Source organism: Eulemur rufifrons, chromosome 3, assembly GCF_041146395.1.
Source record: "Eulemur rufifrons isolate Redbay chromosome 3, OSU_ERuf_1, whole genome shotgun sequence".
In the NCBI taxonomy this organism is placed as follows: Eukaryota; Metazoa; Chordata; class Mammalia; order Primates; family Lemuridae; genus Eulemur; species Eulemur rufifrons.
In genome coordinates, this window is record NC_090985.1 from 45,808,245 (window position 1) to 45,880,333 (window position 72,089).

Consider the following 72,089-nt stretch of genomic DNA (forward strand, 5'->3'; position numbering starts at 1 on the left):
ATGGCCTATAAACATATAAAAAAAAATGCTCAACAACACTAATCATGAGGCAAATGCAAATTAAAACTACAATGAGATACCACTTTACCCCTATAAGAATGGCCATTATTAAAAAAATCAAAAAACAATGCATGCTGGTGTGGATGCAGAGAAAACAAAATAGTTATACACTGTTGGTGGGACTGCAAATTAGTATAACCTCTATGGAAAACAGTATAGAAATTCCAAAAAGACATAAATATAGACCTACCATTCGATACAGCAATCCCACTGCTGGGTATCTACCAAAAGGAAAAGAAGTCACTTTATCAAGAAGACACCTGCACTCAAATGTTTATTGCAGCACAATTCACAATTGCAAAGATGCAGAACAAACCTAAGTGCTCATAATACGTGGGTGTATAAAGAAAATGTGGTATATACGATGGAGTACTGCTCAGCCATAAAAAAGAATGAAATAAAGTCGTTTGCAGCAACTTGGATGGAACTGGAGACCATTATGCTAAGTGAAGTATCTCAGGAATGGAAAACCAAACACCGTATGTTCTCACTAATAAATAGGAGCTAAACAATGAGTACACACAGGAACAAAGAGATGTAAAGGACATTGGAAACCAAGAAGTGGGGAGGGTGGGAGGTGTGGGATAAAAATTTACCTGTTGGGTACAATGAACACTATTCTGGTGACAGACACACCAAAAGCCCTGACTTAAGCATCATACGAGGTATCCATGTAACAAAAACATGTGTACCCCCTTGATATTTTGAAATAAATAAAATATGCAGAAATGTTTAACTATAAATGTGATTAGTAATACAAAGGAGACAATGGGGATGCTACGGTAGTGCTATATGGAGGACCTAAGCCAGGTATAATTGTGTCATTTAAATCAAGACTTGAAAGGGAGTTTCTCCCTTGTTCTGTAAGGAAGAAGGTGAGAATCTTCCAGGCACAGGAATAGAATATGCAAAGTTCCTGAAGGAGAAAGTTGGGACCTCTGATGAATGGGAATGTGGTTGGAGTATGAACAGAGGGAAGGAAGAGAGGTGGCAGAAGGGGCTGCAGAGATGAATTATGAGGGAAGACATTGTCAACAATATTTGATATTTCAGACTTTATTCAAAGGACACTGAGAGGTTGCATGATTTTAAGCTGGGGTATGATATAGTAATAATAAGCCAGGAATTCTTCTAAGCACTTTGCATTTTTGTTAAGTCTACAACCCTACCAGGGGGATAATCTGATCATCTCTATTGTACAGATGGGGAAATTCAGCCTTAGAAATTTCAGCAATTGATATTCAGACAACCAAGCCAAAAGCTGAACTGGGACTCACACCCAGGCAGTCTGGCTCCAGAACCCAGGTGAACTTTCACCTGACACTACCTCTAACAAGCAGCTTTTTCTATCAGAGGGCAGTGGATTGTTAAGCAAGTTCCAAACATATTAGTTCAGCTGGAGTCAGTGAACGAGAGTCGACTAGGATTTCAAAAAGAAATCACTGGGCATCTATTTGCCTTGGCTGCGTACAGCTGGCCTTTTGACAAATGTGAACATCACTACCAGAAGTACTTTCTGCACCTATTAGACATTTTGCACTTAAAAGCCTCTGCAAGAGTGGTAGACAGTCCATATTTCAGCAACTTCCATTTAGCTGTCATATACCTTCCCCACGTTTCCTGCCGTATGGCAAGCATCGGATTAATAAAATCTTCTTTACTTCATGAAAGTTTTCTCCCCTCACCTACTAAGCCACGCTGTATTCTGCTCCTGATATCACAGTCTAATAATGTGAAAGTGAGATGCGCAAGGTCAAACCCAGTTCTTGGATCCTTGGGTGGCTTTGAATTATTTAGCAACTGCAGCCAACCTTTAATGAAGGCTAGATACTGAGCTTTTGCTTCCCCTGAACCATCCACTATGTAAAACTCTGTCCCATCTAATCCCTGAGTATGAGAAACAAGGGGACTATGGTAGAAAAAAACTAATCGTTTAATTGTGTTTTGTATATGGAAAATTCGAGGACCATAGATGTAGAACTCTGAAGTAAATGCATTTTAACCAAACATTTTAAGCTAGTGAAAGTGATTGGTTTTCCAAAATTTAGTATTTAAATAAGTAACATATTCACAATGCAAATGCAAAAACAATTTTTCACTCATCTTGCTAAAAACTATATGCATATGCACACACATACATATGTGTATATGTACATATATGTTGAGACATATGTACATACATATGTGCATATATTTGTGTAAATGGAGTCAGAGAGTTTCAATTCTTCCCCCCTCTCTTAATCACTCCATTCACACCAGACCTCCCCAAAATAGGTAACCTCTGTTATTCGTTTCTTTTATATCCTTCCAGAAAGTCCCCAGGCATATGCAAACAAATACAAATATATATTCTTATTTTCCTCATTCTTAAACAAAAGTTGGTATACTATACACACTATTCTGTAGTTGTTGATTCTCACATAGCATGTAAGTATTTAGGGAGCTTCTTCAGTTTTTTAACCATTAGTCTTATGTGATTATTGAGCAAACTGAGGAACTTTTTGTTTGTAAATAGCTTTATTGAGATATAATTCACTCATTTAAATTGTACAATTCAGTGTTTTTAGTATATTCATAGAGTTGTATACCATCAGCACAATCTAATTTTAGAATATTTTCATCACCACCCAAAAAAACCTAATACCCATTGGTAGTCAGTCCCCATTCACTCACCTAAACTCCCCTCCCTTAGTGCTAAGAAATATTAATATACTTTGTATCTCTATAGATTTGCCTATTCTTGACATTTAATTTAAATGGAATCATACAATATGTAGTCTTTTGTGACTACTTTCTTTCACTTAGTATAATATTTCCAAGGTTCATCCATGTTGTAGCATATATCAGCACTTCATTCTTTTTATTCATGAATAATATTCCATGTATGGATATAGCACATTTTATGTATTCATTCATCAACTGACAGACATTTGGGTTGTTCCCAATTTTGTCTATTATGAATAGTGTAGTTATGAACATTAGTGTTCAAGTTTTTATGTGGAAGTATCTCTAATTTCTCTTGAGTGTATACATAGGAGTGGAATTGCTGGGTCATATAGGAAATTCTATGTTTAATATTTTGAGAAATTTCCACCTTGCTGTCCAAAGTGTATCATTATACACTCCCATATGCAATGTATGAGGTTTCCAATGTCTCCACATCCTCACCAACACTCGTTATCATCTGTCTTTTTTATTACAGACATCCTAGTGTATGTGGAGTGGTATCTCTTGGGTTTGATTTTCATTTTCCTAATGATTAATGATGTTGAGCATATTTTAATGTGCTTATTGGCTATTTGTATATCTTTGGAGCAATGTCTATTCAGATCCTTTGTCCATTTTTAAATTGTGCTATTTTTCTTTTTATTATTGAGTTGTCATAATTCTTTATATATTCTAGATTAAAGCCCTTTATAAAATACATAATTTGTAAATATTTTCTCCCATTTTGTGGGTTTGTCTTTTCTTTTGACGATATCATTTACAACACAAAGTTTTAAATTTTGCTGAAGTCAAATTTGTCTATTTTTGTGTTAGTTTATGTTTTTGGCATTGTATCTAAGAAATCATTCCCTAACCCAACTTCCTGAAGATTTACTCCTATGTTTTCTTCTAGTTTTTGTAAAACTATATACTAAAGTTTATAGTTTTAACTATATGTCTTTCATCCACTTTGAGTGAATTTAGATCTTTAATCTATTTTCAGTCAATTTGTGTGTATGGTATGAGAAAGTTGTCTAACTTCACTCTTTTGCATATGGATATCCAGTTATCCTTACAGCATTTTTTAAAAAGACTCATTTCTCCCCCTTAAATTGGTTGGCACCTTTGATGAAAATCAATTAACCATAAATGTAAAGTTTTATTTTTAGATTCTCAGTTCTATCCCATTGAGTTATATGTCTATCCTTAATTCTACTTCTACACTTTCTTAATTATCATTCTCTTGCAAGTTTTGAAATTATAAAGTGAGAGTCCTCCTACTTTATTCTTTTTCAAGATTGTTTTGGTTATTCTGGGCCACTTGCACTCCCATATGCATTTGGGATTGGCTTGTCAATTTCTGCAAAAAACCAGTTGGAATTTTGCTAGGGATTGCATTGAATCTGTAAATCAATTTGCAGAATATGCCATCTTGACAAAAGTAAGTCTTCTGATCCGTGTGTGGGTTGTTTTTCCATTTATTTAGGTCTTTAATTTCTATCAAGTGTTTTTAAAGTTTTTAGTGTGTAAGTCTTACCCTTGTTTTGTTTAGTCCTAAGTATTTTATTCTTTTTGATGCTATCACAAATGTAATTGTTTCTTAATTTCATTTTTGAATTGTTAATTGCTCGTGCATAGAATTACAATTGATTTTTGTATACTGATCTTACATACCATAAATTTTGTGAACTCATTTATTAGTTCTGATAGTTTTTAGTTGATTTATTAGGATTTATGTATATATATTAGATCATGCCGCTTAGAGATAGTTTTCATTCTCCCTTTCTAATCAAGATGCCTTTAATTTTTTTTTTTTTTTTTTTGTCTAATTGCCCTGGTTAATGCTCTCTTCAGCAGCACACGTACTAAAATTGGAACAATACAGAGATTAGCATGGCCCCTGTGCAAGAATGACATGCAAATTTGTGAAGTGTTCCATATAAAAAAATAATAAGAATAAGAACAAAAATAAGAATTGCCCTGGCTAGAATGCAATTGTAAATGTTATAAATGCAACAGTAAAATATTGAATAAAAGTGAGTGGTGAAAGCAAACATTCTTACCTTGTTCTTGATCCTAAGAAGAATGCATTCAGTCTTCCACCCCTAACTACAATGTCAGCTGTGGGTTTTTAATAGATGTCCTTTATCAGGTTAGGAATTTATCTTCTATTTCTAGTTTGTTAAACAATTTTATCATGAAAGGATATCTGACTTTGCCAAATACTTTATCTGCATTTATAGAGATGATCATGTGGGTTCTGTTCTTTATTCTATTAATATGGTACATCATGTAGATTAACTTTTAGATGTTAGACTAATCTTGCATTCTTGGAATAAATCCCACTTGATCATGGTTTACAATCCTTCTCATATGTTGCTTGAATTGGTTTGCTCCTCATCCCTTTTTTAAAACTGCATATTTTTCCAGTGTGTGGATAGTTTATCTAGTGCCATATTGACAGACGTTGGGAAATTTTTAATTGTTTGCTGTTTAGAAATAATGCTGATATGAGTAACCCCATATTTCTGTCATTTCAGAAGTAGAATTATCATTCACAGAGTAAGTAAGGAACTATTTTGATATATATTGTTAAAAATCCTTGGTAGATACGAACATTCATACACTGCTGTTGGGACTGAAAACTAGTATAAGCTCTATGGAAAGTAGTATGGGGATACCTCAAAGAACTAAAAGTAGTACCATTTGATCCAGAAATCCCAGTGCTGGCTATTTACCCAAAGGGAAAAATGGGAAAGATACTCTATAAAAAAGACACTTGCACTTTAATGTTTATAGCAACACAATTCATAATTGCAAAGATGTGGAAACAACCCATGTGCCCAACAATACATGAGTGAATTAATAAAATAATAAAATGTGTTATATGTATACCATGGAGTACTATTCAGCCATAAAAAATGGTGAACTAATACCTCTTGTACTAACCTGGATGGTTAGTACAGAACTGGAGACCATTCTTCTAAGTGAAGTATCACAAGAATGAAAAAACAAACACTGCATGTACTCACTTATTAAATTGGAACTAATTGATCAACACTTATGTGAACATATGGAAATAACATTCATTGGAAATCAAGCAGGTGAGGGAGTGGGGAAGTGAGGGAGTGGATGGATAAATTCACACCTGACAGGCACAATGTACACTATCTAGGGGATGGACACACTTGTAACCTTGACTCAAATGATATAAAAGCAATTTATGTAACCAAAACATTTGCACCCCTGTAATAGTCTGAAATTTAAAAAGAAAAATCCTCTGTAGAGCTTGAATCCATTTATATCCCTGCAAGCAATGCACAAAATTGATTATTTGACTACAAGCTTGACAACTGTCATCAAACTTTTGGAAATATGTCTATTTAATATGTAAAAAGTAGTTCCATTTTAGTGACCATGAGCATATTTTCATGTGTTGAGAGCTATTTTCAATTCCTGTTGTTTGCAGTGTCTATTCCCAGGCCTTGCTTATTTTTTGAGGATATTAATTTTTCAATACTATTATAGATATAGTTATAGAAGCACTTTTAGGGAAAAATGCAATATTAGGGAAAAATGCAATTTGGCCTCATGCATTATTTATTTTTTCCCATGCAGGATTTAAAAAATATTATTCACTAACATTTAGATACCTTTTATATGGTTTCTGGATTTTAGCCACAAATAAAAAGATGTGCCTTACTACAAGGTAATAAAGTATTTCCTATATCATATCTTTTTTTCTAGAACAGTTATGTTTTGTTTATCACATTTAAATAATTGATCCATTTGAAGTATATCCCAGTGTAAGATGTGAAGGTTTACAATGTTTTTTTTTTTTCCCAGATGTTTGGTTTTCATCCCATCAATATTTATTGTATCTTTATTTACTTGAGATGTCACGATTTTATATACTATACTCCTACATTAATATGGGGTCAATATTTACATAATGAAGTCCCACATTAATATTTTCAGAGTTTTCTATCCTGTTCCACTGGAATTGTCTTTCTATTAATGTCTCAGTACCATGCCACTTTATTCATTTAACTTCATAATACATTCTCTTTAATAATCTAATAGGTTAATTCCTCAAAATCACTTTTTAAAATTTTTTACTTATTCTTTGGTATACTTATTTACTTATATTTCTATATGAGCTTAGAAACAACCTATCTAGTTTTTTAAAAGTTGATACTTTTATCAAGTTAACGTTATATTTATAAGTTAACTTGGATAATCTTGATATTCTTCATGATGAAAAAAATTTCTGTACAAGTCATAGCATCTATCAAATCTTTCATTTCTTTTTTGATGTCCTTCTATAATATTTTACCTTTTTCTTCATACATATTTTGCACATTTCTTAAGTTTATTTCTAGGTATTTTATCTTCTTTGTTGCTATTATTTATAAGTTTACAAGATTTTTTCTATCATATTTATTAGCTTACACTTGTTTTTATATATGAAAAATATTGATTTTTATATAATAAATTTGTAGCAGTATGTTTTTCTGAAAACTTGTATTGTTTTCAATAGCTTTTAGTTGAATATGTTGGGTTTCCAAGGTTTATATATAATTACATCTGGAAATAGTGATAGTTTTATCTCTTTCTGATTTTTAAAACTCTTTCTCTTACATAATTATGTTAATTCATACTTCCACACCAAGTTTAAATAATTGTGTATTTGTGTGCTTATATATAAAGTAGATTTCTTGTAGGTAGCATTTAGTCGAGTCTCATCTCTTTTTTTTTTTAATCCAGTGTAACAATTTTTGCCTTCTCAATTGGGTTTTTAGGCCACTTATGTTTAATGTGATTTTGATATGCGTACATTTATATCCATTACCTTATTATTTTTATTTATCCTATATGTTCTTTGTGCCCTTTTCTTCCTTTTTTTGGCCTTCATTTGGGTTGATTGAATTTTTTTCTATGATTTCATTGTATCTCTTGTTGAATTAGTAACTGCAACTCTTTGTTGTATTATTTTATTGGTTGTTAAGGTTTATATTATACATCTTTAACTTATCACAGTCTCTTGTTAAATGATACTGTTCCACATCACATATAGTATAAACGTATTACAATAATTTACTCCCATTCCTCTTTTCTAGCTTTTCTGCTATTGTCATCCTTTGTTTTACTTCTACATATCATACAAGCCCCACCTATAAATACTATTTTTTAAAGAGCCAACTTTCTTTTAAAGGGATTTCAATTAGAAGAAATACCTTCTTTTTATTTTTGTAATTACCATCTCCAGTGTTCTTCAATTGCCTTGTGTAGTTGAAAATTTTCATCTCATAACATTTTTCTTCTGAATGAGGGACTTTAAAAATGTAAATCTTATAATGCAGATCTACTTGTTATGTATTATTTCAGCTTTATTATATTGGAAAAGTTTTATTTTGTCTTTTTTTGAAAGATTTTATCACCAGTAAAGAAGTATAGGCTGACAGAAACTTTTTCTCTCATTAAAGATATTTTTCTCACACCTTTTAGCTTGTGTTATTTCAAATGACAAATATAGCATTATCCTTGTCTTTGTTCCTTTGTGGGTAATGTGTCTTTTTTCTCTTGCTACTTTTAAGATTTTTCTCTTTATCACTGGTTTAAATAGTTTGATTATGATAAGCCCTGGTGTAGTTTTTTTTTTCTTTTTTTTTTTTTCTTTTCATATTTTGTGACTGGCATTTGTTGAGTGTCTTAAACCTATGGATTCATAGTTTGGAAAATTCTTTGGCTGATATTTTCTCAAATATTTTTTGTGACTTCTAACCTCAGTTCTCTCCCTCAAGGACCCCAACTATGCAAAACTTTGACCACTTGAACATAGTTTCCACCTCTAAAAGTTTGATTTGAGTCTTTTTTTATATATCTTTCTTGTTTCTACTTAGCATACTCAATCTAGCTCCCCAAACATATGCAATACACTCATAATAACTGTCTTGATGTCCTTTACTAATCGTATTACCTGTTTTATATTTCTTGTGTTAATTTGAATTGATTGCTTTTCTACTCATTGTAGTTTTTATCTTCATGCTTCTTTTCATTCTTTCATTGTTACCTTTTCTTGGTCCCAGACATTGTGAGTTTTACCTCTTGGGCACTGGATAGTTTTATATTTCGATAAATATTCTTGAGCTTTGTCCTAGGAAGTGGTTAGGTTACTTTACAAGAGTTTCAGCCTTTTGGGTCTTGTTTTTAGGCTTCATTTGAGAAAGCACAATTTATTCTAGGTTTAACTTTTCCTGCTATTGAGTGAAGCCCCTTTTCAGTACTCTTACCAAAGCTTCCTAAATTATGAGGTTTTCCATTATGGTTGTTGGGAACAGGCAGTAATCATAGTCTTGTTTGAATTAGGAACTATTCCTTTTTATTCTTTCAGGTGGTCCGTGATCAGTACTCAGCTGAGGACATGAGGGAGGCTTGCAGTGGATCTCTGGCTCGCTCTCTCTGTGCAGTCTGCATCTCTAGTACCATGTCCTGTACACTCTAGCTGCCTTGGCTTCCTCAGGCTCCCAGCTCTATCTCTTGCAGCTCTATCTGGCAGTCAGAGAGACTTCCAGAATCTGCCTGGGTCTCCCCTGCCTGTACAGCAGCCTGGAAACTTTTTCAATGCAATAAACTAGGGAAATTATTGGGCTCACCCTTTCGATCTCTGTCTCTCAGGGATAATTGTCCTTTGTTGCCTGATGTTCAATGTCTCAAGAGCCATCCCTTCACATATATCATCTATCTTTTATTTGTTTGACAGGGGGGGTAAGTCTTTTTTACTCAATTTTGGTTGGAAGTAAAAGCCTCAGATTTGTTTTTTGTGATCTGTATTCTACCAAGGCTTTCTCTATGTGTCTTTCTTTCTTTCCATGCATCTTCTGCTCAGTTCTAGCTAATGCTGAAAGTGTTACTCATATACTAAAATTGATGGATTATATCTGTCTCTGAGAGTGACTGAAAATGGAATATGAAGGTTTTAATTTCCCCTTTTACTTGTTTTACCCAATAATCTAAAAGAGGATGTGAAAGAAGTTGAAATTCTCCAATAAAGCCATTTCAGTTTCCATTTCAGCAACAGCTAACTAATAAAGTGCACAAAGTTCTAGTTTCCCATTCTTTAAGTGGAATAAATTGAAGCATATTTAAGGTCAACAAGTTTCTCAGGACATTTAACGTTTCCAGGACATAACATATGGGGGCTGCATTTATAATTCTATAGCTAATGGACCTTAATAATATCTTGAGCTTTATTCAACAGCTGAGAAAATTATCTGGCCATTATTATTAGTATAATTAGCTTTCTCAAATGAGGCAAAATTCACTATTCTCTGGGGTGGCAGATTTAGGAGATAGAATTAAAAAAACATAGTATAACTTTACCTTCTTTATTTTTAGTTTGCTCACTTTAGCCCCCAATTCATGGACTCACCTGTTTCTACTATTGAGAAATTTTGCTCCTTTTGTGCCAAATGAGGAAACTGAAAGTTCCTCTTGCCCTCCAAGTCATTTTTCGTATTATTCATGGAGCCGTAATGAGAAATGAGCTAGGGGAGGACTATAGAATAAAGTTTTAAAGAATATGTTTTGGAATGACACACGGCTGGGTTTGAATCTTAGTTCTATTACTTTTTGGCTTTGGGCAAGTGACTTAACCTCTCCGAGCTATTTCCCATCTGTGACATGGAGGTTATCATACATACATCATTAAGTTTTGCTCAGGGTTAAATAAGAAAATGTATTTAATTCTTCAGCCCAGTGCCTGACACCTTGCCAGGTACCATTATCATTATTATTGGTATTATATCTATACTATATTGCAATTATGATTATCATTTATAATGAGGAGAGATTAGAAAAGAATTCATCCCCTCCAGCAGCCAGATCAGCATCACTTCTTCCCTGTCCAAGACTTTGAAGGGATGTGCCAAGCTCAGGCCGTTACTGCCGGTTTGATTATTTAACATTCCTGAGCACTGAGACAGTGCAGCATTTGCGGGAACACAGAATGAGGTGGCGGCAACCTCTCCCACTCTGAGTTGAGCAGGAAGCCTGGAGCTGGCTGCATGTGTGGCTGAGAACAGCACAGCCAAAAAGGACCATCTGGACCAGTGCAGTCGGGGCTCCCAGGAAACCTGTGGAGCCTCTGACTAAACCAAGTTATTTGGCTTCTAATCAACTTAACATTAAAATTCTCCAAGCCCTCCCATCTAATTCCTCCTGAAGAGGCATGTGATGTATAGGAGCCCACATCAATCAGGCTGCTGTTTTCTTCTGCCTCATCTCGCTTCTGTCAGCTAGATTGATCCATTGGAAAACAAATTTTTCCCTTAAAATAAAGCAAAGCCCTAATTTGAATAAACATCTTTATCAAACCCTCACTTTAAGAGACTTGAACACACTTGAGGACTTAAGGCCTTGCCACCCAATAATACTTCTCCTAGAATAGATGCCAGATTCCCTTTCTTGTTACAAAAATGAGCAGGATTTTTCAGGGCAACCGTACCTTCTAGAATTGCTCAGCCTACCCTTCCAAAGAAATGTCTGATGGCCAAGGGTGTCCTAAATTCTGGACATAGCATTAGTACAGAAGCTGTCTTCTCCAACAGGGTTAATTAGTGACAGGATTCTGTTCTAAGTCATAAAATGCATCCTGTAATTGCCTTTCCTTCATTAGTTGCTTCAGCTCGGGTAGATGGCATTCAGAGAAGTCTGTGTCCACGTTCCCACAGTGCGTTAAACAAGACCTTCCTATTAAAACCCTATACAAATTTGACCTGTTTTACCAACAATGCTGGGGGAAACTTTAGATCAGACCCTTTACCTCATTTTCTATGTAATTACCTTGACTTCCCTAGATACATTGCCAGGCACATAAAAGCTGCTCTGTCAATGTTTACTGAACTGACTATAACAGTTACAACCAAAAGAATCATTTCTCAGCTTCCATGAATTTGTATTTGCAACCTCAGTTCCCTTGCTGTTTGTTTCCAAACCTCACGGCCAAGTAGTATTATAGGAAGATCTCAATAAGCAATTCTACACAATACAGACAAATAAATAGTGTGCGCTGGTGTGTGAGTTTTAGAAATGTTGGAGGTTGGAGAGGGTAAGAGGGGCATCTATACTCCCATGGAAAGAGATGAATCTATTGTAAAAATTTCTACAATCTATTGCCATCCAGCCATCATTGCAGTTAATGACAATAATGATGATGACTGCGATTATATAATGGCTTATGGTTCACAAAGTGCTTTTGCCTATGATATCCCGTGTGATCTCTGTAACAACTGTGGGAAGTAGGAAGGATCCGGATTCTTATTCCCACTTTACATATGGGGCAACAGAGCTCCTAGAGTCAGCTGCTGGTAAGTCACAGTGACAGGATTAGCCATGTTAACACCTGTCCTGATACACTTCCCCCACCTCTTTCCAGCTGCTCCTGGTACTCCACTTCCTTAAGCAGGAATCACTGAACCCACTCCTATATATTATAAGTGAATATATTGCACAATTATTCATTCAACAAACTATCCAGTGATTAATTAGATATGAGGCACCATGATGGGTTTTGAAGGGGGAGAACATGCTAAATAAGATAAAGATCACTGCTTTTGTGGAACTTAAAATCAAGCCAAGGAAGTCAAAATTGTAAATCAATATTTTTGTGGAATGTGGTAAGTACCTACAAAGTGTTAAATGGGCAAAGAAGAGGGAAGAATAAACTCTTCTGAGGGTGGAAGTCAGAAGAGCTTCAGAAAGTTGTTGATCTTTGGCAGGACCTTGAAGGATCAATAGGAGTTTTAAGGAAGAGAGGAGGAGGGAAGAGAAGAGAGGGTGTTTATTTTGGGTAGGGGAGATGAGCAAAGGCAGAGAGTCATGAACAAATGTGGCCTCCTTGTGACAAGATGAGAAACTCAGTGTGTTGCACATACAGGATATTTGCAAAAAGTGGTAGCAGATGAGACTAGAGAATACAATCAGGCCAGATGAGGCCATAGTGAGAAATCTATCCTTTAAACCTGTATGTTAAGTATATTTTCAGTATTTAATTTTTAAAAAGGTAGTAAGTTTTGTAAATAAGCATTTCACCTAAGCACTTGGTTAATAAACATTGAAATTATTTCTCTGGAAGGAGGCCAAGCTTGTTCCAAGGTTGGTGTACAGAGGATATGGGCCTTGGGGTCAATAGTGGAAGTCGTCTGGGCACCGTGGCTTTTCCCTGGTGGCCACACAAAGGAAAGCGACAGCTCCTGCAGACCCTGAGAAGAAAGCCATGCCTTAGAATAGAAACAAAAAACAAAAAAACCAGGTATGGGTCTATTTTATTATAATCTCATTTAAATGTTGGTGATGGCAGATAGCAGAAAGGCTCCACAAAAGGGATGCATCTCAGGAGCATGCAGACCGGACTGGCTGGTCACCCAGCATCCCACCTCTCTGCCGGTGGTTCTCCTAACCCTACTGTGGCTTCTGTTTAGCCTCCATAGTGCTTTTCTGTGGGGGAGGGGGGGGCAGGAGTGTGAATACTAAATATTAAATAATTAATAAATAAATAAACAAAGCCTTTCTTTACAAGAAGTTTTGGAGTACTTGGTAAATCTTTGATGTTTTGTCTGAAAATGTATTTTGCCAGAATAATGCAAGCCTAAAGAACGGCAGCCTGCCAAGCTTCTGCTGTTGTTCTCCTTCCACAAAGTGGAGAGCTTTGCATGTGCAATAACATCCCAGCTCCTTCCCACGGCCTAGAGGGCTTTCTCCCATTGCAGCCCAGCTTCCCCGTCCTCTGCTAGCCTCCCTCTCCATGCTCCGGCGTGCTGGTTTCCTTTCCTTCCCTCAAGGTTGCCAAGTTCTCCCCAGCTCGGGCCTTTGCACACACTGTCCTCCCTCTTCCTCCACCACTTTGCATGGCTGGTTCCTTCTTAACATTCCGGCCCAGCCCAAATGTCACCTCCTCATAAAGGACCCTTGCGACCACCCTGCATCTACAGCCACCTCCCTCCGTCCCATTCCCAATTACTACCACACCATTTCGTTTCATTTCCCTCTGACCACTTATCACTATCTGAAAATGTCCTATTTAGGTCTTTATTTATTTGTTTTTTGTCCGTGTCCCCCACTATTACATAAGGGTTACAATCACTCCTGGGTCCTCATGTTCACCACAGGGCCTGGTACAAAATAGGCAATCATTAAACGTTCATTAAATAAACAAGTGGTGGAAAGAGCAAAGGCAGTTTAGGGCGAGTGAAATTCTGCCCTACATTGGCATCAATATTTCAAATCCTCCAATTTTTATCTGACTTTGCCAGCTATGGAGGGAAATGGCCATGTATTATTCCACTTTCACCACATTATTTCAATACCCTCCATCCAGGACAGGTGTAACTTATAAATCCATTTCATTACTTTATCCACAACCCTCCACCCTTCTCTCCACCCAACCCCATTCTCCACCCCATGTCTCCACTTTTCAAGTCTATTCTATTACTGTGAGTGATATAGAAAGAATTTTCTTGTATCTCATTATCTAGAGTAATGCCCTAGCACACCAGGCACTACACTAAGCATTGTGTAATTTTATCTCTGAATGCAGTTAACTACAAACACTTTCCAGATAGTGCCAGGCCCTATAAATTTGTACCATAACTGCCTTGCCCTCTGCCCCCTTTTTTAAAACCTCCTTTTTCCCTTTTATCTTTTTCACCTTCTATTTATTTCTACCACTGCCTTAAAATAGCTGTATATTCATTACAATGAATTTAATTTTTAAAGGTCCTCTGATATGGGCCTGAAAAATTTTTATGGCATGTTTTGATCATTTGATTTTTCAAATAAATCCATCAATACTTCTTTTTAAGTAAAGACCCCATACCTTCTATGACATTGTCAGTGTGATTTTTAAGAGCAGGTATCTAGTTCAGAGAGAAAGTAACTTTAATGCTCTCGGTCCACACTATGTGCCAGCCACCGGGCTGAGAGCAGCACATTCATTATCTAATGTTGACAATAAACTTGTGCTATAAGTGTCGTCACTCCCATGTTATCATGAGGAAACTGAACTCTGCTTCATAACATGGCCAAAGCCATACAGCAAGAAAGATGTTCTCGCCTAGAACCGGGGGCTGTGTGAATCTAAGGCTAGAGTTTAGACACAGACATCTGATTCTTACAGTGAAACATACAAAAGAACTAAAATGCCTCCCTGTCTTTGTGGGATAACTATTGATGTCTGCTAGATGAGGGTATGTTACTGCAGATACGGTGATTCACTGAATACTGCTCTGTGCTAGGCCCTGTGCTGGGTGTTTTTATTCAAATATAAATAGAAATTTACACTCTCAGGAGAGAAACAGATAAAAACATGACAGGATACAAGGGACAAAAACAAAAGCATAAGAAGGTAAGTGGTTGGAAAGGTGACACTAAAAACAGAATGGCACTGGGTCAAGTGTCAGGGAATGCCTTCTGGAAAAGGGGCCACCTGAGCAGGTTCTCAAAAAATGATAACTAGAATTTATTGACAACTTACTATGAGCAGTGCATGACATGAAGTGCTTTATATATAGCTTCCCATTTAATCCTCACAATTGCCCCAAAATGGTATTATTAATTTTTTTTTACCATGAATAAAACTAATACTTATGCTGTTGACTAGCTTGCTAGTGCTCAACCACTGTATCAGATAGGGTTTAATGAGACCACATCAATTACTTTATATTACATATATATTTTTTTAGCCAGGTATTGAAGAAATGAAAGGCAAAAAGAGAATGCAAAAATAGCGGAGATAGAATTGCAGACTGCAGCTAACTCCCCTAGGGCTTGGGGGATTAATAGAACTCAAAATCTTGGAGCTAATCCCCAGTGGGGCTAAAACTCTGCCCTCTGAGGAGGCACTGATCAATTGATGCTGGTATCTTAGCCCGCAGAGGACCACCATGGAGCTGGGATCTAGACTGCTAAGGAAAGAATACAACAAGGTGGTGCTTTTCTCTGAAGTGTTGTGATGAGGATGGTCCTACAAGTATTGGGTAAACCATAAACTGGAAATACTGCAGGAATGAGAATGAACTACTGCTGCCAGGGTGAAGAAGCATTGCTGGGTTGACAGTGTTTGAAAGAGGACTGAGCAGGACACAAAACAAGAGGAATGTCCCCTCTTCCTTCCTCTAGGCTTCTGATCTCCCTCTAGAGCCTCCTAACAAGGAGCAGTCAGCAAAGGCTAAATATAGTTAACAAAATCCTTGGCCCAGAATCATGAAGCCAAAGACAAATGAGTGAGTTGGGAGCTGAGAGACAACAGCTTAACAAGTGGTGCAACCAGGCAATCATGCTTTCATTATTGTCTTTTCACTCTCCACTCTCCTGGTTGATGATTTCACTCTTACTCCTCTTGTTTTAAATCCCAACATCTTCTCCTTCATTGTCACTCTCAGTTGATAACCTTACTTCCCACTTCACTTGGAAAAATGAAGCAATCAGAAAAGGATGCCAGATTGCCTCCACCATATCTACCTGTCTACCGGCAGAATTCTGTTACTGTAGACACTCTGTGTTGAGTGTAAATGCCCCCACCTGGAGCCAGGCCCACTACTTATGCACTATATTCCACCCTTTCTTGCTTACTCATGTACACCTCTCCCACAATTTTCTCCTTTCTCTCTGAGTCAGTGGAAGTTAGTACCCACCAACAATCCATGTGCTTCTCTATATTTTCTACCTTCCCTTCACTTGGGTTGGGCCTGTGTGATTGGTTTTGGCCAAGGGACTCTGAGCAGAAGTGGGAAGTATCCCCTTAAAAGACACTGTAAGTGACAAGTGTAAGATGTGGCTAAAAGCCAGAATTTTTCTCCTCTCTCTCTTCCCCTGTTACCTCAGAGGATAAATGTTCCAGATGCAGCAATTACAAGATGGAAGAGTCTTCATCACCATGGATACTGCATGATTGTGAGAAACCAATAAGTCTACAACCCTTGTAACTGCAGCCCAGACTCATAGAAACAATTGCCTGTCGGACATCTTTACTTGTTTGTTTAACAGCTCAACTTGCCTAATACCAAATTCCAATCCCACCCCACCTCACAGGCATCCCCTCCTCTACCCTTTCCCCAGGATATTTCTGAGATCTATTCCAGAACTAACATTTCAAGATGAACACTAAAACTCACATCATTGCCCGATATTTGCTATTGTACAATGCAGACACTGACATCTCAGGAATGGGAGAGAGGAAGTGAAGTGAAATACCTCACCAAGGCCTGGAACAAACAGGAAAATTTCATCAGGAAATGTGCCTAATTCCATAATTCGATTACACTTGGGCAATACCTTTATGAAATGTAGTTTTTCAAGGGAGAAACAGTGCAAGTGTGTTTACTTCTCAGAGTCGATGCTTACCATATGAGTAGTAGCCTTTTATTCAAGACCCGTAGGATTTAGCAGTTCAGTAATTTTCAAATCCCTGATATGAATAATAGCCTTCTGGACTAATATAAACTTATCTAAAGCAATATTATACTCTCTGACATTGTGCTTGACAGGTAGTTGATCAATAAATATTAGTAAAATGAGTTAAGTAAATGAATTAAGTAAATGAATGAATGAAAAGTAGCAGGGTACAGGATTAGGAGTTTTCTTTAAAATCTACATATTAAAGTGTCTCTATTATTGTGAAAATGTATACTCAGGTAAAAAGACTTTCATAGTTGAGGGGTAAGTGGTAAATTCTAGAGTGTTTAAAAGCCACCAAGATGAAGAAAAAGGAGAGAGAAATAGAAAAAGAAGAAGAAAAATAATTGTATGTCCTCATCAGCTATGTTCGATCACACACAATGCCTCCCTTAGAAGTTTTTGTTTAGTCAACATCAAAGATTGTCTAGTATAAGATCCTGAAAAATCCTCTTCATGGCTTTATGTTTATAAAAGATTGGAAATTGAATGAAAAGGAAATCTGCTTCTTGTTTATGAACTCAGAGTTTACTGAGCTGGGGAAATCCGAACTGTCCTTCCCCCATTCAAATTGATACAAGGTGCTGAACTCCATGAGAAGGTGGAAACCAGAAAAAAGAGATTTCATCTTTCTGGGCCATTAATTATTCATAGAAAGTATTACTCTAAAGAAATGTCAACACAGGGTATTCAAACTTTTTTGATCATGGACTTTTGTCATGTCAGAGGCAATTTTGGAGTGGAGAATAGGAAAGTAACAGAAATTCTTGTTCATCATTCCCATGTATATGCCAAATAAAATCCCCTCTTTATTTCTGAAAAAATGGGAGAGGGGTTGGAGAAGAAACAGGGCATTGGTTTATTAAATTTCTGCTGATTTCTATTTGAAGAATTCATTTTAACTTCAAACGAGACCCCAAATTCACATCTGATCCTAATTCCATTGTATGGGTTAACTTGCCATGGTTTATAATGTCTTCAGTACAGCTAGTACTCTTTCTTCTTCTGCAATACCCCCAAACACTCCTAAACCCTATAGATGTAGGGAAATAGCATTTGATGGCACCATTGGCTGTGTACAACCACCACATGGTTTTAATGGCTGTAAATAGGATAATTATGTCTTCAGCAAATGGGTACCGCTTTGAAGAAAGGAAATATAGGGCAATTTTACTGACTTGACTAACACTCCTGAAAGGGGTGCAATTCAGCTTCACATCTCTCATCACTTCCTGGCCTTTATGGTGGAAGAAGCACAAGTTTGTTTTTTACAACTGTCATGCCTCTGACCACCATCTTCCTCCCCCACTGGGGTTTCATGCCTATGACCAGGATGATTTCAAAAGTGCCCCCAATCGTAACACATCATCTTCTATTTCTCTTAGATGAATCTGCTCCCTAAATGGGTTCTTTCGTCCAGTAAAAGATGGAGAGTGGAAGAGTGTATTGTCATTACAGTCCTCATTGCTGTCATGAAGAGCATTTTCTGCCATGATTTTGGTGATAAAAAGATAATGACTTAACCCAACTCTCTTTTTTTTTCCTGACTTTGTTTTAAACAACATGCATTACCATTTTAAAATAGAATTTAAACAGGTGCCCAGTAACAGAATGACAAACGTTAAGTGTGAAATCGGAAAGTTAAGAAACTAATTCGCAGATGGTCACCTTTTTATTTTTTTAACATCCGCCTGCACTGGACTGTTGAGTGGGCTCATCACTGTCAAGCCAAGAAGGACTCGTAAAACTCAGGATGTGGGCATTCAGAGACAACATTTGCTTGCTGCCTTTAATGATTTCTGTAATTAGTCATTTAAACAGATTGCCCTGTGATCCAAAACAGGGAATACAGAGAGATGGGCTAAGAAAATCACTTCCTGAAGGCGCTTTAGAGCTAATTGTGGAAAATGAGGCTTGTCTCTTTGCAGGGTTCTCTGGATCACATTTCACTGGGTGAGAGGGAACTGAAGAGCAGCATCTCCAGGAATCTATAAAATGGATATGCCTAGGAGCCTGGTTTTCTTTTTGACACCAGAGTGCTAAAGGCCTTTGTTGGTTCCACATCATTTAACAGATATTAAGAGTCCTAAATTTGCCATTGGCGATTTAGAAACCAGAGGAAGGAAATGCACCTGATTAGAGCAAATAGGGGCTACAAGAGAGAGAAAGAGCGAAGGAAAAGCCAAGAAGTGATATTTCACAGGAAGAGAATAAGACTTGGGAGACCTATGACTTTGCTTTCTTTGAACTGGACAGTTGTACTTAGTGTTAATAAATGCACTTTGAGTGACTAATTCAGCTTTTACTTTCAAGATAAAAGTAGAAGTTTCCAGAGACTGTCAGAAAGGGATTTGACTATTTTAATTAATCCATAACTCTCACTAGGTAACGCTCTCTCAGTAAATGCCTTTATCTCAGCAAGTATCCAGTGCTCCATGTTAGAGAAAGGCCTATTTAATTCTCACCACTAATTTTGCCACTTTCTTGTGGGAGTTGTGTTGATGGCTCAACATTTCTTAAAAGTTAGGATGATTTAATACTCTGTGATTGTGCCCACATACATATGCACTCACTTTTGTATATAATAATAAATAATGGTTACTATGTACCATGTGCTACCTATAAGCTATGCCCAACTCCAACCCCTTTAAGTGTCTTAATTTATTAAATTCCCGTACACTTAGGTAGGGAGGTTCTACTGTTCAGGAAATAGAGGATCAGAGCGTTGAAGTAACTAGCTCGAGGTCACAGAGCTAATAAAGGGAAGAGCTAAGATTCAGACTCAGGCAATCTGACTTCAGAACTGATGCTTAATGTGTAAACATTCTTTCCTTCATGTCCTTCAACATCCTCATTTCCCATCTGTAACCAAACATATGGAACACATAAATTTCTTTTATGGTCCCTAACATCACCACGGAGCCCTAGATAAATCTTCGCTGGATGCTGGGTGACAAAGAAGCATATTAAGGAAGGAGAGTGGTGGTAAAGTTGACCTGATTTCAGTACCTAGAAGAATAAAGTGTGTTGCTTTGAAAGACATGAAAGATCATTAACGTTTTGAGAGCTGGAGTGAATACAACGCCAAGAAGTAAAAAATTCTACTACCCTATTTCACTAACTTCAATGGCCTGGAGTTCTGACCACACCGGGGAAGGGGCAGGGGAGAGTCAGAACTTCAAAACTGATACACAATGCAGAAAGCCCCTTGGTGGCATCTGCTTTTTCATCTTGAAATCCTGAAAATCCCCATTGTAGACTGTCCTGCCACTTCACCACAAAAACATCTACCATTCAGAGCTTTCTATTTTTTTTTATTTCAGAATATTATAGGGGTACAAACGTTTTGGTTACATGAATCACTTTTGTACAGTTTGAGTCAAAGTTATAAGTGTGTCCATCACTCATACAGTGTGCGTTGTACCCGTTAGGTGTGAATTTACCCATTTCCTCCCCCCAACCTGCTTGATTTCCACTGAATTTTACTACCATGTGTGCACATGAGTATTGATCATTTAGTTCCAATAGTGAGTACATGTTGTGTTTGTTTTTCTACTCTTGCTATATTTTACTTAGGAGGATGGTCTCCAGTTCCATCCAGGTTGTTACAAAAGGTTACAAGAGGTTCACCATTTTTCATGGCTGAGTAATACTCCACATTCAGCGTTTTCAGTCTAGCAGACTAAAAAAGTAGAATTTCAGGGAAATAGCAGAAATAGCCCAGGGCCATGGGACAATTCCTTTGGTTGCCACACAAATCTCTCTCCCTTAAGATTACCTGACATTGAGTGCATTTCTGACATAAAATCAAATCTCAATATAATTTTAAAAAGGAAGCAGAATCAAACAATTACACTAGAACGTGTGATTTGCCAGGTCATCTGGTCTTCGGGGCCCTGTCCTGCACAAAATATGGAAAAGCAAAACCATTCATTCAGTGGCCCATGAGACAGGAGCAATGATTTGGCGTGAATCCTCGCTTCCATCTTGAGAGCCAGATGTAGCAGCAGACATTAGGAACCTGAGCAGCTCAGATCCCGGTTGTCTAAACGTGCTCACTGAGGGGGGGGGACAAGTATATTTGTCTTCACTGAGCAAGGAAAGCCGTCAGCAGAATGCTAAGTAGCTGTTTCAGCGGCACTGATTGATTTGCGGAGATGGCACAGATGTGACCTCCTCAGTCAAAGTCAATGTTTTCTTGGCCCTCAAATTTCAGAAAAATACAAATGTAAATGAAAAATAATGACAAGGCCCACAAATAGCCCCAGAGTCAGTGCCTCACCAATTATTAATGCCTGCTAGGTTTCCAGCACACTGCTAGAGGCTAACGATGACATAAAAATCATCTAAGACATAACTCCTGTTCTCTACAATATTAATAATCATGAAGTTGCAAAATTTATAGAGTTTTAAAAACTACAGAGTTGAGAGCATTCTTTGCCACATGCAGTTTTCTTTTTGGAATGAAAAACCAACAGACAAACATACAGCATGCCTTGCACATAGTCTTCCTTTTGTCTAGAATGCCCTTCCCTTCTTCAACTGCCTGGAGAATTTCCATACATAATTCAAAGTCCAGCCAAAGTGGCTGTCACCTCAATGACATGAAGCCTCGCTGGCCATGCCCACTCAGCAATACTCATTGCTTTCCCTTTATACCCCACCACATCATTGCAATTCCAGATACTGTTGTAGTTGTCTGGGTATATGTCTACTACCATGCTCGGTGACTGTGGTTGAGGTTCTTTAGAATCAATTATCCTTGGGTAACTTTAAAAAAATGGAGAAGTCCAGGTTCCAAACTAGACCCATAGACCAAGGATTTCCAACATGTCAGCTTGCACGTCTTATTTTAGTTACGCTCCACAGGTGGTGTTGAGTTACAACCAGGACTTAGAAGCACCCACTGCATCCTGTTCCTCTTTAGAGCTCCAATTTTGAGCATAACGCCTGTAGCACAAAGTGGGGCTCAGATCTTGCTTGTGGAGTGAATTAATTCATTGCATCTGCTTTCTTCCTCCTTGAAGGTAAATATCTAAATTATCTGTGGCACCAACTTGCTGGGGTGAACTTGGATGTTTCTGTAGGCTCTTCTTGGAGATCTCTGGGTTTCCACAACCACATTCTTTGGTTGGTCCCAGTATTTGAGCACTCTTCCAGGTGGAAATAGTTTCTTTTGAACAGTCATTATATGAAGTTTTGCAATAAACAATTCAGAATTTAAAAATAAGAGGGATTTATTGCCAAAATGTGACAGAGAAATAAAGGTTAGCCTCTCTGTATATTCACACATATAGATGGTCCAAATTCAGCGTAGAAAAAAATCCTATTATAGCTGGGTGGGAGAATCAAGTTCTTATGGGGTGTCAGCCTCTAGATTCTTTTTGATCCCTGTCTTGGCTCTTACTATTTTTGTTTCTCATGTTTGGGGGGAATTTTGTGACTATTTCTCCCTGCCACTGATTCCTGGCAAGACTTTCCTGAGTTCAGCTTTACCCACTCATTCTCAGGATGCATTATTGAAAGGGAGATGAACTCCTTATTGCCTATAATTATAAACAGCTATTATTTCAGCCCCTCTCAGGAATAATCTATAAACACATTCCTATAATTGAACACACTACTGATGAGTATATAATCCAATCGATTGATGGATCTCAATGTATCTTTGTTCATGGTGGGTGAAGCTGAATAAAGGATAAGATGTGCATTGCACTGTGACATGAATTTCTTAAATTTCTTCCTTTGCTTCTTCTTTTCTTATGATCTAGAAACTGCATAGCAGCAAGTTTGAGAGTGACATCACACTTGGGAAGCTGATATTGTGACTGAGCTAGTCACGGGGGTCTTCACAGAGAAGGCAGTCGGGGTCCTGGTCAGCTGGAGATTCCATCTGAATGGTGAGTGAGTGCACGGTAAAGCTTTTGCCGAGGGCTCTAGCAATCTCTCTTCGAACAACATTGCCGTCCTGGCTGGCTGCTGTTGATAAAGAACCACAGTGGCATTAGCACGGATTGCACACACATGGGCGACTGCTGCTACTCTGCTTTCAAATCCTTTGTCTTTGACCTGGTGGGGCACAGGCCTAGCACTCAGACGAAGCCATGTTGGCTCTGACAATCAGCTACTGTCACACGGGCAAGGCAGGGGAAATTCTGTTGTAGCAAAGTACCCCGTCACTATCCTGTGCATGGGCATCTCTGGAGTCTGGCACTCCTAGGAGCTAACTATGGAAGGGGAGAAGAGCCTTGGAAAAATGCAAGACAGAACTGCAATTTCTTATCCAGCCCTGCTTGCTAGCTCCCTGGGGTCTTTGGGTTGCAGGTCTTGTATGTAATCAGAATTTATATCAAGGCTAATGACAGGAACCAGGAAACATTTAGAGCTCCCCACAGATCTTTCTTAGAGCAGCGACCCTCCCTGCCATCTTTTTTTTCTGTCCCAAATAGTATCAGGAGGCTGTAAAGTCCCCTCCACAGTAACCTGATTGTTTACTAGACTCTTTTATTTGAAATGAAATATTGGTGTAGTGAATGCTGTAAATTCCCTGAAGCCAGACCTGAGCCCCTTAGAGATGATGAGGATGTCTGAGAAAGCACAGTCCTCAAATGACTGTCACCGCTGTTCCTGTCCCCTGCCCCGAGGTAACTTCTTGAGTCATTTTTTAGCAGCCAAACGTATTGTCCTTGGCTTGAGCTCTCTCCTGAGGCAGTGAAAGACCTCCCACTGCCTATTATCCCAGCTCTAGGACATATCGTGGACAAAATCACCTTCTGGTTGGAAAAAAGTAGTTTTTAGCAAAAACCCAATATCATAAGAATTATCTCATGTGGTTACAGAATGTCTAACCATACGGTGAAGGACCCACCATAATTCCTATTAGCACATCTCTTAGCTTGTTATAACTTTAAGGATGGGGCCTGTGTCTCTTTCATCTTTCTATCTTAGCATCAGGCAAAGCATCTTATACACAGGAGATACTCAGTTAGGATTAATTGTTGAATTGGTTCCTATTATTTGACTGACAGGGCACCAAGCCAAACAGATAAAGTTGAACTTTTAGAGTTCAAGGCCTTGAAGGTGAGGTTGAATCTTAGCCCTTTGTTCTGTCTATTCTCTACCCTTCACAGTCAGCCCCAAGGATGGCATCAGTATTATGGTTGCTATGACAACATCAATAAGCAGATTGGTTTCAAACGCCCTGGGTGGTGCAAAACACTTTATATTTGTTTTGACGGGCAGCGTCAAACAGCTGTACTGAAAGAAGGGAAATTACTGCCTTTACAGGGCAAGGACTGAATTTTGTCCAGGGTGTTTATAGAACTCACTGACCTGTAGCAACATGAGCCGAGAGAATTACTTGGTTCATTGTTAGAGACCAGACGTGCAGGCTGTGCACAGACACCACGCCGTCGACTGCAAGGATGAGCTCTTTCACACCATCATAGTTCAGGCCCTTTGGCACGCCTGACAAGAGGTAAGAGCGGAAGGCTACTGTTATTCCACAAACCACAGCTCATCAAGAAATGGCTTCAAAGTCCTCTCCAAAATATCAGTGTGCCCTTCCCTTTTCTGGGTTCTTACTGCAGATGTGTACAGATCGGATTCATTGGACCATTTTGAAGGGTTTACCATCCATCAAAAATTCACAGACAGAATATTTGCAGAATTTACTATGCAATAACCAACAATAATTATCCTTACTTTTTAGGGCATATTATTAAACTAATTTTTGTCACACTTATAATCCTAGCACTCTGGGAGGCCAAGGATCGCTTGAGGTCAGGAGTTGGAGACCACCCTGAGCAAGAATGAGACCCTTGTCCCCCTTCTCTACTAAAAATAGAAAAATTAGCAGGGTGTGGTGGTGCATGCCTGTAGTCCTAGCTACTCGGGTGGCTGAGGCAGGAGGATCACTTGAGCCCAGGAGTTTGAGGTTGCTATGAGCTAGGCTGACACCATAGCACTCTAGCCCAGGTGACAGAGTCTCACTCTGTCAAAAAAAAAAAAAAAAAAAAAAAAGGCGGGGGGGAAGAAAAAATTAAAACTAATTGTGCTTTTCCCAATTATCTTTATATACACTCTGGAAAGCAAAATGAAATAACATGGGATTTGGTATGAAATAATCATAGGTTAGCATTCTGACAACTATTGTGAATTTACCCAAATGGCAGAATTTCTCTGAGGCTCAGCACATATGTAGTAAAATAAGGGTGAAAAGAACAACATGTACATCACAGAGTTCTTTGAGGAGCAAATCAGAAAATATCTGATCATTGTAAACTGTAATGCTACACAAGTGCTAGTTATCCAACAGGTCATTTAGTGAGTTGTGTTAGTAGTGGATCCTAATGACACACCAACTTATAATATGGTTTGTAAGTTTTATTTTAGCTACACTAGTAGGTATTTAATGTCTGGGTCACAGAATATAATAGTTTGACTGTCATTCTTGTTTCTAAAGGAACATTTTAGGGCACAAAGGAAGGTGAGGAGTCGGGCTATTCTATTGGGCTGAAGGAGCTGGTTGTCTGTAGCCTGTGAAGAAAAGGCTAAGGGAATTATGAACACTGTTTTCAAATGTTGCAAGATTTGTCAGATGGAAGATGAGAGAATATGAACATGTAACAACACTTGCTCTGGCTAGCTTCAGAGAGAGAAATAGAGCCAAAGGTCGGTTGAAACAGTAAAACAGACATCAGCTCAATATTTTAAAAAAGTATTTTTAAATTGATTCAACCCACACAACAATGGTAAAGCCATTTGCTGAGATAGGAAAATACCTGTCAACTAATGACAATCCACAGAGGATGCTGTAGAAGAGATTTCTAAGTACAACCCATTTAAAGCCTCTACTTCAACTACATATATACAATGCAAACATTTGTGGTGTTTATTTAAAATAAATATGCCACAACTCCATTCCAGACCTCCTAAAGAAAATTTCTGTGGATGAGGCTTTGAAATCTACAGGTTTTCGGAGTGGTTCTCAACCTGGGACGCACATCAGTATCACCAGAAGAGATTTTAGGAATCCTGATGAACAAGTTAACACCCAAGACCAATTGATTCAGAATCTCTGTGCGTAAGACCCAGCATCAGTGCTCGTTTGGGGAGTGTAGCATGCAGCCAAAATTGAGAACCATCACACTAACATTTATAAGTCTCTGCAGCTCTGCCTTGAAGTGGTTCTCAAGCCTGGCTACACATTAAAAAGTATCAAAACCAGCCTCAACCCCAGACGATTAAATCAGAATCGCTAGGTGTAAGTATTTTTTAAAGCTTCCCAGATGATTGTAATGAGCAGCTAGAGCCACGAACCACCTATTTAAAGAAATAGGGAATACTTAACCCTCCTTTTTCAGGAGTTAAAAACCTTGCCCATGGGGGATTTCCTCCTTGGGGCTAGCTCAGAATTCTCTACAATTTGAGCTGAGTTTATTCCCACTTCATAATGTTTTAGGGAAGTAACAAAGAGCTGGTCAACATGTTTTTTCACTCTATGAGTGGCAAAACAGATTAAAGGAGTTCATGCCTCAGAAGCCATGGGTAACATTGTGATATTGTAATAATAAGAAGAAAACTTTATTGAAGACTTACCATGTATAAGGTTTGTGCTAATCACGTTATTTATAGCAATTATCTCATTTAATTATCCTAAGAAGTTTAGGAGCTAGTTATCAATGTTACAATTTTCTATTTAAGTAGGAGAGAAAAAAGTGGGATCAGAGAGGTTAAGAAACATTGCTAAGGCCACACAGATAAGTGGCAGAACCAGGGATGTCAGATTCTAATGTCCATGCTCTGAGTGTCAAGTGTCATGGAAATACTAGAGTCTAGGTATTTCAATCAAAAAGGCGACTATTATGCCTAATGTATGTCATTTTGCAGGAGGGACTTTCAGTTGACCCTTTGAAGACCTGCTGTCAATTCACATAGGACCTTTGAGATGAAGTCATAATCCCACTACCCTTTTTCTCTATTCCTTCCTTCATCTCTTTATTATGATGGAGAACACAAACCTGCCATGACTTATTTTACTCTAGGAAGTGATGTTGACAAGCAAGAGGCATGCCTACACTGGCCTCAGTGCTCCGCCACATCCTAGAAACCTCTTTAACTGGGGGTAGTCTGGGAAAATATTAATGCATCCAGGAAAATATCCAAATTGGTGTTTAAAAAAATAACTTTCCAGACTAATAAATGTGTTTTTAAAACCACTCAATACTACCCATAAAGAAACGCATTTAAAATCAATAAGATATAATGTTTCACCTATCAGATTAGAAAAGAATCAACAGCTTGATAAAACCCAGTGGTGGTAGGGATGTGAGGAAATGGTTGTTCTCATATGCTGTTGGTGGGAAAGAAATTGATGTGGTATCTTTGCTAGAAATGGCAATATCTATAAAATTTTAAAATGCACATAAGTTTAAGTTTTAAAACAACAATACTATTTCTTGGAATTATTCCACAGATATACAAGTACTAACAATATATGTACAAGAGTGGTTATTACACCATCATTTGTAATGGCATCGTAAGACAGTACTTCCATACAGTGGAGTAATTGTAGCTATGAAAAAGAATGGGGTGTATCTATGTAAAAGATCTCCAAGAGAAAAAAGCAAGGTTCAGAACAAAATATGAATCAACACGTAATCCCATTTTTAGTAAAAAATATACACCTCTATATCACATTCATACATATACATATATACATGTATGTATATATAAATGTATAAATATATTTGGAAAGATATATCAACTTATTAATAGGTGTTACCCCTGAAGAATGGGACTGAGAAATCAAAGTGGAAATATGGGGAGACTTTTTTCTTATTATTTTATACTTTTCTATATTATTTTAAAATTTCACTAAGTACAAGTATTATTTCATACTAATTTAATTTGTAAATGTAATTTATTTTTGACAGAGTCTTCCTCTGTCACCCAGGCTAGAGTACAGTGGTGCTATCATAGTTCACTACAGCCTCAAACTCCTGGGCTTAAGCGATCCTCCTGCCTAAGCCTCCTGAGATGCTGGGACTATAGAAGTGTACCATCATGCCCAGTTAATTTTTCTATTTTTTTTATAGAGATGGAGGTCTCACTCTTGCTCAGGCTGGTTGGTCTCGAACTCCTGACCTCAAGCAATCCTCCTGCCTTGGCCTCCCAGAGTACTAAGATTACAGGTGTGAGCTACTGTGCCTGAACTGAAAACCTAATTTAAAAATTAAGTGTCTTCCAGAAAGGAGTTATCTTCCAGTTTCAATAATTAGCTGAGGTAGCCCAATATCTTCACTTCTCCTTGAATAAAATAAGAAAGATAGTATCCAGGTAAGAGCTATACTGAGACAGAAAGAGTGGAATATAAGTCATCTCAAACTGTGTGCCAACTTGTCTTGTACCCTCTTTAAGTAGATAACTTCCATAATGGCCACAACAGCTGCAGGTCAGCCCTTGGCCCTTAGGAAGGAAAATGAGTGCATCTGTGACTTGAAAAACCAAAGATTCTCATGTTTGGAGCCAGAAAGTTCACGTGTTATTCCATGATATTCGACTCCATTATCCATTTCACTGTTGTCAACACTATCACCTTTCAACCATTTTATTGCCCACCAAGAACAAACCCTTAAATGAATACTCAACCGTGAATGCTAATGAAGTGTGAGCTGTCACTGAAGGCAACTGCACTCTGAGACTGTGTCTACCTTATGTCAAAATGTGCTGGACAGAAAAGAAAAGTTCAGCTAATGTCTGGATATTTTCAATCATCTGGACATTTGATAGGATGCAACCCTCTAGGTCTGACTGAATTTTCCAGGTGACATTCTCAGTGCCATCATATAGGAATCCCTTAAGTTGTATGAAAAGATTAGTCCAGTGGATCTCAAAGTGTGATTCAGATTCTGGGACCATCAGCATCTTGTTAGATATTCAAATTCTCACCTCTCTTGTCCCCCCAGCCAAGACCTACAGATCCAAGAACTGTGGGGGTGGGCCCAGCAATCTGCATTTTAACAAACCTCCAAGTGATTCTGGTACCACTAAAGTCTGAGGACTGCTGGCTTAGTCTAACAAGGGTTTTAGGTAAGTGTTTCATAATACCTGTTTTCCTGGAATGTAGAATAGAAATAATGTCACATTTCATTTGCAAATAGTCAGTGCAGCAATGATTAATCACCTTGCAAATATAATCACGTACCTGGTGTCTCTAATATACTTTAACATTCCAAGAGGACATCACTGGGAATCAGTAGTTCTCCCATTTCAACCACCATTGAGTAGTTTTCCTGCTACTGAGGAAGGATTTGTTCTGGACTCTCTTTTCTGGTCCTTCTGAGGCCATCAGCACTGATGGCTGACCAGGGCTATGGGCACAATCTGTGACCAAGCATTGGAAATTTCTTTGTGTGAGGCTACAGTACAGGGCTCACCTCCACAACTTAGCTTCATATTTCCTACATTCTAGTCAACCAAAAAAGCCAGCTGAGAATTTCCATTTCCTCAGTACCTACTGTGTTCTAGACCAGTGGTCTCCAGACTTTTTGGCACCAGGGACTGGTTTCATGGAAGACAATTTTTCCATGGACAAGGGGTGGGTCAGGGGGGAGGCAGAGCTCTGTGAGCAATGGGGAACAGCTGTAAATACAGATGAAGCTTTGCTCAGCTCGCTCACCTCCTACTGTGTAGCCTGGTTCCTAAGTTTCATGGAAGACAATTTTTCCATGAATGGGGATGGGGAGAGGTGGAGCTTAGGAGGTGATGCTAGTGATGGGGAGCAACTGTAAATATAGATGAAGCTTCACTGGCCTTCTGCTCACCTCCTGCTGTGAAGCCCAGTTCCTAACAGGCCATGGACTGTACTGGTCCATGCCCCAGGGGTTGGTGACCACAGTTTTAGACATTATACCATTTAGTTCATCTGATCCTCCCAACAACACTGTAGGGTGGATGTTGGATTCCCATTTCTGAGTTAAAAAAAACTGAAGTTCAGGGAAGTTAAGGGTCTTACCTGAGGTCCCACAGCTAGAAACTTGCATGACAAGAATTGGAACTGAGGTGTGTTTGATACAAAGACCTTGCTTTTTCAACTACATAAGGTGTCTCTGTGAGCTAACTCTACCAGCAAAGATGTGGCCCAGAAAGGGCAGAAACCAGCAGTTCTTCAAAATCTTTATGCCAAATGAAAAGAAAATCACCAAAATGCAGAATAGGGGTAGGAGAGGCAGTCAGTAAGAAAGAATTTCTTTAGCCATAAGAAAGAATTTCTTGGCAGTGAAGGTTATTTATGTCATCTGATCCTGTGTAATCAGAAATCCCAAGGAGCCAAGTAGGGATTCCACAAGTCCGGGAGAGTCAAGGCTGGATTCTGGCTATGGAAATGAAGTTAAGAAGCCTAACATCCTATCTGGAGTCAGAGTGGGCCTCAGCAAAGCCTCTGTGACCACTGGCTCCTACTCCCCAGCCATGTTAAACTCCCCAAGAAAAGGCCCACACCTCTTCTTTGCAGCACTTAAACCACTACTCCATTTTTGTGTAATTATTTGAATAATCTCCCTCTCCCCTTACTGGGATTTTAGCCCCACGAGGACAATGCTTTGCTCTGCTTTGCTCACCTCTGTAACTCTAGCTTTGAGCACACTGTCAAGCACAGTTGGGGCTCAGTAAACATTTGCTGAACAAATAAACAAAGACTCACCCTGGTGTTCTTGAACTATGAGATACAATTTCACTAAAATGTTTAGCCATAGTGCTGCCTGAGGGGTAGATTTATATAACCTTTCTTAGGTCTTTTCCAGGTATATTTAGTAAATAATTTATATTTTTGCAGTATCTCCCTCATAGTGTTTGTAATAATTATTGTTTTTACACTGTGGCATGTAACAGTTGCTGGAGCAAAAATAGAAGCCAGTTCTTTTTATTTGTTCCCATACGAATAAAAGCCAAACATTTGTTTTCACAAAAATTCCTTAGCCATTTAAATTTTCCCTATAACACAAGTCAACACTGAGCATGGCTTGCAGCCATTGCCTTTTGTGATCATAGGGAAGAGAAAACACTGACCCTGGGAATAATAACAAAATCACTCCTACCTTCCATGAGTAGGATGGAGAAGTCCTTTAAGATAGTGATGGTGCTGGCCAAAACCAGGATGGAAAAGATAAACGTGCAGATTGGGTCGGCTATTTTGTAGTCTGGCTAGAAAATACAGGGACTTTGGTTAACTGAATGCATACCTCCCATTCAGAAAGTCTGATTAATAAAATAAGTAAACCTCCCTGTTTCCTTACCTCCCTGGCACCCATTCACTATCCTGACAGGACATTCAGCCCAGAGGCAAGACTTTCTTTCTGTAGCCTCAATCCTTCCTTTTTGCTCAAAACTACTAAAGAGGGGAGACCATAGGACGTGATCTCCCCGTAATTTAAGGATTAAAAAGAAAAATCTTTTCAAGTGTACTCTCAGGAAGCCTGATTTAACTTCTCTCACGTTAATAAAAGTACAGAGTATGGGATGAAAATATGCGCAAATATGCCCACAATGTCCAATGACTTTTTGTCCTTAATTAAGACGAGGAGAAGAAAGGATATCATTTGCTCAGAGGTTGTATATGGCCAACGTATAGCTAGACTTTGGTCTTCACTGACTGGGGTGAGTTTATTTCTTTGCCTCTCAAGTGTGACACATACTCGACACAGGCATCCTCAATACAGTCTTAAAGGTAGGAGCCAAGAGAGCATCCTTGCTCTCTCTCCTACTGGAGCCCTTGGTCTTGGGGTGAAACACCTGCTTTTCCATCCTTGATGAAGTTCTATGCCACAGAAAAGTCTGTTCCCCACTAGCTCTAAGAAACTCAGCATCAACCTAAGCTTTGTAAGAGGTCTCTCAAACTCCACTAGTCCTTACAGTTTTGAATTATTTTGCCTTAGTCTTAAAGCTTTCAGTGATCATTTTGCTCCACTGAGTTCAGATATGTCCTTGTAATTTTTACTTATACGCTTTCACTTTTTAGGAAAAATAGTAAAGAATTCTTACAAATGAGACAATCATGATACAAACAGAGCTAAATTCTCTTCTCTTTCATTGCTCCTCCCCAACCCACCCTATCTAGTTCTTGGTATTACCAGGTAGAGACCCATAATGAATATTTATTTATTTAGGGTCAGAGGCCTACCCAATTCATTCCCACTTTTCATTAGCACCCTGGCTTTTAGGGGAGAAGTTAACTCTTCCGCCATTGTGGGTACTATTGGTGGAATAATAAATCAGGTTCTCTAAACTCCCCCTAGCCATGTAGCAGGTACAAGACACAAGCTGGATCAACTGGACTCCCCTTCCTAGAAATATTAATATTCAGCAGTGACCAGAAGAGGAAACAAATTGGCTGAGACACATTTATTTCAGCATAGTGCCTAGAATAGGAGTTGGCTAGTTTCTGAAATCTAGATTTAAATAGTTGCCCTTATTTCTACACTGATTTCTGCCCAGGAATACAACCAACAAATTTTGGCTAGTAAATATATTTTTTGCTTAAGTGAGCCAGAGATCTTTTGCATTGCTTACAACCCAAGAACCCTAAGGTGTTCATGGTTTCTTTGCTGTTCATCTTAACCATGACAAAAGAAATTGTTTTCTTGAAAGACTGACAGCCCAGCAATTAAAGACATAGTTCTTAGGAATTTGGGAGAGTGTAAGATTTCAGGCCTTGGTTATTTTCTCATTTGTTTATTTTAATCTTGTGAAGTAGTTTGTATAGGCAAACATAGGCTGTCTACCCTCTTTTAAGTTAATATTGGAGGGTCAACTTCTGTACTACCTAATCCATAGAATTACTATGACAGTGGGTAAACTCAAACATACTCACCTTAAAGTAGATAATAAGTGCACTGATTAGCACACTGATACTCTGAAATAGATCTCCAAGGGCATGTACAAAAGCTGCTCTGACACTGGCATTAGGTTGCACTTCCTTGTGATTGTGGCCGAAGCATCTCTGGTGTAAAACCATAGCTAGTCTGGAAGAGAGAACAATGTTCTTGGCATACATGAGGTTAACCCTTAAAAACATATGCAGCATAATAGAAAAGTTGGCTATAGCATGCATTATCCAAAATGGCAGGTAGTTGAAATATTTATTCTTTAAAATGTACTACGTTAAACTAATGTTTGAACACACGTGTCTCATAGGATTTTAAAATTTTTACACCAGAACAAACTATGAAGATTCACCTGTTTTCTCATTCATTCACCTAATATTACTCTGTTTAACATTAAAACTGGAGAGCATCACTCTTTAGATGAAAGTCAAGAATTTGACAATGAAGAGGAATTCATTGAGGGTCTACGAAATGTGAGGCTCTGAGCTAGGCTTAAAGTTGAGCTTTGGTGGAAGCTTAATTAAATGTAGGGGGTTTGAATGTAAATTGCAGCAGAGAAAATAAAACAAAATACGTAGTGAATTTCATCAAAGTTGGGTTTTATCTTTGTTTCTACTTAATTTTGTTCATTTCCATTAAAATTTGAAATTTGAACAATTTTTTAATGTCTAGTGATGACAGTACTATGCTTATATTTATTCAGAGGTAGAAATATCATACATATTATAATACATATTATAAACATTCTTGTATTTGTACATATACATACATACATATTACAAAGCTTAGCATCTCTCATCCAAGTCAAAGTGACAAGTTGTGGGTACTATAAATTATGTACCTGATTCCATTTATCTACACCTTTAAGAGGTATTGGACTAAAGGTAAAATGAGAACCTTTTCACTGACAGTCAACAAGGAGTGTTTTGCCTGGAAACACTTTCTGAACATTTTGGAACAAAGGATTAAGGAAAATTAAACATATTGTTCAATACCATATATCCCAGTCTGTTTGCAGGTAGAGTATCTTTTAAACCTCAGGCTATCACCACAAAGTGAAATAACTGCTATCCACCAAAATTTTATCCTTACAGAATGTATACTTTTCAGATTGTCAGTGTTTGAGTAGAAATTCACTCTCACATAGGAGTTAACACTTAAGGTTCTTTAAACAACCTGATACAGCTGACAGTTCATAGACCCTCTTCTAGATCTGCCATGTGTGTTCATCACATTGTCATTCATTCTTTTACTCATTTCATTAAAAAGAGAGAGAGAGAGAGAAAGAAAACTTACTTTAGGGACTCATATGTTATGTACTGTTAAATGCTTGGGCCATAAAGATGAGTGAAAACAGACGTGGTCATTCCCCAATGTAGCTTTAAATATGATGGAGAAGGCAGAGATTAAACACACACACACACATACACACACACAAATGGAAAATTCTAATTACAAGTCTACCAAGTACTAATACTACGGATAGTACAACAGAGGGGTCTGATTTAGTAAGAGAGACAGAGCAACTGAGCTGAATTCAAAAACTTATGCTACAGTTAAATAGGCAAAGAGGGGAGGGAAGCTTTCAGGCAGAGAAAACTTAGCTGACAATAGCCTTAAGGCTCTGTCTGTAACCTTCATCCTAGAATCCCTTCACAACTTTTGTTGGAACTTTCTGTTTTGATTTTGGGTCCCTAATGAATAGATTTATTCTCAAATTGTAATTCTGGCATCTCTATATTCAGGCAACAGAGCATCTAGCAGCACTTGAAACCTATAATCCCAGTTCTTGGAGAAAACACTATAGTCACTCAGCATTTTTATCCATAAATATCTATTTGCAGAGTTTTTCAAGTGATTCTCCTTTCTAAGTGTAAAAAGCACCTTCAATGTTAAGGTCAATGTTCAAAAGTAGTTGCAATAAAAAGAAAATCTGGATGGTATCTATTTAGAAGACGAAACCCAATCATTGAGGTCCCAGATTGATGTGGTAGTCGGCAAGGTATAGCCTCCATCTTTGTGTAGCATTGACACAAGCTTTACGACATATGACTCTCGGGAAATTAATACTTTTATTCTCCCTGCTACCTTGAGGACATATTGTTCTCCTTATGCAAAGATGGCATTATTGACCCCCAGTCAGCAGGACACATGCTCTGGCCTATTTGTGTCCTGGAGTTGATAGATTTCATTGATCTGCTCACACTTTTTCTTCCAGTGCCAATGTGGAACACATTTTCAAGTTAACTGGTTGGAGATAGGGATCTAGCTGGTGACAGTAGACCAAACACTACTTTTCTTATTGTTTAGTTCAGAGATTTTGAGCAATGTTCTAAGAGGTGGGGAACTGAGCCAGTAAGAGGTAAGGCTATTAGAATGACCTGGGGACTTTTTTCAAAGTCTACACACTCAGCTCTCCCTCAAATTCCAGAGATTTTATTGAGCCCTTGCTAAAAATCCACTGTTTAAAATATTATCATTCTATCACTGTCTTCTTCACTTTCATGTAAATACCCGCCTCACATGTATCAACTTGCATTGCAAGCTAGATAGGTAGACAGTAAATAGATGCTATATGATTTGCCTATTGCAGCTGTAACAAATTACTATGAAGTCTTAGTGGCTTAAAACAGCAAATTTGTTATCTTATATTTCTGGAGGTCAGTGAGCCTATAGAACTGCATTTTTTTCTGGAGGCTCCCAGAGGGAATTCATTTTCTTATCTTTTCCAGCTTCTAGTGGTCACTTAGATCCCTCGACTCCAGGCCCCCTTCTCCAACTGCAAAGCCAGCAGGGCAGCATCTTCTCTCCTATCTGACCTGCTGCCTCCCTCTTCTAAGAACCCTAGTGGCTACATGGCCTCCCCTGGATAATACAAGATAATCCCCACATCTTAGTATCCTTCATCACATTTGCAAAGTTCCTTCTGCCATGTAAGTCAACATACTCAGACTTTCCAGGGATTAGGATGTAGAAATCTTGGGTTGCAGGGGGAGGATCATTATTCTGTCTACCACCCATAGTAGGTAGATAGATGGTAGATGATAGCTAGCTAGCTAGCTAAATAGTTGGAGTTTTAAGTAGACTTGCCTGGAATCAGACTATCAAATGTGAAGGAAAAAATTTACCCAAAGGGATCAAAGCCCTAGCTTCAAAACCCCATTGCCAAATGAACTACTTGAGTAAGGAAGGACAGACCAATATGGCAAGGAACATGTGACCATCTCCTGTAAGAATGATTTAAAACTGCCTGGTTAAGAGAATGGACCGACAGGTAGAAATGAAAGGGAGAGTTTAGCTAACAGAGCTTAAGGAAGAATTTTCATGTAATCACAATTATGCAAAGATAAAATAGACTATTTCTGAGGCAAAGAAAGTAGAAAATATTAAGATATTAATATATGAATCTAATAACCATTTATGGGGATGTCAGAAAGGAGAATTCAAAAGTAGAAGGAAGAACGAAATAGATAAACATTAAGGTCTCTTCCAACCTAACTCTCTGGGAACTCATAATCTGCTCACCTGGCAAAAATTATGGGAGTTAGTCACATCCCATATGGAATTATCAACATACATGAGAGAGCAGAATGGGTGCCTCGAAGCTCAGTTCTGGGTCTGTGGATCTGGATTCAAATTCTGGCTCTGTACTACCTAATTGGCAATGTATTTAACCTCGCTGAACTTCGGTTTCCTAATCTGTAGATTAGGGGTGTGATGAACATTAAACTTGATAGCGTATATGAAAACATCCTAGCCCAGTCTCCAGCACATTGGAAACTTTCAAAATGGTAGTTAGGAGAAGCCAGTATTAAAACACCCTTTAGTTTAACCCAGAGCATCCAGCCTCATTTTCAGTCCTAGACCCATTCAAACACTTTGAGTTAAAAGAGAAAAAAAGTCTGTCCAGACAGATTTCAAGATAAGCCTCAGGGACACCGTGCAGGGGTGACTTACACGATGTTGGCTGCCACTGCACAGGCCGAGACGATGATCATCACGGTTGCCTGGATCTGGTAGTCGGGATGAAGCAGGCGCTGACACGCCAGGTACACCAGCACGCCAGTTACCACCCAGATGCACAGGACGGACAGCAGGGCGCCAAAGATCTCTAGGGATTCAAACACACAAAAACACCCCCACACAAACAATTCTATCACCTACCCACCCCTCGACAAGAGCCATAAGAGTCTTTGCCCTCCCCCCTCAAAAAATGAGACTCCAAATGAGTTCACTCTGATTCACAAAGTAAAGGTGTGAATCGATTTTAAAACTAAGATACGGCACTTTATGTTAATGTGGCATTCATAAAACACCAGCGTCTGAGTTCATTATGCTTCACATTACTAAGTAATTTCCAGCAAATTTTTAGAACATATTAGTTGCTGCCTGCCCTCCCTGTTTTCCTCGGGGATTTTCATTTAAACAGGTGTTAAAATGATTGAAACTTATTAAGAGATGAAATAATGAGACGCAAAGAGTAAAATGTGTTTAGAAACTCTTAATTTCCCCATAAAACATTTATGACTTGCAAGTATCGGCACCTTCCGTGGAATAAAATAGTAAAAACGGAAAGCTTCAGAGAGCACTTGATGAAAATGAGTTTTATTTGCCAACCCAACATGTTATAAACAAAGAGGAGAGCTCAGAGGCTTATCAACACTCTAACTGTATTTTAAGAGCAACAGTAAGAAAAAGAAGCATCAGAATGGGAGCATTTACATTAATATTAATATTTAAAGGCAAGATAGTGCTCAATCTGCCACCAGAGGAAAGTTACATTTGCTCATTTAAGAGTTCCTTAACACCTCCCGCTGATCTTTACCCCAACCTTGTAGATCGCTTGTAAAACCCCACAAGAGTTAGAAACATTCTGTGAATCAGGGGTCAGGCACGTTCCATAATTTGTTCTTCCTCCTTTACACTAATCCCACCTAAGTCCCCTCTAAAGCAGAGTAACGTAATGTATCATTAGTCGATGTGTGTTGATTACTGCCCAGACTTGAGTCATTTACAAACAACCTTCGTGATTTCTGCCATACCCACCAGCTACCTGTCTTATTTTTCCTTCAAAAAATTCACTTTTTACACTTAGCTTCTTCCTAAACAAAGTTATCCATGAAATTAGTTTATATTTTCTAATACATGTTAGGGTGTATAATTATTGCCCATGTGACACTTAAAATGCTCTGACTAACCATCCAGGGAACATTCTTCACACTCCGGGAAATACCGGTACAGATGTTTAGGGCATGAATTCAAGTATCAGATATACATGGTCTGCCAGTGACAGGCTATGTGACATCAGACAAGTAACTTAACCTACTTGAGTTTCCTTATCTATAAAGTACGTATTATGATAATAGAATATATGTATAACAAGTTGACATATATTATGGGTTGAATTGTGTCCCTCCAAAACTCGTATGTTGAAGTGCTAATCGTCAGTATGTCAGATTGTGACCTTATTTGGAACCAAGGTCATTGCAGATGAAGTTAGTTAAGAGGTCATAGTGGAGTAGGGTGGGCCCACAGTCCAGTATGGCTGCTGCCCTTGTTTGAAGGGGAATCTGGACACAGACGTGTACTCAGGGAAAATATCATGTAAAGATTAAAGTGGAGATCTAAAAGCCAATGAATGACAAAGACTGCCAGCAAACCACCAGAGGCTGAGAGAGAGGCGTGGAACAGATTCTCCCTCACAGATCTCGGAAGGAACCAACCCTGCTGACACCTGGATCTCAGACTTCTATTTCCAGAACTATGAAACAATAAATTTATGTCATTTAAACCACCCAATCTGTAGTACATTTTTAAGGCAGCCCTAGGAAATTAATGCAACCTATAGCAAACACTCAAGGGGTTATTATTTTATTAGTCTAATCAAGCTATTTAAACCCACCCTTTGCAGAAGTTTATGAGGACCAAGCCCAAGAATTTCTAGTTAGTCAGAAACAGAGATCAGTTTGTAGCCATCAAGTTATGTGCTTCCTACCCGTGAGAATCCAAGTGAAGATATGAAAGTAGATTGTGTCCAAGTCTAAACCCATGATTAAAGAGGTAGAGTGAGACAAGAGCTTGGTGGATAAAGCCCAAATGCCAAGTGCAAGAATCAGGAGTCAGATCTAAACATAGGACAAAACAAAGAGTCAGAAATCCAGAAATCACTAGTTAGAAAAGGAAACACATGAGGAAACATCAATAAGTGCTACCATGATTGCTAAGAAAACTGTGAGGCTAGCAGGGGTCATCAGGTTGGCCAGACCATTCTGTAGGTGTGCTGGACTCACCCATATATCTATAGAGATTCTGACTAATATGGTAGCCATCAGTCATGGGCGGCTATTGAATTTGAAATTAAGTAAAATTAAAAATGTGGTTCTTCAGTAGCAGTAGGCACGTTTAATGTGCTCAATGACTACATTATACTCTGTATTATAGAATATCTCCCTCATAGCAGAGAGTTCTAGTAAACAGGTTATGGACTCCCATGGCCAGGATGACTAAATAAAAGTAGTAATACAAATTCTTAGTTCATCCTACATTTACAAAACAGCTTTGAACAATAGTATCAGAAGGGTCAAGTACATGTAAAACTTTATACAGACAAACGATGGGTGCTCAGCCAAAGGTACATGTTTTCCAAGTGTAGCTCAGTTTGGGAACTGGCAAAAGCATTCATAGATCACATTGTCACAAACCCTCTTTATTGTTGTTTATTGCCTCATCTCTTTGTGAATGTCAAAGAGAAAGCATTTCAAAACACCTGTCATGATACCATTGGAAACTTGAAAAACCACAGTCCACAGTTGTCAGTCTACGAGCTGTGGTCCTGTCTGTGTCTGCATCTTCATGGAAGCCTGGCCTTGTTGGCCACCCTTGCTCTGCCCTCAGACTGCTTTACAAGGACTTTCTTTACCAGTGTGAAAATGTGGAATTGTGACTATTTGTTCAGATGATTTGCACAAAACACTCAGCCAGAATCTCCTCCAGCTGATACAGGGAATAACACAGAGAAGTGGAGTTGTGGGGGGTTGGGGGGACGATGGGTCAGGGAGGGAGGGTTGTGAAAAATGAGCCAAAGTAAACATTTCCCAGACACTAAGCCCTTATTGTGAACTGGGCCACTTCCTAGACAAGAGCAAGCAGTTACTCAGTGCAAGAACCAGCTCCAAGAAAGAAGAAGTTCTTTCATTCCCTCCTCTTCCTCCTCCTCCTTCCTTTTTTTGCTGTTATTGTTGACTGACTGAGCGAGGTGTTCAGTTGAGCCACTCACTGAATGGTTAAATGCAGTGTGTAAGCAGGAAAGTCCACGTTCTATTCCCAACTCCACTATGAGAAGGTCTTCAATCTCTGTAACTCTCTTGGGCCCTCTCTGCCTTATCTTGCAATATGGCAAATGCTTTGCCCCTACCTGCGTGCCCTTCCAGAGATGCAGGGTAATTTAATGAACAGTATCATGGCTGTTACCACATACAGAGACCCTGGGAGGGTGGTTGCTAAAGTGACACACATGTTCCTATTGTGCCATAGGAGTAGAGGTAGCACCATTAATCTGGCTGTTAGCTGAATTAATACTGAGAACACACATTGCCACACACACCTTTATTTCACCCTGTGAACCAGAGATGTGTCTCTAAGGGGATTTTGCACAAGGCTTTGCTTTTCATCTTCCATTCTCACTCTTGGTTTAGCTCTGCACCACTAATTCTGTGTCAACTGCTCAATCAATGAACTGTACCTGCTCGGTGCCACCCAAAAGTCAGCCGCTTCGAGGGTGGCTTCGATGACAACCACAGGGAGAAGAGGCTGAGCAGGAAACTGGTCAGATCAATTAAGAGGTGGGCGGCATCGGTGACAACAGCGAGACTCCCGGCGATGTGCCCACCTAGGGGGTGCAGAATAGCACACGGGTTTAAGGCCCCAGAAGGCAACTGGATTCCTGTGCATACTAACCGTAGTTGGTGAAAATGCCACAGACTCGCAAAACTTTTGAAGAGAAAGAAATCTTAACATTGATTTAATCCTCTTCTTTCCAGTTTGACAAGTAAAGAAACTGAGACTCAGAGAGTGGATAGGATTTGAACATGTGGAAATTAATTTCAAGGGAGAAGCCATTCCTGGAGTAACAAACGGACAGATTGGAAAGTATGGGGCACATCTGGAGAACACTCCAGTTAGACTGGGGCATAAGGATTCAAAAAGGGAACACGAGACGATCAGGCTAGAGAGCTAGAGGCCAGATTCAAAGAATCTCATAATCCAGACTGAGGTCCTGGACTCCTGTTTATATGTGGCAATCTGGCCCACAGATGTGTATTTATTTGACTTATAATTTTACCATGGCCTTACCCCTTCCTTATGCTCTGTTAATTTATATTATCCACCTGAATTGGAGATCCCTGTAATAAACAGCGAGGAGCCAGAAAGGAGAAAGGGCAGGAACCTTCCAATGGGCATCTTGAGTGCCCAATAAATCCAGTAAAGCATAGGAGTTGGACCCAAGCCATGAGAGTCCTGCCTGGCTTTTCTCTTTATTTGATGTGCTCCCTCTATATCCCACTAATTCTCCTTTGAGAAAAGACCTCCAGCCTCCAAAATAGAAGTTAAAGGAAAACCTTGCCCTTTCCTTCCCAAACAGGGTTTGCTGTTTGAGAGCAATAACCTTTATTGCTCTTACTACATTTTTCCAGCAAAGAGCTTTTGCTGACTGATTGGTTCTCCCGGCAGCTGTTTATTGCCTTGTGTACTACAAAGCAGCACAGACTGTCAGCCATCAGCCCTGCCATCATCAGACTCACCTTGTCTCACCTGATGATTTTAAAAAATTACATAGATGGCTCATAATTGCAATAATCCCCACAGACCATTGGCTCTAGCTGTAGTTAATAACTGGTTTGTCAAGGTTTAATGGGCTGAAGCAAAGTAATCTTCAAGCTTGTTACTGAACAGTCAGTGCAAAAATTGGAATGATTCATTAGCCAAAAAGCAACATTTTGCTAACAAATCAGCTGTCTTTCCAATTATCCTCTAATGTTGCTCTATCTGCCAAACTTGGTCCTGATGATAAAACTGTGTTAATAATGCATTATTTCTTGCCCAGAGAATGACTCCATGCAGATAAGCAGTATGTGGCAACCACAGCAATGAGTGATGATGATTCTATGTGCTGGGCTGAAATTATAGTCGAAGTCAAGGAAATGAAGTCTTGTAGGGTTTCTGCAACAGGCTCAGCTGTGTCAGGAGGCACCTGAGAAAGAAAAAGGGCTTGCTTTGGAAGAAGCATGTTAATATGGAGATCTGGGAACTGGGAATCATTTGCAACCATCAAAGCTACTTATGAGAACCATCCAGAAAATTGTGAGCAATCATTGCTGAATCTTCCAGAGCAAACTGTTTGCAGGAGGTAGTCTGTGACTAAACTTGCATTTGCTTCTGAAAGCATGGGGTATTATTGACAAATAATTCAATTATCCAGCCAGCATTTATCGATCCCTTACTGTGCATGGTATAGAAATAGGGTATATACAAAGATAAACAAATCACAACCCCTCTTCAGTGATCTCCTTGTCTAATACCATCCTGGAAACAGGCTAATGGGCCAGGGGATCAGAGAGCCCCTGTGAGATCACTCTCACTGGCAGCATCAAGGAACTTTGCACAGAGAAGGGTAAGAATTAGCAGGAAGAGAAGAGTTTTTCAGGAAGAGATAAGAGCAGGAACAAAAACACAGAGAAATGAAAGAACATGGCACCTTTCTGGAAAAGCAGGAGGAAGAATGGGAAGTGGACTGGGAATTGGGTTGGGGACCCTTGTGTGGGGTATTTCATGTCAAGCCAAGGAATTCAGAGGTTATCCTGTGGACTTAAGGGGATCTGCTTTTGATGTTTGTGTTAAGATCGTGACATGTTCAGATCTGAATTAAGAGGAAGATCTTTGCCAGCAGTACGGAAGATGACCTGGACGGAGGAGAGGTTGAGATGCAACAGTAATAGCTGAAGGAAATTATGATAATGGCAGGGACTAAGGCAGTGGCAGTTGTATTTCTGGAATACTTGGCAAGATGTGGAGAGTGGAGCACTTATAACAAGAGAGGAGAGGCACAGAAAGGCTTCGGTCCCAGAACAGACCCTACTTAGGGCCAGAGGGGTGAAGGTGACAGCAGGAGCGCAGGCCAGCCATTGGGCCTGGGTCTCATATGCATACACCACCTCAGAGTGAAACAGCTGTCATTAAGTCCCCATGAGGGTGTCCGTGGGGAGTAGAGACTTACTGACGGGACTGAAAGATGTAAATGTTACTCTGACGACATAAGCCTTGTGTCCCATCACTGGGCTATACCAGCGTATGCTATGACTCCACATTTTTAAAATTCTTTAATTGTCTTATGAATAGCATTATTATACTATATAGTATGTTATGTCAAAAACTCATCAAGTTATTATTTAACGAGTGCAGCAGGTCCTCAAATAACATCGTTTTAAAATGCCAGCACCATTTCGTTCTAATGTTGATGAGACGAAAATGGATTCCCGTGTGGCCACTGTCTGTGGAGTTGGCACATTCTCCCCATGTCTGGGTGGGTTTTCTCTCTCCACTTTCCTCCTACATACCAAAGATGTGCCCCTTGGGTGGTCTGGCATGTCTACATGGTCCCAGTCTGAGTGAGTGTGGCTGTGTGTGAGCTCACCCTGTGACGGGATGGTAGCCTGTCCAGGCTGTTCCCACCTTACACCCTGAACTTCCAGGACAGGCACTGGCCCCCCGCGACCCTGAAATGGAATAAGCGGGTAAGGAAATGAATGAAGGTATGAATGAATGAAGACAAATAATTAACAAAAAAATTCATAAAATGTGTGATAATCACACAAATGCACAACAATAAATGATGTGAGACAAAAGCACACAGTCTGCCATATCTGTGATTGTTTTTGAACTGTGTGGTGGCAGAAGGTGCTCCTTACATTTACCAAAAAGTGTGTAAATAATTATCGTGTTTGTTTTCATCCTTATGAAATGTATGTATAGCTCACATTTATCTCAATGTTTAATATTAGAAGTGTTTTGGACTTTATTTAGAAGTTTGATGATGTTTTTTGCCCAGAAATATGCCATAGACCTTAATTTATTTCTATCAATTAGCCTATGGTAAAATTGGTTTTGTTACATGTTGTTTTGCTTAAAGTCAAAGTTTCCAAGAACCTATCAATGACATTAAGTGAGGTCTTACTGTATTTAAAATATATCACAGTTTTCACGGTCCTGTTTTGACATTTCTTAAATTTTTAATACCAAGAGCCTCAAAAAATATCAGTGGCCAGAGCCACTGAGACATTCTGGCTGTAGGACAAAGTACCCTGATCAATAAAATATGAAGTTAACACACCACTTAGCTATGTCTTTCTCTTAATAAGAGAGAATTTTTCCACTCTGAGATACTTACCATATTCCCAGCCTGCTCCCAGCTCTGTATTCTTATCTAGCAATCTAGCTTTTTCTGCTTTCTTGTGTAACTGTGAATAGTCCTATTTCAGATGCCTCTTCCTGGCCACTCCCAATGTCTTCCATACTTGAGCTTGTGTTTCTGAGTTCTCAGTGTCTGAATGTTTATCCATTCACACAGTGTACATCTGCAACATTACTCCTCTTTATAGCCTTTCTATAGTGAGAAATTTTCACAAGCAATCAGAAAGAGTCCCAACTCAATAAACTATAAGGCCCATTAAGAGTAGACACATGCTTATACCCTTCCCTAGTTCTTCCTACAATCAGCTCTGTACCCTGCGGCAACCTCTCTCCTAAATACAGCTCTGTGATCAGCTTCTCCCTATGCAAAATGTCAATTACTCCCCAAGGTCTACAGAATGAATCCACATTCACCAGCTGGGCCCCAGCCCTTTTTGACACCCCCAATGACCATTCTAACTATATTCTTCATTAAGCACTTTTCATCCTACACCCCTCCCTTAGATAGGCTCTTTCAGCTGTAAGTCATAAATGCCTGACCCAAACTAACTTAAACAATAACAACAAAATGATAATATATTGGCTCCCGTAACTGAGAAATAATCTGGGTGAGAATGCATCAGGTGCAGTCTAATCCTAAGGTTCAAATAATGTTCTTGGGGCTCTGCTTTGTCTCCACCCATTGCTTTTTATTATTTTGTTGAAGAAAGACGTCCTCCCTTTAGCAAGAAAGGTGGACCTCTGGAAATTCTAGGCCCATATGATTTCAGCTTAGTATTTATTTGTACAGGAAAGAGAGCGAGCTTTCTTCCAACTTCTCTATATAAAGACCCACAGACTCTGATCAGTCCAGTTTGGTATCTCACACCCATCCTTGCCTGTAAGCATGAGGTTCTCAGGCCAGGAGGACCAGAATTACAAGCAGAGGAAAGAGTTTGAGAAAGCTTGCTGAACAGGAAATAGCAGTCTACTACAAAAAGCGGCACCCATATTTCTAAGAATGTAGATTTTCTGTTCTGTTTCAGACCTACCACTTGAAATCTTTCAAGGTAAGGCTTGATATTTACTATCTCCCAGACGACAGCAGTGAGTAATATTCATTTGGCCCCCTCCATCTGAAATTCCCTTCTCATCTCCCTTCTGGCCACCTCTCAATTCCTGGATAAATGGAGAAACACACCATATTCCTGGAGGAAAAACTGAGAACCTTAAAGACATTATATTCCCAAACTAATTTATATACCAAGAAAGTCATAATTGGAATTGAGGAAGAACTGAAAAAAGTTATTCTCATCTTTAATTATGATAATAAACAGAGATGAATAGCCTTTACTTTTTTTTCTGTCAAATAAAAAATCATGAGGAGGAAACAACAGATGTTATAACATATAAATCTACATTAATTATGTTCCTGACAGAGAATAAGAACACAGATCAATGAAACACCTTAGAAGCAGACCCTACTATTTATAAAATTTTGGTAAATGGTAAAAGAAACATCAAAAATCAATGGGAGAAATAATTATTCCATAAATGATGCTGAAAACTTTGTTGGCTATTTAGAAAAAGAATTTTCCATCCTGAAAGCACACAATATATCTAATTTCACATTGATTTAAAAATTAAATGCAAAAATTTAAATAAAAAAGTATTTATCTTCTAAATAGATGGGAAAAGATTACTAAGCACTAAGATAGTAAAAGAGTAGCAAAATAAATCATATCAAAATGAAAAGTTTGATAGTTACCTATGTAAAACTTAAAACTTCTCTAAGTCAAAACAAAAATTAAAAGGTTAAATAACAAACTGTAAAAGTAGTTATAACTAATAAAACAAAAGAGCTCCCAGAGGTCAGTATGGAGAATTACAAAGTTTTCTATGAAACAAATGAGCAATAGACATTAAGAGGCAAGGAGGAAACACATTAACAGAGGGAAATATAGATCATTAATAAGCATGCAAAAAATGCTAACAGTAACAAAGAAATGAATATTAAAATAAAACATTCATTTATACATTAACAAAGGTGTTTTAAAGATCAAAATAAGTTCTAGTAAGGATTCAGAGAGAGAAACATTCTCATGTAGAGGTGGAAGGTATATGAATTGTTTAACTTTCTGGATAGCAGTTTGGCAATATGGATCAAGAAGTAATAAAAATATTCATGTCCTTCAATCAATTATTTCCACTTTTAATAATCTCTTTAAAAGGATTAACAAGAAAGTCAGGCAGAATTTTATTTAAGATTTTTCATCGCAGCATTGTTCATAAGCAGGAAAAAATTTCCCAAATTTCTAACAAGAGAGAGATGGTTATGTATTAATATATTACAGTGGAGCATACTAGAAAATATTATTTGGGCATAAAAATGTTTTTGAGGAGTATTTGATGGTATGGTCAAAAGCATTCAGTATGCTCTCAATTATGAAAAAAAATCTGTGAGCAATGAATGGAAAATATATTGTGCAAAATAGTCCATAATGTGTTTGGAGACTATGGCTTCAATGTGAGATAGTGATGAATTTTATTTTATTTCCTTCTATTTTCCAACTTATCTACAACGAGCATATTGTTGCTTTATACTAACAGAAAATATTAAATCTTACTTTAAAAGAACTTAGGTAACCCTTCCACAATGATGCAAAGTTTTGTTTGCTTGCTTAATGGGAGGATTCTTGAGAACGACTCACCCATGACCTCTGCAATCATGAAAATGAAGCATATTGCTGAGGCAGCACAAAGTTTCCATTTGGCATGGGCTTGCTCATTCTCCCTGCTGTCCGTGGTCTTGGAGTCACTGTGGCAGTGGTAGATGCCTCCTGACTCCAGCTCCTCTGGCCTCTCTCCAGGACATTGATCTTTATTCACGGGTTTCTGCTGGAGTTCCACACTACGGATGAGTTTGACAGAAGGACGAAGTGAACATGGTTGCAAACAAGCACCTCACTGACTGCCCTGCCCATTCTTGGAACCGCTATTAAGACTAACTGGCTAGAAACATAAACCACAACTCCTTCTACGAGAATTATCAAGTGTAAGCAACAAGCAAGAACTTTTCTTCTGCATTCACAACTACTGAAACTTTTACTTTTATTCAGTCAAGTTCTTAATCAGTCAATACCACCAATGATGAAAAGATATCAAAGAAATAGGAGAAAGAAGCAGACCCACTTTGATGCAATTCCTTCCCAGTTATTTCACTTTGAAAAGACTTTGGACACTCGGCTGGTGTGTCCAAACCAGATTTTAAAATTTTTTTAAAAACTCATTTGAAGATATAAATGAAATTCTTGGAATTAAGAACTTTGCATTTCTGGCTTTGAAAGGAAAATAAATAAATAAATAAGCTTTAACCTGAAGAGTTGTTTCATTTCATTTATCACCATCCAGAATTAAAAGTCTGATGGTTTTGGTTTAGATGATAATTATTATTATGACTTTATCATTATATTTGGGGTTTTTCCAGGATAAAACAATATATATAATGTTCATTATAGAAAATCTAGAATTACAGAAAAGCACAAAGCAGAAGGAAAAATCACTAGAAATTTTACTTCCAAGAGACAAGTATTATTGATATTTTGTTGTGTAGTTTTGCACTATTCAAATGCATGGGTTTTCTTCCACGTGATTAGGGTCCATATTAGTCAGAATGCTTTGGGTTGCAAGTACAGAAAACAAAGCTCTTGCTATAATAATTAACAACTAAGAATTAATTGGTTCTTCAACTGAAAATATCCCTAGAGGCATCCAGGCACTCTTTAATCAGGGCTCTAGATCCATTTCTCTGTAGTTCTCAACTATGCTTCAACCTCAAGCTGGTCTTCCTATGGTAAGAGTGGTTGCCACAGGTAATCAGGCTATGTACTTGCTTTTTCACATACAGGGAGAGTCTCCCCTCTCACAACTACTAAACAAGAATTTTGAGGTGCAGGCTGATTTGGCCAAATGAAAACCAACTACTATAGATAGAGGAATATGGATGGGCTGATTGGCTTCGGTCTTGCTGCACTCAAAAGATTGGCTAAACCCAACAATGCTGACACCTAAAGCTGAGAATAGGGTAAATTCTACCCAAATCACATGGCTAAAACTCACTGAGGAAGGGCTAGAATGGATATGATTAAGATGACAGTGTCACAAGAGGATCCTACTGAAGATACAGCTTCTGAACCTGATTCTTAACTATATATGTTGTTAACATTTTCCCAATTTATTAAATTTTCTATAGCATTATTTTTAAGATATGGAGAGCATTATTTTTAATATAGAAGATATGTCATAGCATAATTAACTGGTTCTCTGTTATTGGATAATTCATTTTTTTCCAATTATTTGCTCATATAAACACTGCTACTATTCATCTCCTTATAGTTAATCTTTGCTTGATATATTATATCCTTAAAATGGAACCTTAAAAAGGGAATTACTTGGTCACAGAGTACCTAAATTTCTAAGGATTTTGATGTAGTATATATTGCCAAATTGACTTTGGAATGTTTTTATCAATGATGCTAATGGCACTCAGGATTTTGAGCGGTTCCAAATAAATTTCTTTGTTGGAATAAGAACCAACAAAGTAATACTTAAATTATTTATATCTTTAAATGAGTAGATTTTTGCCTTGTCATGTAACATATACACTGATAATAAACAACAGTAGAATTTGGTAGTGTGGGTCACCAAGGTTCATCAACTCAGAGGAGTCAACACAAAAGCATCATGAAGGTTTGCTCTTTTCTTGTACAGCATGAGCAAGGCAGATCGCCAATTGTTCTGGCAATCCCTGGTTTGCTGTGGTCATAGGAAGCTTTGCTTTATTTTATGTTTTTCATGAATCTTGTGGCCAGAAGAAAACAGGTAGTAAGTGACCAGGAGAGAGAATTTATCCTGGAGCAGCTTAAAAGCCAGGCCGAGGCAGGAATCCTACCCAGGGAACAGACTCTGATTAATAACACAAAGGGAAAAGTGTGAACAACCTGGGCAATTTTTACTTTGTTCTACAGCTTCCCTGTCCTAGATTCTAAGATTAAGCAACATGGATATACTTTGAGCTGAAACGGCTCCTTGAAGTGCTAAGCCAGAAGTCCAAAAGTGGGCTACAGAGGATCCATTGAAATTGCATACAAAATGCACATGTGTGTTTATATGTGTGTGTATTATGGGGGAGGCAAGAGCACACAGTCTTCATGTCTTCATGGGCTCCCAGAAGTGTTTATGACTCCAAAAGAAGTTAAAAACCATTCCTTGTCATCTCATTAGATCAAAGTTTCAGATCAGGCTCTTGATCTGAAAAATGATGTGAATTCTAAGAAGTATTATTTTAAAAAGAAGGTTATAAAAAGAAAATTCTATGATGTATAAAGAAATGAAATGTGAATCTACTATTAATGAATAAATCCCAATAGATTTCCATGCATTCAACTATGGTCAAAGTTTTGAAAAGGAGGAATGATAGCTCAAAGAAATCTACTGCAGTATCAAAGATAAAATAGGGAGAAAAACAGAGAGAAAAAATAGGGAAATATTAGAAAATTTGATGCCAGTAGCCTAGAACTTTAAGTTCATCTTTTAAAATAGGATTTAGATATCCTGTCTTTGCATCACCCGAGTCAGAGCTACAAGTGTACCCAACCCCCAGACAGTGCACACTCCACTAGTTAGGTGTGAATTTACCCATCCCCTCCACCCCTTCCCACCTGCCCAACACCCTATATATATGTAACCAAAGCATTTGTAACCCCATAATCTAAAATTTAAAAAAAAAAAAAGCAGAAAATATTTAGTGTGATATGTTCTCAATTTGAAAAAAAGGGATTTAGAAAATGGGGCTTTATTTTTGTACTCTTAGGAAAGCATTTTTTAATTTTTTCTTTGATTTGTATTAAATATTTGGTGATAGAAGTTAAACCCCTTTGCTTCTGTATCTCTAAAATAGAGCTGGTAATATTTATTTTTGCCCTCTTATTTCACATATTGATTATATAAAATCCCTTTGTTTTTGTTACGCTTTCAACATTTCATGCATTCACTCAACAAACAAATATTTATTGCATGTCTACAACATATACGCACTATTAAAAGTGCTAATGTTACCATTTCTGTGAGAAAAAAGTTCTGAATCTAAAGATCTTACATCTTAGTAGAGGGAGACAAACAGTAAATGAGTCAATAGTAACAAAGACTATACAGTGTGATGGGCAACAACTGGAGAGGGAAGACTAAGCCACTTTAAATGAGGTGGGAAGGGAAAGCTGTCAATCTTACTGAGATGCTCTCATACATGATGAATCTTTTTTTTCTTTTGCTTCTTTCTTTTCTCTCTGTGTTTTCCTTTCAATATTTTTACTACTATATGTCAGGGTTTAGATATGATTAGAATTTGCTTGATCCTTCTTAGAGTTTGTTTTGAGCATCGTGGATATGTAGATTAATGTTCAACAAATTTTAGAAGTTTTCAGCCATTATGTCTTTGAATACTTTTCTGCTCCTCTCTCGTTCTCCTCCTGGTACTCTTATTATGCATATTAATGCATTTAATCATGCACCACATTTCCCTGAGGCTCTGTTAATTTTACTTCATCCTTTTTTCTCTGTGTGCTTTATGTTGCATAATATCTATTGATTTATTTTCAAGTTCACTGATTCTTTCTTCTGCCAGCTTCTTCCATTAGCTTTCTATTATTATGGCTTGCCTCTCCCATGGCTAGTATCTTTACACCACTGGACAAGAGCTGACAGAAGGGTCAGTGATCTATTTCTGAAGTGACATTCTTGCTCCATAAGTGGAGGGCTTAATGGAGATGGTAGTCCCTAGTCTTCTTTGCTTGTGTCTATTGGAATAGAACCTATATCCTTTGTGTGAGCCAAGGCAGAGATATTCAGTACCTTGCCATTCATGGGCTAGAGATTTTGCCTTATGATTGTGGGCTGGGTGGAGGAAGGGAACCATGGTCCTCTTGGCCATGTCTACATTGAAAAGAGGTTCTGCAGCATGGAGCTGGGGCAATAAGAGATTCCAGCAATTTTCCACGTTGAGAGTGAACTCTAGACCTCAAATGGAAGCTGGGAGGAGAGGAAGCCCTGTCTTTTGTCTACATCCACTCAGAGTAGAGCGTCCATTGTACTTAACTTGGGGAAGAGGGGAGGTTAATGGAGCAGGTCTTTGCTCAAGGGCTACAGACTGTCATTTCTTACTGAAATTTAGTAGATTTTCTTGAATAAATAGTTTTTAATATTCTGCATGCCCTTAAGACAACTTTCAGAGACTTTTTTAAAATATAATTTTCACCAGTTAAATGGTTCTTGAAAATATTCCAGCAGTTTATCCTACCATCTGTCCCTGTCCTTGCTTGGGAAAAATAGAAACTCAATCCTTCCCACCCAGCATGAAGAAAAACACATTGACTACATAGGTTGACTTTACTCAACTATCTTTTTGCTGCCATGATCCCAAAGCATAGAGAACCCCATCATTGGAATAGAAAATGGAGGGAAAGGAGAGGATACACAACAGGGTTCATGACACCTACAGGGCCCAATATCACTGATTCCTGTGATAAAATTTCTATAAAGCACTGAAGATGATTTCTGTTACCCAACAGGCACATGCCATCAAGAGGTAGCCTCTATGATCCACCCCTGGAATCTGTGCCTTGGGACTTGCTTTAACATAGTTACTGTGGTAAAAAATGGCGCTGTGCCAGTTCTGGGCTTACACAATCTAAGAACTGGCAGCTTCCACTGTTGCTCTCTTGCTGTTCTGAACTGCCACATAAAGAACTCCACGCTAACCTGATACAGTGGGACACCACATCACAGAGAGAGAGAGAAGCCATGAGAAGAAGAATGAAGACCACTAGCCAAAGGCCAACACAAAGCCCCCAAGCATGTGAGTAAAGCCCTCTTGGACCTTCTAGCCTATGCCAGGTACCAGCAGAATGCAGTCTCCTGAGCAAACCCAGCTGACCCCACATGGAGTCCTGCCCAAATCCTGACCCACAGAACTGTGAGTAATAAAATGATTGTTTAGGCCACTAAGTTTTGGGGTAGTTTGATGCACAGCAATTGGTAAATGAAACAGTCCCTTTGTTTCCTTCAGATTTAGTTTCTTAACAGCTCATTGAAATTTAAATTGAAAACTCATGAAAAGTAGAAAAAATGCAACAAAGAAGAAAAGAGGAGGAATATCAGGGAACAAAGTCATCTATGGAATAGAAACAGAACAAAATAAATGAGAAAGGAGATCAGGAGAAGTGAGGAGAGGAAGTGAATAAGAGGGAATCTAGGCATATGTGACCTCAGGAGGAAGTCGATTAAGGATTCAGGAGGCCACATGGTGAACTTGTGTGTGCAGGAGAGGTAGAGGGGAAAGAGAAACACTAAATTCACAACCAAGGGACATGGGTCCAGAGCCCAGCTGTGCCATAATTAGCCGTCTGACCTTGAGAAAGATATTTGCTCTATCTGGCATTCAGTTTTTTTGCCTGGTAAAATGAGAAATCAGAATAAAGAAACTCTTCCAGATTTCATTTTTTTTTATTTGACAAGAAAATAAAAATGAGTTTGACAGTTTTTATAAACATTGTATCCTGAAAACCATACCCATTTATGAAGTGAATAAGACCCTATAACTATACATGATTGGCTTAGTTGTGCAACAGAGTGTTAATAGTCCATTTTAATGAGAGGAGAAATACTGTAGAGTTGTTTATTTCAATAATGTAGAGATGCTCTAATAATAGTGTTCATAAGGTTAACAATTTGTTGTCAAAAAATTCTGCCTAATCCAACAACCACTCAACACAAGGCTTTGTTTTTAATGTTGATGATCTCAATAAATCATATCTAATATGATTTTCTAAGAAAAATAATTCTTCTGATGTGAAATAATAGACGTGCTAAATTCTTCATTTTAAGCAAAGCTATAAATATCCTTTTAAAAAGTCTCTTTGCTGTTGCTAAAATATTTGACGCTATCAAACATAATATAGCTACTCTTTAGAATATTAATTTGGTTCCATGAAACAAACAAAAATGTTATACATATTATTAATGGGTAAGTATTCTCTTAAATTCTGTTCCTAACATGAATTTATTTCAGATTTTTATTCATTCATTTATATATACTAGATGTGTTTCTTTTTGCTCCCCACTCAGATTTAACTCCCCAAACATACCAAGCTCTCGTAGTCATATGTCTTTATCTTTACTGTGCAGTTATATCAGTCTGGAAAACTTTCCCTAAACCTACTTTCTATGTAGGGTTTCCCTAACCCTACTGTAATTCCTTTTTATTTTTCATTTCTTAGCCCATCACTTCTGAAAAATCTTTCTGTGACTCCAAAGTCTGGGTAAGATGTAGGTTCTCTAGATGTATTCTCATTAAATGCCCCCAGCATGATACTAACATGCTATTTTGTAATTGCCTAGTTCTTAGATGCATTTCCCATTAGACTAAGTTTTTAAAAAACAGAGATCTGGGACCAGAAATTTTTTTCCTTTACATTATGTATGTCCAGCATTTAGCACAGGTGTGTTTAATCAATAATTGTTCAACAAGTGAAAAATGAATGACTATATTGCATGTGGCACTGTGGGAGGTATTAAAAAGAACAATAACTATTTAAAAAATTAAAATCAGCCATACTTATTATAGGTATGTATTAATATATTGATAATGGTATTTTATGAGTAAGAAAATAATTCATTTTAAGATCAATACAACCGCAATTTTGCCACATAGTTGAAAGTCTTTTTTCTAAATATAATTTAATATAATTTGTTACCTGTTTTAAAAGTGGAAATAATTAAGAAAAGGAAAGTAAACACATTTGGTCATATATGTATGTTTTCTGCAAGAAAAATTACAGATGAAAAACACATTAATAAAATGTTTCCTTTTTGTGCTTAGGATATTTAAGGAATCAAATCAACTATATAGCGTATTGCAATTTTTCAGTCTATAAATTATCCAAGTCAGTCAATGACTTATAAAATGTTCCAAAATGTTCCCAAGTTGCAAAGCAAAAGTTTGCAATTCAGAAGCTATAGGATTTAGAAATGTATTGAATATCAAAATAGAAAATTGGGAAGTAGACCCAGATGTCTGTTACCTGTCGAGCGTGAAGGCGTACATCCTGGTGCCTTTATCATTCACCAGGTAAGTTCTTTCAAGAAACTCCATGATGGCCAGGATACAAGCTGTTGCTTCTGCTGCTGCTGCTGCTATTGTTTTTGTTGTTGAACTTACTGTCCAGTTTTGCAATCAAAGCAGCACTGCAATTATTTACATACTTTCCAAAAATAAAAATAAAAGGGCTCCAGGTATAAAATAACAAACTTCTGACACCAATGCTCTTGGTAGTTCTACTAAAATCACAACCTCCTTGGTATATTAACTGGTCTCCTTCTTTCACCCACAAAAACTTCTTTCCCAGAGAGATTTGCAGGTGGAGTCATATGAAGAGTGAGTGTGTGTGTGTCTTTCCCATGCTCTCTGATTCAATTGTGCTTTCTAAGAGGTAGGGGAGCTCAAGGGTTTTCTACTAACTGCTGATGTAAGGATTTGACCTTCAGAGCACACCTGGGTGAGTGCAAATAGTTACCCTTCTGTACTCTAATACACTAATCTCATCTTTTCTTTTTATTTCACCCTCTTCTTTTTTTATTTGGGGGGGGTTCTCTCTATCAATCTCACATATTTCTTTTGGGATTTAGTTCTAAAATGACCTATAAGCAGCTGTTAGAATTTACTACTCCTCTCTTAGGACCATTTTGGGATTTGAATATTGAAGGGGAAGACAAGGGTCATTAGTTACTGAAACCTGTGATCTGAAACCGTTCCTGATGTGGCAGCTTTGAAACACTTTTGACAGGTGGGAGAAGGGCAGACTTCGCTTGTGAGTAAATAACAGCTCTCAATCATGCAAGAACTGAATGAGCTGTGTTCTCCCTGGCTAGGGTACCCTCTACTGAGGTTAAAAGACTCCCCCAAGGAAACCCTACCAGGCATACCAATCACAACTCTCAGGAACAGAGCCTCTGAGTTGCTCCCAAGAGAGACCTTCAACTCCCCAAGTCTTAGGAATTGACCTTTTACTTCATTGCAAAACACATTCGTTCCCAAATAAGAGAAGGGACTATATAGCCCAATGGCCAGAGCCTGCTCTCACAGCTGGCATTTGTATGAGGGCCGAAAGAAAGGTGTCTAAGACCTGTACAGATGCATGCAGGGGTAAGGGGTGCAGAGTGGAGAAGGAGAGGTAAAACCCAGACCATCAAGGAGTCCTTGCTGTCTTCTTACGCACACTAACTTCCTAGCGAGAAAACTCAGTAGTTTAATCCCCAGAGTAACCCAGTGGCCCTGTATCATGGGAAATTGCCAGTGTGCTGAGCCGAGATCTCCCACCAGGGCCCTAATGAAATTAATATTGTCTCCTAGAAGGATAATGGGGCTCAGTGGCAATTGCAGTGAGAGGACACGTGTCCTTTAACTGAGGGTGAGAACGTTAGGTCTCCTGTCACGTCCGTGGTGGAGCTGTACTTTGCATCTATCCTAAGATTTCAAGCACTCTCGTTTATAACATAAATCCCAAGGACTTCTCATGGGACCCCACTGCCTAACTGTTCCTTAACTTTGCCCTGACAGTTGGGAGCCAAAGTTTTGGCCCCAGGGAGGCCACTTTTCCATGCAGGAGAAGGCATGAAATTCTGGGGTTAGTGTTAGCAGGATAAAAAATCAAAGTATTCTTTTCACATATATTCTCACTCTCAACTTTGCAAAATGACAGGCTTTTCTGTGGAGGCAAAAGTAGAAAACCAGAAAGGAATTACTAGTCCACCTGTGGGACACAGTGCCCTACTTCACAGCTTGAGCAGAAATAGAATTCAAGCAAATGAATGTCAAAAAATGAAGAAACTACTCTACATCAGGCTGAAATCCATTAAGGATAAGTGCAAAGAAGGGGAGATAAGCAATATTTTCAAAGCAGAAAAGGGACTATTTGGCTAGAGATATTAGCAGGAAATAAACACTCTGGAAGTTTGAGATTCCACATCACGAACTTTGTCACTAGTATGGGTATGGATGCACAGATCTAGTCTGCCTGTTGATGAGTCTATGAGTGTGGAGGATTCATACCAGGTCGTTACTGTGGATGGCCTGTGGGACAAGGATAGAGTGAGAGTAGGATGGGGCTGATATAGGACAGGGAAAGGTGGAGAAGGGAAAAGAGGGAATGGGAGACCGAAGCAAAAAATATAAGAAAATACTGCCCCCCTCAATGTATCCTATGATCCCTTCTATTTATTTATAAGTTGAACAATATAAAATTGCCATTTTAAAGGCTGTATATGGTTTAATATCAGCAATTTTATGTTTCAACTTAAATATATATGCACACCTATAGACACCTACAAATATATATATGTGGACATGTACGATACATTTAAAAATAAAAAAAAAAGAAGAAAAAAAATAATAAACTACTCAATAGAGTTGGAAAAAAAATAAAAAAAAAATAAATGTGTGTATTTGAAAAATATTGGAAAACTAGTTGCCATTTTCATCAAAGATTTATGAATTTCTAAGTGTCACTCTTGAAGATGATTACTTTAAACCAAAGTTTCTGTTGTGAATAGCCTAAGAGCAGGGAACAGTGGATTGTAGTAAATAAAATATTTTTATGTTAAAAAAGTAAGTTTTGCTGCTATTCATTTAGAGGCAGATAAGTTATGATCAAGAATTGCCTGTATGTTGTGATGTAAAATATACATCTGTTGATCACCTTATCCTCTTAAAAATTCATTGTAGCTGCACCATCATTTCCCCTTCCAAATATTTGTGTGTCAGCACAATTTCATTCTGTGTGAAAATTTTGTGTGAAAAATTTTCTATCCTTCCTGGCTAACAATCTTTGGTCTACTTTAGCATGAACTTCTCACCAAGGGCCAACTGCCCATTAAGAGCCAACAGCCCTAATTAGGCTTCACAAGCAGCACAGAATATGTATTTGAAAAGCAGCTCGGATCAAAAAAGAGAATCCCGTATCTTGTTGACAGTTCTTTTTGGTGGGCATCATGTTGTTCGTCCCAGTTTCCTAGGCAACCAGCTTCTAAACCATCCTGAATTACAGGTTGTCCTCTCCGCCTACTCTCCATCACAAGCTTGTTGCAACTGAATGGGCAAAATGCAATCTATAATAGTTACCTCTGGGAATAAATATTCTGTCAGCCACCAAAACATCACTGACATAAGCAAAGAACTGATTTGGATACCCAACGCTAGCTATTGCCGGCAACAATTTCTTAAAAGGATTTTACAAACAGTAGCTAATGCTTGTGCAAAAATAATTTATATAAGTGTCTTACATATTGTTTGATATTTCTTTTTTTTTATTTCAGCTCATTATGGGGGTACAAAAGTTCAAGTTATATATATTGCCCATGCCCCCCCATCCCCCGAGTCTGAGCTTCAAGCGTGTCCATTCCCTAGACAGTGCACATCGCACTCATCATGTAGGTATGCACCCATCCCCTCCCCCCACTCCATCCCCCCTAGTCAGAACTTCAAGCGTGTCCATTCCCCAGACAGTGTGCATCGCACTCATCAAGTAGGTATACACCCATTCCTTCCTCCCAGCCCCCACCTCTGTCCAATACCCAGTTGGTGTTATTCCCAAATGTGCACTTAGGTGATGATCAGGGAAACCAGTTTGCTGGTGAGTACATGTGGTGCTTATTTTTCCATTCTTGGGATACTTCACTTAATAGAATGGGTTCCAACTTTCTCCAGGAGAACCAAAGAGATGCCATATCACCGTTATTTCTTATAGCTGAGTAATATTCACTTATAGAAAGGGTGTGTGTTCATGCAAAGCTACTATGATCGTCCCTAGACACTAAGTACCAAGTTCTCACAATTTGTGTTCCCAAAGCTTAAACTTATTATTTCAGTAATACTTCATGTTGCCATTGTTTGTATGTAACTATGTTTTTAAAAGAGACACAAAAATGTGTCTCTTTTTAAATAATAATTGTGGACTTTCACCATGTTTGGCTCTTTCCTGTTTGTGTTGAGAGGCAGTGTGGTGAAGTGGTTTAATACATGGTCTTTCTGGCCAGGCGTAGTGGCTCACGCCTGTAATCCTAGCACTCTGGAAGGCCGAGGAGTGAGGATTGCTTGAGCTCAGGAGTTCGAGACCAGCCTGAGCAAGAGTGAAATCCCGTCTCTACTAAAAAATAGAAAGAAATTTGGCTGGGCAGCTAAAAATATTTAAAAAATGTATTAGCTGGGTGTCGTGGTGCATGCCTGTAGTCTCAGCTACTTGGGAGGCTGAGGCAGGAGGATTGCTTGAGCCCAAGAGTTTGAGGTTGCTATGAGCTAAGCTGATGCCACAGCACTCTATCAGGCAACAGAACAAGACTCTGTCTCAAAATAAAAAAAAAAAAAAAAAAAAAAAAAATACATGGTCTTTCAAGTTAGATAGACTTAGTTCTGGTTTCTTTTTTGACCTTAGATGTGTGACCTTGAACAAGTTGTTTGACCTCTGTGTTTTTCATTTTTCTCCTCTATAAAATGGAGGCACTGATAGAATCCATCCTACAGAGTTCTTCAGAAGAAGAAAAACAGTATGTATAAAAATTCTTAGTGTAGTCTCTGGTGTATAACCAGTTTTCTATTGCTGGGAATTGCTATACACTTGGCCACGTACAAATAAAATGTTTTGACTGTCCTGAAAAATTGGTCCCAGACTCAGCAGAAAGCTAAGAATTACCCATGAATGGAAAAAATCTATCAAGGTAATAGAAGTTATTAAAAAGAATATCTGACAACTTCAGCCATTAGCTGTATGACTTTGGGTAGATCTCTCAAACTCTCTGGGCTCAACTTTCTCAAATTATAGATGTATGCCTGCCTCATACTGCCCCATACCAGTAGAGCGCCATTCAGAATGAGTCCTCAGGACTCACCTATTTTCCACAACAGGTGAGGAAATTCAAACTCAACCAGTGTAAACACCTACTAAATATTCCGGACTTATGTATTCTCACATAGACTATGAAGACCTATTATTTCCAAGTGGAGAAGTATTTCCTTTAGCAAGATAACTCACATTACTACAGTGTGAGTTTTTTAAAATTTCCATCCAGAAACATGAAAAGGAAAACATTGGAAATTTAATTGGATTGTATTTTAAAGAGCATTATGAAAATTTTATTTTAATCTAAAGTAAACATGTGTAAGATACAAACCATTTCTGATATTTCATACATTATTTGAAAACATACTGAAAGCCATATGACTTTTATTTCCTTCTTGACAAATTAGGATCATATAACATTTTTTTACGATTTTTATTTTTTAAAGAGATTGAGCTGTAGAAATGTTCCAGTGAAAATGCAATTTGTATTTGTTTTGAAAAGAAACACTTGATAAAATATTGATACTAAAACAATAAAAGAAATATTTTATTAAGTCTCATAGATGCAATTAAATAATACAAAAATAAACTAGCAGTGTTTGGGTGGGGAGAATATTGGGGCTCAGTGGTTGAAATGTTTATGAAGTATATATTTTATTTATTAGTCTTCATATACCACACTTCTTTTTCTAAGCAGTCTTTAAATTTGAACTAATTAACCCTTAAAACACCCTCTAGTGTAGATTATGTCTTACGAACTCCAAAGCAATGGTCTGCTGGCTTCACAATCTCATAACTATATGTCTCTCTTGATTTTATTTATATAAATAAGCAAGAGAGAATTGCAAGGACCTGATCTATTATTTTAAAGCATCATAATGCAAAAGGTAGGCAAAAATATACTTTTTATTATTTCTAATATTCGAACTCCTTGATCTATAAGTACACAGAGCATCACTAAAAATGTAAACACTAGATTTCTGAATTTAAAAAAATAATAACAGAGCCCTCTTGTTATTATCTGGAATGCCACCATTTAATTTTCGTGAGTACTGTTTACTTTCCTTTGTGGAAAGGCTTTAGGGAGCCATGCTTCATCTTTGGGAGAAAGATTTTCACAGAGAGTCCCAGGTGAATGCCAAGAGAGCAAAGGCAAAACTCATCTTCTCCTCAGAATCTCAAAACTAGGATTTATTTGACTCCCGGCTGACAAGACTGCCTCTCAGGAGATAGTCCAGGAGACAAGACAAAGCTGCCTCAGAGCTTTCTCCTGAAAGACTAAGTCAGTTGTTTTTTACGTCGAATCCAAAATGCATCAAGGGACAGCAGCTGTCTTCCCTGCTTGGAAGCACAACCATAAGGCATTGCAACTAATTCATCTCTTCTTTTGGTATTAGTGAGTTTGCTTCCAGTAACTCTACATTTTAAAATGCTACTAATCCAATTGTAGCAAATTTCACCACTACCATCAGGGGACTAGTTCTTTGAATTTCCATCCAACAAAGACAAGTGAGGCACCATATTATCTTTTGCAACCCTAAGTTCTCTACCCAATCACATAGACATTGGTCAGTGAGCAGATGACAGGAGCTTCTACTCCTTTGCAGTCAGCTATGTCCAAAAAAGAACAAAAATGTGTATTTAATTATAACAAGCAAACACAAAGCATTATTGTAAATACTATATTTAGCAGCAGATCTTTTAAAAGGCTTATGTGCCCAGGATAATATTCCTCTTTACCATTCAGAATCTAAAACAAAAAAAGATTATTTTCTGAGTCTCTACCAGAAATATGATACTTCATCATTCACAAAATGAAAGCTTCATTTAAACATTATAAACCTTCATATTAAACTATTACCGAAAAAATCCAAGACACAATGACCATGTTCTCCATTTTAAGTATTATTTACACACAAAAGTCAATATGACAAAACAATATGAAGAGTTTATGATAAGATTTGGCATAACCTGCATTTCTCAGTCACAGGTTAATTTCTAAGAAAGCAGGTAAATCATAAATTCAGACATTCTTTGGACTTTTTCTATTGAAGGAAACAGAAGTAGAAATCAATTCTATGATTAAAATAATATGCCAGCGAATACTAATATTTCATCACTTCTTAGAATCATCATTATTATGATGTTGCTGTCAATAAATGAGGAACAATTATTTTCAATCCGTTTTATACTACATAGTCATTTATCCTTAACTTTTTAATAAAGAGTAGGCCCCCAACTAAAGTGAGGTATACTGATTAGTCCTAAAGTTTGAATACAATAGATTCCTTGTCTGCTCAAATAGATCCTTTGAACTGCTGACTGGCCAGATTAGCATCTTAGGAGCATTCTACTCTTATCCAACATGGTCATTAGCTACTAATTCAAACTCCTTGCTGAGTGGATGTGATATCTGATTTCTCCCCAATGGTATATTAAACCCTGCTCTAAGCATATTGCTATAATATTCTGAAATTTAAAACATAAATTAATTAATTTTAAAAAAAGAATGGTATACTTGACACCTGTATCCAGCCCAACCACCCATTTTAGTTCATACTACTGCTAAAATGAACATGTTTTCATGCTGAATACATGTAGTTAGACTATTCGGAAGCTGTGAGGTTTAATTCTCTCCCTTTCACTGATTTTCAGTGTTTCGATGAATATAAGCTTGCTGTTCTCTGCCCCAATTTCCTACCCAGAAAACAGAGGATGACATTACTGTGCCATCTCAGAAGGCTTTTGTCAGTAAAAAGAATCCCCTTCTTCTTTCTGACTAGAGAAAACACTTTCCAAGTATTTCATTGTGTTAAATATTCACATTAAAGATTGAGAAGTCATTTACTGATAAAATAAAAAAAGGTACTATCAGGTAAATACAAGCTAAGTAAAAATTTTAACACTTTTTATTTAAAAAGTAACACAAGGTATGTTTAAAATTTAAGAAATACACAATGGGCAGTAAGTCCTCCTCTTACCCAAGATCCTAGGCTAAAATCCAAAAAGTGAATCAATTTTTTAAGAATATTTTGAATATCTTCACAAAATTCTTCGTGCATTTATGGGTGCATGTGCATGCGTGTGTGCACACACACACACACACACACACAGAGACACACACACCCATGTGTGCCTTTTTAAACCAACTTTGCCAGATTTTTGCGAGGCTGCTGTCTGGTGACTGCCAAGGCAGCATCAGTAATGAAGTTATTTTCTTTCCTATGGCAGTTGCTGGGAGACTTCCAGGCCTTGTCCTCCACTTCCTGGACCAGAAGGTTTGATGCTTGTGGCCGCCGTTCCATAACTCCCCCATGCGTCAGAAACTGGAGCCCCACTTCTCACCTCATGTCTTGTTTACTAGCAAATTGAACAGGCTCGAGTTCACAGAAGTGGCTTTTCCCTGGGAAAGAAGTGAAAGAAGAAAGCAAGCAGTCTTAGGAGACAACTCTGCTCAGGGCTCAACCCAACCATCACCACATCCTCTTCCTCCCAAGCCCTGACCAAATTCCTGCTGCTGGCACCTGAGCTCTAAGCTCATGCTAAGTGTTAACAGTTTAAACAAACATACCTTCTGCTCTCCAAGAATTTATAATGTGAGAGAGAATTGCCTTTGAAAAGGAATACATTCAGTGCTGGGTGATATACAATAGTCATCACAAACTAGCAACACGTCACAGCACTGCCAGAATTTTATCTTTAAAGTATACAAATTCATTCACAAAACCTGAACAAAGAGTGAGGAAGGCAAAAAGTGAATATTGTCAGCACGGTTACCTTTAGTGTACACACTAAAAATAAGAAACTCCTATGTGAGCCCCTCAGATTAGTGGATATGCCTCTGTCAATGAAAAACAGTATCACACATCACACATTATCTTATAATTCCTCATGGCTTTAAAAAATAGTACTCACTCTGTAGAGCCTGAAATTAAAGACACAAACTTTTAACATTATTCGGAACAATTAGACAACTTAAAATGAAATATTTACTCTGTCAACTGAATCCAGATAGTTTCCTATCTTTACAGGAAATGTCACAAGAAGGTGAATCTTTTCCAGCTTAGTCTAATTGCAGGAGTAATGATAGCACACAAGAAATATCTCCTCCAACACCCTAAGGACAAAATTATCCTTGTCCCTCAGTGCCACAGGTCTCTTTTATAGACAGTTTCAGTTATTACTCTTCAGCATGGTGTTTACAAACACTCAGCAACTTATTATTCAGAGATGAGAGAGAGGAAATGAGAAGTTTACCCCCAAAAAAGTAATTTAACTAAGGCATTAAGTAATGTGAAAAGACTAATCAGAAGTGTGAGTTGCCCCTCATTTTCCCCTAAGAGCTTGGGTGAGGTAAAGGCATTACATGTAACCAGAATATTTGTATCCCCATAATGTCCTGAAATAAAATAAAATAAAATACCATTCTGATAAAAAAACACAAAAATAAATGTGGTTCACATATTAATCAGAGTTTGGAGTTGCTTTGCTAAAATGAACACCTGTGGATATATTAATAACAGTGGCCTTAATGTAATCAACAAAAAAACCCTGAGGACACATCAAGTGGCCTCTCTTCCAGGGAGTAGTATGGTGTATAATTGATTGTAGATAGTTTCCACTGAACTGGCTACCTTGTTTTTTAAATTGGCACTCAAAAGAGCAAGCTTCACTTACCTGTAAATTGCCCCGCTAGACACCCACCCTAGTACTGCCACCTCTGCCTGTAACACTCCTTTGTCTTCTAGCTGTGCACAGAGGGCTGCCTTCTCACCCTGCCAGATAGCACCTGCTCAGAGGGCCCTTCTCAGATCTCCCCATGAAAAGCAAAGAGATCTCAGCCATTGCCAGTTTTTCGCCTTTACACTACACTCTTTATTCCTTTCAGAGCCTTATCGCTATCTCTGTTACCTCTTTGGTTTTATCACTTTTGCTTCTCCTCTCATCTAGCCCTGTGAGAATGAAAGCTCTTGGTAGGCAGAGGCTTTGACCGTCTTCATACCATCATATCCTCTGTTCTTGGTTTAGAGTGTCTGGCACATCACATGTGAATAACGCATTTTTTGTTTTTAGAACTTAAATAAATGAATGGATGGACAGATGGATGATGGATGGATGGAATATACTGCTGAGAAAGTATTACACAGTGATTCAGAGTAAAACCTTTGAAGTCAGGTAGACGTGGGCATCATTCATCAACTGGGTTATCATAATCTTCTGAATTTGTTTTCTTATCTGTAAAATGGAGATAATTGATTTTTCTCTAATCCTAATTTCTCTAGGATTGTTATAAACATTAAATGCAATAATTTAGATAAAGTGCATTTGGCATATAAAACTCACAGGAATGCTTAATAAATAAAGGATATTCATATGGAGACTTGATACACAACACCAGCCTGTTATAGAGGAAATTCTGACTGATCAAATATAAAAAAAAAAAAAAAATCACGAAGTACTTTCAAATCTAGTTGTCAACTCAACTAACATGGAGGAAAAAGCTATCCTAGATTGCTCTTTTCTGCTATTAAAAAAAAATAATGTTTGGAGTTGTCAGGGATATTAAGCTTGAAATTGCACTTTAACTGGCAGCTTTTAGTTAAATCTATGCTTCCTTCAGGGAGAAAAGACAGATAGGGAGAGGAGACTCATTGAAACTGATCCCTTCTGGAAGAAAAAAAGAAAAATTCTGACATTCACTAGATAAATTATTACATACCCAGATCCTATTTCAATTATTTTTTCTTCTTAAAATACAGAAATTTTTATTGCCTTATTTCTTGTACTAAAACTTGCAGAATATGCTTAATTCTAGTGCTACTTAAATTTCTAAGTACATTTGTACAGTAAATATGTATTCTCATATATATGTGGAGAGAGCCAATTTGTTATAAGACATGAGGAGTTCTGCATTATTTCTCATTGGTGCAAAACTAATTGACTTTTCTCAGTCATTGCACAAATATTTACTTTTCCATTTTATCATCCTTATAATTGCAGCTGAAATTAGTAAAGGGCACAAGCACCTGGCAAAATTTGAAGCAGGAAGCTTTTCATTCCTAAGCGTCATAGCCACATTGATTTCCAAGCCTCAAGAGTTGTTGCTGATAGAGGTCCCTCGCTCTCTACAATGCCACGCCTTCCTGATTTCCCATACACATCTCCATTCACAACAACACTTTATGGATTTTTTTCCTTGAGTTGAAAAGAAATTCCTAAAATGTATGTGCTATCTAAGGCTCCAGAAGTAGGAATGAAAATTAATGGTATAAACTCCTAGTTCCTCCGCTGACCACATTAGAGTCACGCAAATCTGGGCTGGTGTCTCTTCATGTGAAATGGATAAAGAATGAAAAAAGTATAAATGAATAGAAAAATTGAAAAGAAAAGAACCAAAACCCATCAGACAAAACTACATTTCCAAATTTGGAGACTAGATAGATTCAAAAATCTCAACTGAAACAAAGAACTTTCTTAAACACCAAAATTTCTTATTCTGATTACAAATCCTGGACATATTCTGATTTAACTATTTGGGGATCTCATGGATCCTTGAAATATTAATAGTTGCCTTTAACTTTAAATTGCATAGTCTTCCTTGTATTTTGGTAACTTTCTTGGAGAGCACAAAGGATACAGAGAGTAGGAAGATGTTTGCCACCATATAAGCTGCCTTCATGAAGCAATATATTCAACAAGAAAATAATCTCTCTTTCATCTCTTCGCAGAAGAAATCTATGCACACAGGCATTGATGAATGTAGAAGACTTTACAGAAGATGGAGGCAAAGGAGGGTGTTAAATTGCAGCATGTGAACCATTGCAGCATGTGCAAAGGATCCTGAGGCATCACTGTTCTAAAATGGTACTTCAGTCATTTTACTAATAGGTTTGAAATGTTCACTGATCTTTCACCCATCTTGCCTCAGTCTTTCCATCTTGGTGAATTCTATCCCTCCCTTTTATTTTTTTATTCTTTTCCCTTCTTCCTTTTAGAATCATAGCAATTTCTTAAACTTACCACACTCAGAATAATTCAGTAATAATCTTCTGTTGCCCAGTTTGTTAGTGTTCAACCCTCACACTAACACATCTATCAAGATATTTTTCCAAATAAAGAATTCTCTCACTATAAAGAAACTCTGATCCTAGAATTTTGGTATCTCAATCTTGTTGTGTGTGTTTATTTTGTCCTTTATTTCATTAAATACTATATATGTGGCAGTATTTACTGCTATTCACTGATTTTCAATTCTTTTTTTTTTTCTTCTGGACACAGGGAGGACTTCTTGCCTTGTTGAAATTGCAAATTAGATATGGTCATGTTGCTTATTCTATCCCATGGGTCAGGAGTGAAAGTCACATGAATTACTTTCTGATTGAGATATTTAAATGCCAATGTAAGATCCTATAACACTGATCTTTCCCTGCTGTGGCAACTGTGAAAGCTTGTGGAGACATTGAGCCTGCATCAGCCCTGGTGTGTGAATGGCAACACTGAATCAGCAGAGCCTTCCAACTAACCTGCATTGGACTTGTAACATAAGGGTAAACAAATCTTTGTTACTATGAGCATTTGAGATCTGATCTGTGTCTTGTTTGTTTCTGTAGTATACACTAGCCTCTTCTGACTAGTACAATATTCTTGCTGTAAAAGTTTGGCACAATTCTCTGTTCCCCTCTTTCTATGACCAAAGATTGTATCTCCTTAGACCAGTTTTTACTATCAGGGGAAAAGGACATTAAAAAGGGTCTATCCTTTCACAATATTCTCTATGAGTCTCAATGACAGAAAAGACACTATTTTTGGAGAATGTGCTCAGAGGAATCACTTGGTCCTCACGCCCATCCATGCTCTTCCCCAGCTTTGCCTCTGCCTTGGACATCACCTGTCAAGAGTCTATCAAGTTGAAATTAACCAGGCACTTGCTTCTTAAGGCTATAATAAGGTTGTGCAGACAAAAGCTGAAAGATGAGAGGTTTCCCCACAACAAGTTAACATACCAGCTATACCAGCTAGTACCCAGTGCAAGCTCTTTGTTCAATTTCCTCATCAATAGTTCCCAAAATCTTTAGTGTCCTTTCTGTAGTTTATAAGTGAATTGAGAAATTAAAAAAGCAACTGGATTGTTATGTGAAGTACATTAAGAATGACATATTGTATTCTAAAATTAGAATGCAGTGATACTGCACAACTCTATAAATTTTCTAAAAATCATTGAATTGTACACTCAAAACAAGTGAACTTTATGGTGGGTGAATTATACCTTTAAAAAACTGTTAAAACGACAAAGTAAAATATATAATTGCTTTAAATAAAGTATAATTTTAAAAATTAAATAAATTTATTTATATTTTGAAATTTTTAAATTACTCTAAACATAAAAGATACCCCAATAAACTTTCATTTCAGTATTTCAAGAAGTATTATCTTGTTCCTAGGGTATTAATGGCTAATAATGAAATTAGTTCAGGTTTCTAATTAATATTACATTTAAAGGTTCCTTCATGTTATTTTAATATTGATAGCCTGTTCATGTAAATGTCATCCATTAGTCTCATTCTGATGTCTTTTTATGCATTGCATAAAATCAGCTAGATCACATTTTTAAAACATCAAGGCATCTGGTCAGGGAATAGACCTTTAGTCTCTGTGTCATCTGAGTACATGAGAAGGTTTAAATGTTGGCACATTCTATCTATTGTCATGTATTAAAACTTAGGCCCAGAAAAGGATGGTTAATTTCCCAGTGGAAAGGAGCAAATGGTGAAAATGAAGGAGATGAAGCCTGCCCCAAGGTCTGGCCCCTAAGGTGAGGCAGAATACAAAGAAACTTCCCACCATTTCGACAAATGTTTGTTACGTGCCTATTCTATGCCAAGCAATGGCTCAGTGCTGAAGTTCAATGGTGAGTAAGTCCAGTAGATCCCTCTTTTATGGAAAATATGTTCTCAAGCTATAGAGGAATGCCTAGTACAGTGTCAAAAACCACAACAAGCTCTGTCATGATTTGAGGAGCAATCGACATGAGGCTTTCTAAACAGAGCAGAGCCCATGGAGGGGATGGAGAGTGTGGTCCTTTGAGAAATAAAGGCAGAATGTGGACAGCAACAAGGACGCCAAAGATGCCACAAGGCTCTATGGTTCTTACTCATCAGGAAAGAAATGGCGGCTTCAGTGAGGTGGTCTTCACTGGAGCACCCAGAGCTCGAGTGGGGTGTGGGTCCTACTAAATGAGAATGTGACAGTGTTTAAAATTGTTTTCCTCAACTATGGGTTCATCTGGGGCCACAGTAGATGTCAGCACTCCAGTGAAGCGTCTGAGCCCATCTGTTGGAAGCTGTGAAGAGTACAGACAGGAAGAGGAAGAGGAAGAGTCCAGACTACCAAGGTTAAGGGTATGAGCCCTAGAGGTGTTAGGCCTAGGTTCAAATCCCAGTTCTGCCATTTATGAGCTAGGTAACTTAGGGCGAGTGGTTTAATCAGTTTCCTTATGTGTAAAAGGTGGCATTTGCCTGATTTCCAAAATCACACTCCTGAGTGAATTTCAATGTTAACTGAATTAGTCATACTATTTTCTTTCTATAAATTCACCAAAATTTTACCATCACTTGACAGCGATGCAAAGACAAATGACTCAAACTGTTGTTCAGATAATAAAAGACCAGATTGATGAGCAGTTTTATAGATCAAAAGAAAATGATAATACCTTTCAAGTGAGGAGGTACACTGAGAGAAGGAACTAGATATGTGTAGAGACATTTATATTTGGACTGGCTGATATTTTTAATATATTTCTGCAAAACATAAAAGGGACCAGTTGAAAAATATTTCACATTAGGCTACATTAGACTGCTTTAGACTTTCAAGTTCTGAAAATATGACTTATCTGGCCTGGTAATGCATTAAGAATGCTCTGTAGTTAAAAAAAAAATGAGCTATTGATTTTAGAAGATTTTAATTTAGATTAGTTCACTTAAAAGTGTAATAAATGGCAGAGCTCACATGTTGAATCACTAAGGCAGCAATTATTTTAAGAGTATCAGTCATCTGTGCTTCCAATTTAATCAAATCTCTTTACTGAGTTTTTAGACAGCATTTGAAATAACCACATAACCTGTCTGTGAAAAGGTGTTTTGAGTTGTATGTCAAAAGTTGAAGAGAAATTAGAAAGAACAACTTGTGGTTTTAAAAGACCAGTGACGACAGATGGGCAGTTGCTTTTATTTTATCTGTGAGCAACTGTTGTTTTGCAAGGCTTTTCTGTCTTTCTTTTGTTTTTGTTTTTTTTTTTTCTTTCTTTTTTTTTTTTCCCTTGAGACAGAAAGAGAGAGAAGGTATAAAATCTGAACTGGAAAAATAACCCCAAATGTTTCTGAGTTGAATTTGCAACAGCTAAAGGTCTTTAAGAAGTTAGGACAAGAGCAATTACATAATTTTGGTGACCTATAGCAAATGAATTCTTGGTCATGTTCATAAGGAAAAGGCAAATATAATAAAAAAGGTAAAGAAGAGACAGACCTTGCTGTTAGCATTAACTTGCAATTTTACCTTAGAAGTCAAATATTTAGTCTAAAAGACCTTTTCACCTCTGACCTTTTCAAGTTTTAAAAAAGATTTCATCATATTGGTACCTGAGATGCTCGTAGCTCCCTGCTGAAATGATGACAGACCATCCCTGGAGCGAGGGAATAAAATTACTTCGAATAAAATTCATTTAGAGCCATCTTCCCTGACATCAGTACATGAAGCAACATAAAACATTATAATATAAATTATATCTGAGGGATTCATCTGAAATTCTATTTCACCATTTAATAATTAAAAGTTGAAAACCTCTCTCCATAACGAGAATAAATTTTTTTGATAAGGCATCTTCCTCCCCAACAGTGGGAGCCTTTGGCACATCCTGCAGAAAGGAGTTTAGTGATTAATCACTTGTATCCTCTAGGATCTGACTCTGTGGCTGACATTCTTACTGAGGTCGTGTTACATATTCAGAACTCCCAAATTATCCACATATTTGCAAGTATGTGGATTTAGCATAAGTGTCTTTGTCCAATGTTTGTTCATAAAATGGAGATGGCAAGAGTGTGTGCCACACAAGGTTGCTGCAAGGATTAAATGGGAGAATATAAGTAAAGTGCTCATAACACAGCCTGGCACACGGAAAACACTACATGCATCAGCTAATGTCATAACTGCTAATGTTTTTGTCTTATTCAGAAGAGCCCTTTTGCTTCCCACGAATAAATTCTTCCAAAGAGAAGCCCTTCCTAAAAGGACAAAATATCTGGTAGCTACAAATTATTTTTTATTACCTTTAAGTCCAGAGCATTTCTAGAGTGTCACAGCAATCATTTTTAAGGGTGTAGAAACTGCAAGGTATCAGAAGAGGGAGCAGTGTTCTAAAACATTAGTATCGTATCGGTGGAGATCTACATGGGGTAGTTTCAGGAGTTCTAGGAAGGACTTTTGCCCAAATATTTGTCTACTATAACCCTGACTTGTGTTCCTATTCAAATACACATTCTTGGACAATAAACATATCGAGTCACTGTCTCCTATGGATACTTGAGTGTAAACTAAACCAGCAGAACATTTCCAATTTCACTGTCATTGGTACCTAAGAAGAAATTTTGATGGTGGCAAGAAGAAAAAGAGTGACTTCAAGGACAGCCAGGTTACCTACCAGTCTGGGAGGTATGCTGGGAGTAACAAGTAAGGAATAGTTCTAATTCTAATTCTTTATATAAAAATCAAGGCAGACTTGAAAGTAATACCCATAGCTATGCTACTCATGCATTCTGGTATGTTTCTTGGAGAATAGAAAAGGGTGCACTTATAGCTAGTGTACTTGGCATTGCCTTTATTCTACCTTGCACTGTATCTAAGTCATTGCCCTTATGAGTACGAGTCACACATATGCCATTTATAGCTGCAGTAGTTATAAATGATTATACAGAACTTCCATTGTCTGTGATAGCAGCATTCATATTAGTATTTTAGTTCAGTGTAAGTAGAATCTGGATGTCCCCATGAATTAGGTATTTTATTAGTTCAAAACATGAAAATCACCATTCTGTCACTTCTAATCAAGTCCTCCAGGGCCATCCCATCACACTCAGAACAAAATTCAAGCTCTTTGCTGTCATGGTCCACCTACAAGGCCCTGTGGACTTCAGGCCTCAGCTCATCTCACCCTTGCCCACACATAACAAACTCCAACCACATTGCCCTTGTTAGCATTTCTTGTTTTTAATCTAAGACTTTGCTGAAGTCCTCAAGAAAGGGTTTACAGAAGATTGGTAAGGGAGCTCTTCTGTCCTCCATAAAAATGTCTACAAACCTTCATCAAGCCACTCAAACATAAGCATGCAACCAACACATGATATAAGCAAAAACAATGTGCTTGCTCTGCAAATGCACCTTCCAGATGAGTCCTGAACCTCCCCTTCCTACAAACCTACCCTCAGGCACCTCAGGAAACTGCAATGTATGGAATGATCCCTTCCGGATCTCAGGAGACCTGGACCCTTCTCATTGGGTCTCAGCTCATGTGCTACTGCCTCAATGAGCACTTACCCCACCACTCTGT

General features: G+C 38.0%; 1 protein-coding gene and 1 non-coding gene across 2 annotated transcripts; one reads left to right on the top strand and one right to left on the bottom strand.

Annotated features, from left to right (window-relative positions):
• Positions 1 to 4,607: 4,607 nt before the first annotated feature.
• On the top strand, positions 4,608 to 4,711 carry LOC138382076 (U6 spliceosomal RNA). The gene has a single exon (XR_011233249.1). It is a non-coding gene; the product is annotated as a U6 spliceosomal RNA (small nuclear RNA).
• An 18,339-nt stretch (positions 4,712 to 23,050) lies between these two features.
• SLC30A8 (solute carrier family 30 member 8) lies at positions 23,051 to 54,753 on the bottom strand. The gene is made up of 8 exons (XM_069466060.1): positions 54,683 to 54,753; positions 47,258 to 47,457; positions 40,843 to 40,989; positions 37,059 to 37,212; positions 33,089 to 33,239; positions 31,317 to 31,422; positions 24,550 to 24,684; positions 23,051 to 23,196 (listed from the first exon to the last, which is right to left on the bottom strand). The coding sequence occupies exons 1-8, from the start codon at positions 54,751 to 54,753 to the stop codon at positions 23,051 to 23,053; spliced, it is 1,110 nt and encodes a 369-aa protein (XP_069322161.1).
• Between the last annotated feature and the right edge of the window lie 17,336 nt (positions 54,754 to 72,089).

Excerpts from the sequence above, each read along its gene's own strand:
- SLC30A8 (XM_069466060.1), bottom strand. The coding sequence starts at position 54,753 with ATGGAGTTTCTTGAAAGAACTTACCTGGTGAATGATAAAGGCACCAGG. Across the intron at positions 37,213-40,842 it reads TTTTGGGTGGCACCGAGCAG|AGATCTTTGGCGCCCTGCTG; the intron begins GTACAGTTCATT and ends TTGAATCCCTAG. Across the intron at positions 33,240-37,058 it reads GCAGTGGCAGCCAACATCGT|ACTAGCTATGGTTTTACACC; the intron begins GTAAGTCACCCC and ends TCTCTCTTCCAG.